Source organism: Mastigoproctus giganteus, chromosome 12 (genome assembly GCF_048544385.1).
Source record: "Mastigoproctus giganteus isolate SK-2022 chromosome 12, ASM4854438v1, whole genome shotgun sequence".
NCBI classification, from domain to species: domain Eukaryota; kingdom Metazoa; phylum Arthropoda; class Arachnida; order Uropygi; family Thelyphonidae; genus Mastigoproctus; species Mastigoproctus giganteus.
In genome coordinates this window covers 141,112,102-141,184,190 of record NC_143586.1, presented here as the reverse complement: position 1 = coordinate 141,184,190, position 72,089 = coordinate 141,112,102, and the positions used below count along the sequence as shown (strand labels likewise).

Below are 72,089 nucleotides of genomic sequence, written 5' to 3'. Positions count from 1 at the left end.
CCCGAGTTTGCAAAGAGGAAGACCTTGCTACCTCGCCTGAGACCACCTACTCACCACTGAGTAAAAACAGCCAATAAAAGTTGCTGAGGTCATTGACGAGATTCGAACTAGAGCCATTTTCTCCGGGGGATTATAACCACTGTGCTACCAGCGCAGACTGTACCAAAACGGTTGGAATAAGACTGTCATTATAGAAAATAAGCACCATTAAAACAATCTCACACGAATTTTAGCGTTATCAGATAAATCTTATCAGTAATGCGGCCTGTTACTATAAGCATTGCAGTAACAGGACTGAGAAGCATTATTTCTTAATAATTCGACTGCAAAAAATAATGTATCTGTCCGAGGCACTTTTATCTCTATCACACTTTCATTTTATTAAAAACAAAAAATTGTTTTTAACCAAGAATGGCAAAAGTATTTGGAGGTTTATAAACACGTTCGTCCGAAGAATTACAGTAATTGGGAAATAAAAAGAAACACGGAAATATCATATAAAATATCATGGTCCATCTTTTCAAAGTACATCTTGAAGAAAGAGAGTCATATAATTCAACCGGATAATCGACTATTTCCGTTTCTTTTGATAGTGAAAAGAACAGTTGATGTAAAATTTGTTGTTTGAGTCTCTTTAAAGAATCTATAATGGTTAAACATATTTAATAGAGTTATTGGACATTGATTTGCAAATCTACACAACAAAACTGCTCGAGAATTCTTTAAGTAAACAAAGGATCTAACAAATTTTTCGCTGACGTTGGAGGAGCAGTAAAATGTTTATGATTCTAAGGTGAAATCTCCACCCTGCACAATAGCCAGCAGCCAATCCTACAAATAAATTTGCCAATTCTCGGATAGTTTGCTAAATTCACCCATTTTCCCAAACACTGCCGGAAAATGGATGGTACAGGATTTGAAAAGTTCGACTGATTAGCATGTAGCCGAATAAATAAATTATTGATATCTAACATCGAACGAGCTGAACAGACTCACCTCGTAGATCATCGAGTAGCTATCCTAATTGACAGCCTCGTAGCTTATCTACAGCAAATAGGCCTGGAGCTCGACATATCCAAATCAGCTCAAATCACTTTTACGAAAAAGAGAACCAAGAATGATATCAGAGCCTAACAATGGATCGCAGATAAAGAAAGTGAAGTCTTACACGTCCCAATAGGAGCCCCAACGGCTAAATGGTCAGAGAAACAACAGACCACTCCCCACACACTTTTTAAATCTCTGGCCTCCACAGAGTTCTGTGTTACTTACAAAGAATACAACGCGGAGATGGGGGGGGGGGACCCCTGGTGCCGTCAGACAACTAACACACTTTACACCGACCTCGGCTTGATATGGGATGAGGGTCCCACGTTTTAGACTCAATTTTCCACCATGAAAACGAAGACGTACTCAAACAGAGAGAGAGGTAGGCAATTCGACAAGAACTGGTGGAATTACTCAACGTGAATGTAGTCGCCAGATACACACAGCTATACACAAAACAAATTGCACTTTACGCATTCCCAATCTTCTTTCCAGCCGTCGATTGTAAACAGATTCCTGACAGTCTAATATTGGATAATGAGAAGAATAGAATAATAATAGACAACCTATTCGCCATCTCCAGGGCAGTACTATATACGAACCTGAACATCACCCCCTGGCGACTTCGTATAGATTCTAACAAGGTCCTCTTAATTGCTGAGGTGCTTACCAATGTGATTGACTTCCCCACTTTCCAAACAATGGAGTCAATCTTTGAAATGTTATGAAGCAATACCCTATAATAAGTGAGCTATCATAATATGATATAAAAGTATCCAATAACCAAGCAATTAATCAAATCTTTATGCAACATAAAATCACTGTTGACCACTACTTTTGTAAGATACTAAATGGCAATGATTGGTATTCTTCCCTTTTTCGTACATCCTTCTAGCCGGTCACCGACGTAAAAATGGGTGAAAGCGAACACTTGCTGGAATAAACAGAAGAATAAATAAATTAATTAAATTAAATGATCAAGTCTCCACTGAATGTTACAAAGACTTTCAGGGTCGGCTCTTTTGAAGTTCCGTACTGCACTGGGGGTTGCTCCTGTCATTGAAGCAGAACGTAAATAACAGTCTGAGCGTGACTCGACAAATGAGAAAGTCAAACCTAGTACATTGAGCGGAAATACAAACATGAGAAAAAATGTTTTGGATTTTTGTTTTTAAAGAAGGATGCGAAACATAAAAGAGGGGAGGGAGACTTTTTGGAAAGCGCAGATGCGCAAAACACCGTTGGCTTAATGCAGGGAGGATGGTTTTTTTCCTAAGAGTTTTAGTAGAGTACAACTGACCGATTTGGACTGAAAGCTTGAGGAGCCTTTAGGGTTCTTCTTTTTAGGCACCGGCCTCGCAAAGTAGTGATTCCATCTCCACAGAAGAACTCTTTTTTAAGGATGTTTTGGAATATGTGCAACAACACACCGAAAAGTGCTATTATATTATAAGAAAGTTATTCCTGAGAAGTACTGACAAGAAAAAATGGTGTTTCATTTAATGGAGTATAAATTACCATTCGATGATTCAAGGAGACTGGCAGTTTAAAGGACAATCCACGATCGGGACAACGGCGCATAACAACGGAAGCACAACATAAGATCATAATACTGATTTCCAAACACAACTGAGGATTCACTACACCTTAAATCTGAGTTGAGTTGCGCTGAACAGGAACAGAGAAATTCCCATGTCTACATCCATTGTAAAACTTTGTCTAAAAAAAGCAGGACACCATATTCATATAGCGGATCAAAAGCCCTTATTAAAACTGAAAAGAAACAACAATAGACAACTGAAGAGTGGAAAAATGAACTGTGGACGAATGGATCCAAATTTGAAATTTTTGGATCCAAGCAGAGTTTACGTAAGACGATCAACTGAACAAAAAATTGTGCCTCATTGTTTAGTGCCTACGGTCAAGCATGGTGGTGGTGGTTCAATCATGATCTGAGGTTGCTTCCATTTTTCTAGAGTGGGTGTCGGCTATAAAAAGATTCTTGAACATAATGCAACGTCCTCCAGCCTTCTACTTTGTAGAAGAAATTTTATGTTGCAACGAGACAATGGCCCGAAGCAAAGTTCTAAGCTGTGTAGGGACTTTCTAGCAACTAAACAACAGGAGAGGGTATTGCAAATTATGGTGCGGCCACCCTAATCGCCTAACTTAAACATGATAGAGCTTTTATGGGATCATTTAGACCGTCAAGGCCATGAAGTTCGCCCATCTTCACAAAATAAAATTAATCGCCAGAATACCACGTGTGTATGGCAGTGATAAAATCTCGTCGGGAATATTTTGATGAAAAATCAGTATAGTTGTTAATATTAATCATTCCAACATCTTTTGATGTAAATTTTTCAATGCTTAATAAAAAACTTAATACTTTGTAGGGTGTCCTTTCTTTGTATATTAAACTTTACATTGTCATAGCACTAATTTAAAAAAAAAATTAACGAAAACTTGCCATACGCTGTGATTCCAAATTTTTAGGCTGGAGTGTATCTGCAACAAAAGGAGTGAAAAAACAAATCCAGTATTTCCAAAAGTATCCGGGACAAAAGAATCACATCTGCCACCCACGTGTCAGGAAGCACTGTATTCACGCTACAATTAAACAGGTCCATAGGATGCCATAATAGCAATCATTTCTGCCACTGTGACCAAACTGCAACATCCTACATCAATGGTTGCTGACGTTATGACCAAATGGAACAATCATAATGCCACAAGAGCCAGGAAAGAAACCGCTCGAAAGACCACAGAGCTCAATGTTGAGCGTTGACAAATCCCATTCTTTCACCAGCGCAGATCTTAGCTCACCAAGTGACCAAGGAGTTGGCTGCCGGCGTGCAATGCGACGCCCAAGGGACACCCACACGTGTTCGATCGGATTTAAGTCTTGTGATCATGCTAGCTACGGCAATCATTGGATATCTTCAGTTTCAAGATATTCCTCCACCACTCTATGTGCTCTATTTTTTTTTCTTTTCTTGCACATGAAAAAAGGGGGAGGGCAACCGCACCCCTATAAAGTCGGACGTAAGTTTCGAGGATCTGTTCTCGGTACCTCTGCGCAGTTACGGTACTCCAATCAAAAACATGAACAGTGGTGCGGCTGTCTATCATTATTCTGGCCTAAAACCAGAACATCGTCTCCATCGTAAGTGTCCCTTTCTCTGATGTTGGATGGATGGTAGCGCATTCCTCGTTGTCTCCAGATGAAATAACAAATAGAATTTGCAGGTAAAACGGGACTCATCAGAAAACAGAACTGTACCCCATTTTTGTCAGGACTGCAAGTCACATATTCATGGCACCAGTTTCGACAAGCTCTGTGGTGGTTTGGGCTTAATTGGATACAAACCATTGGCTTCCCTGCGTTGAGTCCATTTGAATTGAGCCTTCCTTCTTAACACAGTCTGGTCGAAATGTTTTCACCTGGGGCCGCAGCAACCTCAAGAGACAGCTCATGACAGAACATCGTAGGGTTCCGTTTTGCTGTTAGAGCCAGATAGTGGCCTGTTCTGGTTGACGTAACAAGGTCGGGCGACCTTGTCCAGTTCTTCTTGTAATGGTTCCTCTCTCCTGAAACTGCTCCCATAGTGCAGAGACGAAACTGCGTGACAAATTAAGCCAATGCCACCTCTATTTGCGACTGTCTGGCTTCAAGTCGTCCAACGGCTCGCCATCTCAAATAATGATCTAAACGACAATTACTTGCCATCCTGAGTACTGGAGATGTGGCTATACCACTGAGCAAGCCAAAAAGCGGAGATGAAGTGGTGTGGTCTCAGCCTGTGTTTTTCTAGGCATGAATAAGTTGCATAATGTGCGGCTCTCATTAATGTAAGGTGGTAGATCAATTTCTATTGGATACTCGGAATTTGCATGCCAGGATGCCCTTTTTTCATCAAATATTCGCCTTCGGCGACACTGTTCACAATAAAATACTCGTGATAAACATTTTGTTCTGTTAATTTTGTCCAGCAATGTAAATGAAGACTTTTTGTGATCATCTCGGTAGGATTATAATGGTGGTGGTGTTCAGATCCAATCGTACTGGTGATGCTCGGAGTCCATTCCTACACGAGTGAGTGTTGCAACTGAGAGCCAACTCAGGGTAATGTATAACGCAAATAAAATACATAAAATAGTAATGTGAGGAGAATGGAAAGCCAAGTAAAAAGGGAAAACAAAGAAAACCAGTAACATACCTACAGCAACAAAATAGGAAATGAAGGGGGAATAGATTGAAAATAAGGGTATCATAGGAGGAACAAGGTCCTGAAATAATTGGGAATAAATTCCAATTAACATGAACTCAAAATTATATGAGGAATCTGTTCCTCCATTTTCGCCCTAATTCTAAATTTATCACCCCACCACTCTTATTTTGTTGCTATAATTATCTTACTGGTTTTCTTTGTATTGCTTCTTACTAGGGTTGTTATTCTGCTTATTCTATTTGTGTTGTATCCTGGCAAAATGTATCAGGCAATCCTCTGCATCCACCGATGTTTGTCTTACTATCCTTTTGTATAAATGCGCGACCCTACTAATAACATTCCGAAACCCTGCTGTAGATAGTTGGCCACGTCCTACTTTTAACGGCACTGCACATCCCTAGGTCGACGATGGGTGATGTAATCTACAAATAGAAGCGAACTCGCTCTGAAACAGTCAAGAAACGATCGAAAACCTCCAAAGTTGACGGAACGTAATAGGACAGTAATGCACAGGATCGTCTGCTCGGAACGCTGTCACAACACAACCAGGTCCTCAGCGAGACGATTGAGACACCTGTCAGCATCGTTCAGCGTGCAGGACGTCGCAGGATATGGGTTACCAATGTCGTGTAACCGTTTACAAGCCACTAATCACCACGACTAATATGCTGTCTAGCTTGGCGTATGGCCTGCTGTTCTTTAACCGTAGACCAATGTAAACCTGTTCTTTGGAGTGACGAGTCGCGGTACATGGTGAATCTGTCTGACGGCCTTGCCTGGGCGTGGCGGATGTTCAGAGAAAGCTACTTGTTGGACTGTGTCATCCGACAGTGAAGTTTGGCAGAAATAGTGTGATGGTCTGGAGCTGTTTTTCATGGTTTTTGCCTATGAACATTGATTGTTTTGGATGAAACCATGCATGCTCATATCTAATTAGTCGTCTAATAATTCGTTTTGTACGTTGTAGCAGCACGTCTGGGAAGGCCCACATTTGTATCAGAAGGGCAACGCTACATGTCCTACTCTCACGTTATGACAGACTGTTTGAGGACATGAGCGTCGAAAAACATGGGCTGGCTAGCCTAGAGCACTGACCTCAATCCTACAGAGAACCTCTGTGATGAACTGGATCGTTTGGATGGAGTGAGAAGACACCGGCAGGTTTTTGGTTTCGTCCGGCATGGATTTCAGAGCACCTGATTAATTTATTTCATTTTCTTTTACAGTGGCATGAAGATGTTGACACTAAGAATAAGGGGTGGAGTGGGAGAAAGAGAGAGAATTAGATTAAGGAATATTTTTAATGTGCATATAATGCAAAAGCCACAATATAAATGATAATAACTAACGTTCTTGGGGGAGTGGGGAAGAAACGTTTAAAACAAAGCATAAGCCAAATCCCCTTACCAATTTACTTAATATCATTCTTCTATTTAATGAAAATTTCATTAAGTTATAAGTGTGCACTTCAAATAATGCTGAGCACCTTGCAAAGACAAGGTACCGTTGTTTGCATAAGAACACTTCATTATCAGTAATGATCTGATACACAATATCCCTTTCTGCTAAGCGCAAGTATCCCTTTCAACTAAAATGCCGTAAACACTTCTTGCGATGTTTACGGCATAACTTTTGGAATTACTGCTCGCCCACTCCAGCCACTTCACATTCCATCCAGAGAGGATACCTCTACATTGAACGTGCTCCTGTTGCCACAGCAGAGTAACAGTATCCATTATGTTAATAGTATTTTTATGCCTTTAAAATCTGTTTGTAAGCTCTACAGTTATAGAACATTACATTTCTACAGTGGTTAGAACGATACAATCAGGTTCGGTCCTCAGGAAAGGGACGAGGCACCTGTCTGAAAATGAGAAGCTCAATTCAAGTAAGACGACATTGTCCCTTTGCACCAACATTAATTCCCGCACCTTAAACACTGCGACTGGCCCTGGCTATAACTCTGTGAACTGAAAGAATCACTAATAACAAGAAACGAAAATATTAAAACAGTTGATGAATAACCAAATACTGAATTAAGCCAGTCAGATTAACATTAATTAAAAATCAATTATTTTAATAATGAAACTTAATCCATATTTTTGATTTAGAATATTCGTCATGATTTTTAGGAGAGTTAGCATATATGCATAAGTGTCTGATGTCATCGCTATGCTCGTCCGTCTGTCTGTCTGTCCATCCGTCCGCATGTAATAACTGAACTCATTCACCTGTGGACGGATTTTCATGAAATTTTAAATTTGGGTCTTTTAAAAATATTTGTCTGGCCATTATAAATTTTATTTAAATCGAACTTCCGGCAATTATTATACAGCATCAGACAAAAACACACAGGGACCTCATCTGCCCATCCTCTCTAATAATATGTCTAATTCTTCCATAATTCTATTCAAACTACCCATTTCCACAACACCAGATGATATCAACAATCAATGGCTGAAAGCAAATTTTTGGACATCTACCCGGCAGCCATTCTTTTTAAATTAAAGTCCTTTTGTGTGTGTTGTCTCAAAAAGAATACTGTTTCTTATGTTTTTCTAATAACTCGACTCCCAGTGGTTGGCTTTTCATCAAATTTTACATTTCAACCTGTTAAAAAGATTAGTGGAACTATGCCAAATATCATCAAAATCGGACCATTTGTCCATCCATTATAAACTAGTTCGTCTTTGCTTGTTTTACTTCTGAGACCTAAACTTTGGAGCCTGAATACAAAATAATATCCACTTTCAGTAAAAACAAAGATAATGAAATAAGATGCAATATATCATGTTCTGTGTCTGTTAAAGTTACATGTCATCCAACTAATTCAATCCTAATTAAGCTGTTGGGATCTCCATTCGTTCTTAAATCGATGTTTACTGGCTTATTTCTCCATTGCCATTGTGAGGTAATTAAAATAGGAATCCATCTTAATTCTCTACTCTCTAATTAGTCCTAAATGAAGAGGCAATCAATTAACTGAAATGTGATATCCTCACCTATAAAAGCATGCAAGCCTGGAAGCAACAATGATAACAAATTGCAAAAATCTCTATTGGTCAACACGCCAAGACAGCAGTCCTTTTTAGTAGATTTACCAGCGTTGTGACTTTATTAAACTGAATTTATTTTGTATAGAAGTAATGTCAGGTATAAAAAATTAAAAACATCACGCGGATAATAGTTTTATTGGAGTACAAACCAAACAACTCCAAAGATGGCGCCACATTACTTCATTGCACAATGTTTAATTATAAAATCGTCTCGAATGACAGAACTACTACAGTAGTGACAAAAAAATTGCTGTTCATTCGGCGTATAATGCTAAAGATAAGTAATGTCGAGTTTAATTGCTTCTTTCGTGATCTGATAACTACGTCCATGTGATAACAGCGAACGCAATCTGCTGACACACAGTTCAAATATTAATATGGTTTTAATAAATGTGGTTGCTTCATTTTTACACCCGAGCCCACTGCAATCTCCAGTGGGTTGCGTACTGCATGACAATAATGATGTGTACAGCTATTGAAGCCATCTGTGCTAAGGTAAAGGTAGAAGACATGCTGATGGAATAAAGGTGATCCCATCTTTGGTTCTCTCTTAAGAAATTTACGCTTTGTTTTCTTCCTTAATAATGAGCAAAAGAACAAAAAGGTCTTGGGCCCAGAGAAATCTCAGCCGAAACTCCATGGGAAAATTATACACGTTATATATAATTATACGAATTACAGGTATGCACTAATCTGGTTGGTATTATAATGTGGTGTTAAACAATCCTTTGCTTTTAAAACAGCTTGTATTCTAAGGGAATGGAGTATAAAGCGAAATACTGGAATATTTTTCATGGAGGAACGTTTCAAGCTCCTTGAGTGATGAAGGCGGAGGAAATCTGCTTCTCATTCTCCACTCAAAGTATTCCACAGTGGCTCAATAACGTTTAGGTCTGGTGATTGCGCAGCTGTTGGATGTTTAGACTCAATTTCATACTCCCCAAACCAAGATTGGACACATCTGGATATGTGTATTGGAGCATTATCAATTTGAAACATGAATCGTTTGTGGGAAGCAATGTTTGCACCGTGGGATGACCCTAGTCCCTCAGAATATGAAGGTAATCAGTGGCAGTAATTCGCCCTTTGAGGATGATGACAAGACCTACAGAATAACAAGATGTTGCTACTTAAACCATTGTTGATGTTGGAAAAGTGTGAATGATCGTTCGTCTGAAATTACGATATATTTACAATAACCAAGTGTTCAGTTTTTTGCTCTTTCCCCTTTTTGTGCATCCTCTTTCATCATTTGCGCTTTTTTCCAACATCAGGAAGAGCTTACGTTTGTAAATTACTTAAGGAAACTCATCATCCTGACTGTCTTGCGCCAACTGTCAAACATGAAGGAGGATCAACACTGGTTTGGGCAACAATTTCCTGGCGTTTTTAGGTGCTGTTTTAAAAGCAAAGGGTGGCTCAATACCACATTATAATATCAACACCATATTAATACATACCTGTAACTCGTATCGCAGGGTGTTTCCATTATTTTGTCCACCACCTGTATCTGCCACACTTCTGTGGGAACATCCATCACCTACGCACAGAAGAATAAACTTGCAATCTTATAATTTTGTAATTGTCCTTGTAAACTTGATCTCATCGTTTACGGACACTCTGAAATAGAAGAACAGAGAATTAAATTTAATTCAACTTTAAAAATCAATTAAATTTAATTCCAAATTAATTTTAATCCACTTCCTATGGTTCCCCCACTTTCATACACCCTGTATAATGTGATGCAAACAATTAAAAGCAAGTGTGGGTTGAAAATTGACGTAACTCATCTCAAAAACTCTTAAACTGGCGGAATTTGTTCACAGTTTGATTAAAAATGGAATAAGTCATTTCTTTTTTATGCGCATCGCGTTGATTACGTACATCCGGAACAAACGTTTCAGATCTGAGGACCGAAAACAAAAGTTTTGCAGTGTTTGGATGACAGGAAAGGGAGTGAAGTGTGTACATAATTTCTCAGAACACCATTTCTCCTGTCCTGAGAGTATCTGATTTTACGTGTTGATTTTGTGTTTTATCGCTGAAACATCTTATTGTATTTAATCAGCTATAGACCTTCTGATTTCTTACATAAAAATCGATTGTCGTCATCTTCAACCTGGAGCTTTCTTTTACCTACTATGAAGTTTAAGAAGGCAAAATTTTCATTTACAAAGATTCTTAAACTATTCTAGGTTAGGATTGAAAATTTGAAATCGATTGGAGCTCCTATTCCAAATTTATAGTAATATTTCTGTTTGAAATAAGAGTTACAGGTATGCGATATGATGTTAGGCCACCCTTTGCTTTTAATATAGCTTGTATTCTACGTGGAATAGATTGGAATAAATATTGGACTATTCTTCATAGAAGAACGTTTCAAGCTCCTTTGAGTGATGATGGCAGAGGAAACCTGCTTCTTGCTCACCTCTCCAAATGTGCCCGGCTCAATAACGTTTAAGTCTGGTGATTGTGCAGACCATGGAAGACGCTTAGCTTGCCTGAGCTTCTTGCTTCTCAAACCAAAGCTGGACTCATCTGCAAGTGTGTACTGGAGCATTATCATCTCGAAACATGGCATCGTTCATAAGTACGTCATACAGCCATTACAAAAACTGCTTCTTTCATATCAGGTGTTTCCATTATATTGTCCAGCCCCTCTATGTCTACTGGATAAAAAAAGCCAAAATAAGAAGCATGGTTTTTGTATCCCCTAAATTAAAGAACCCGAAATGAATAAAATGAATCATTTACGAAAATAAGTTAAACTCCAAAAAAAAAAAAAAGCAGTATAATTTAAATAGGTTAAATTCTTCAGGATTTTTCAAGGGGTCTGTTCTTGAATTATTATTAAAATATATATACGATTTACAAATTTATGTCACTATCAAGGAATCAACACATGCTTCCAGAAATTGGGGAAAATTATCTGAAAACATTAATGTGGAATGATTTATTCAAATACAGAAAATCTGAACTTAAAAAGGTAACGTTTAAAAGCAAATTAAAGAAACAAAATCGACAGTTGTATATATATTCAGGTTAATCACTTTAGACATAGTACAAAGACTGCAATTAAACAAGATTATATAAATACTTAAATTAGACACAATCTAGTGCAATAAAAAATACAGATAAAAGGACTCTGTGAAATATCTGAAAGCAGTCACACAGTACAACAGTTTTATAAAGATCTACAGTTGTTGTTGTAGTTACGTTTTAGGAGCATCAGCAACTAAGGCCATATTGCTCCGTTATTAGTGCACATTGTGCTCTTTGATATGAGTGAAGAAATTGAATTATACAAATAATCTGGAAAGTGTTTCTGAGCAGGCGCATTCTTTCATTGCTATAGCTAGAGTGTGTATCCATCTGTGAATAGGTGGATTCTTCCAAAAAGGATACTGCATTCTGAAAACTTGGAAGTGAATTCAGCCTACAGCAGTAGCCTCCCCAGATATCAATCCAATCCAATCCAATCCAGGTGGAAAGAGCTTTTTGGAGTAAAAAAATCCGCAACCATCCAATTTTCATCAACCATGGAACCAATTGAGTCAAAATGGGTCTGCATCTCTGTGACACTCTTTGGATGCCTCATTGAATCCATGACATGAAGAATGTAGTCTCTCTTGTGAGCTAAAGAGGTACCTATTAACTATTGGGTAGGTGTAGCAGATTTTACGGAAAAAATTTCCGAATTTGCATTGGCTTGATTTTAATGAAATTTCTGCTGGTTCAAATTTTTATAAATGACCAAAATATAAAATTTCTTGAAAATACATTAAAGAATTGAATTGTTACATGCGAAAAGTTGTCAAAATTAAGTGCGCGTTAAGTGCTAAGTATGAGGCTTCAATGTATTGTGTCGTTAATTGAGTGTATTCTCTGGCCTGTATGCTGTTTATTGGACAAACAACAAACACGAGGTTCCAGGGGAAAAAAAAAAAAAAAAAAAAAAAAAAAACCTGTAACCTTCGCCAGAAACTGGTTCTCCCACCACATCTCCTAACTCAACCACATTGTGAAGAAAGCCCATAAAAATTCCAAGAATTACAGTCGAGATTCGAAATCAATTACCATTGATCCGAAGTGGATCAATGGTAATTATACTCACTGTGCTATTGAGGGCGCTCACAGACCCAACAACAACACGTCTAAAAACTCCTGTAAGACAATAGCTACAAAGGAAAAAAACTTTCAAGTGGTTTTGATGGAATCTTCACCGAACTTCTGTGAAGAAAAACCATACTAATTTCCCTGAGACCAACTAACTCAGCCATGTTGTTTAAAAGCCATAACCTTCCTGGCGATCGCTGCCTCTTGGTAATAAAGTGACCAGAAAGAGATAAAAAACACAAAAAGGACACTCTACACATAGCACTATACTCATTTCTGGCCATATTATACAGTATCGTCATAAGCACCAAGGTGGAGTTGAATTAACGTTTAGAAACTCCTACTTATGTCCCCTTGAAACTAGAGTAGTTTTCTTCCAGTAGATGGATTTACTAAGAAATTTTACAAATTAATACAATTTATTTTATTTCTTCTTTCTTCCAGGATTTTAAGAAGTTTACTGTATATACAATATCCACAGTTCTTGAAGTGACTTTTCGAATACCGTTGTCGAATGACAATTCGAACAAAGTTACTGAGGTGGTATAATTGCTACGATATTTTTAGTCCTCATTGCACATTCAAGAATGATGATTTATTATGTGATTTATTCCCGCAGATTTAATTTGTCTCATTCTTCTTGACAGCAAGAAACGCCACTAAGTGGAAGATTTATTAGTCAGGAATACTGCGTTATGACTCTGCTTTTCTGTCATCCAGCACAGTTGTCTGTAAGCCACTTTTAATTATATTATACAAGCAGTGAAATGGATATTTTTCATAAACACACTCTCTCTTTCTCTCTCCAACCCTTCATCTATATCCATAATTTCTTCATTTTTCTTATTGTCGACTGTGAGCCACATTTATAAATCAAAATATCTAATGAACTATTATAAAATATCGAGATTCTGAAATTAAAAACTGAATTTCATTGTAATAAACTTTTTAAACTTTAATTCATATAATTATAAGCAGTAATAATGATAGTATAAATTATTCCCCTTCAAAATTCTCGAATGTGGCAACAAGCTCTTTCACCACTATTAAAAACCACCCATCGGGCCTCTCCCGCTGCTCCCCTGCATGCAGTTTATTTCTGTAAATTGCGTGTGGTGTTCTATGGTGGATTTGCTGTTTGTACAAAACACCCGCGTTTCCGGGAGAAAAAATCATGACCCTGATAACACCGAATAACGCGGCAACGTTGTTAAAAAGACCTATAAAAAGCCCTTGCTTCATTGACGGAATTCGAACTCAGGTCTTTTCCACCCATTTAGGAAGGACGGTGATTAAACCAAAGGAGAGGCACACTATACAGCTGCCACAGTGCAATGTTTCTTCACTGAAACATTGCGAAATATTCCAACAGGAGCTGATGATCTGTGTTTGAGATGTCCCTGCTAGTCACTCAGAATAGCTCCGTGAGTACCACATGTGGCTCGCGAACTACACATTGGGGAACTGGTTTACACACTTTCTGCCACATCGATTGCAATGGTTACAGTGTATCAATGTAGTGAAACGGTTGAGAAACATTTGTATTTTGTTCTTACGCTGTGCATTTCGCAAACATATTTGCATGTTGTGCGAATTGTAACACCTAGTACAACATGCAATTGTAACAATTGCACGTTGTACTTTCGCCACCATTGAGATCGGCTAACGATAGACCAGAGTGAAGCCATTTTTAAGGATTCTTCCATCTACCGAAGAAATTTGAACCAAGAATTCTTCAAACCAGTAATAAATGGCAAACCGCTATACTATCACAAAGGTCTTCAAAGTCCTCTGTGCCTGAATAGCGCAAAACTTTGTTGCGACTCAAGACTGGCTGTTCCAGTCAGAAAAAGAAAAGTAGCCACTAGTTAAAAGTAGCCACTAGTTAAAGTAGCCACTAGCCAAAAGTTAGAAAAGGTGTTGAAGGTGTAATAATTATTACAGCATGGTAATAGGAACAATCATTAATATACCCTGCAATTCGTCATACAATTATGGGTAAATTCGCCCGATGATGCGACTTCTTTTTATTAGACTTTTCATTTTTGGTCCAAATCAGTATTAGTATTAAAATAGCATAATAATGAAAGGACAAGAACGAGAACTTACTCTGCATCTGCAAAGGAAAAAAAAAATTGTCACATTATCCCATCGTTAAAAAACATGCCTATCCAATCTTCCTTAAATTTTGCTAAACTCTCCACTCAGTTTACACTGTATCTATCTATCTGTTTATGTTCTTTTCAATGATGCGAGAAATTTTTAAGGCTTCTTTCCACAACGTGGCTGAGTTAATCTCAAGCGAGGGAAGCATGGTTTTTCAGGCAGAAAACAGCAGATCGACTACAGCACACACGCAATTTATGGACATATTATATATAGCGCAACATGGTCTAAGTAGCTGATGCGCCTTAAACCCAAAAACAAATAAACGACTGCGAGAAGGTAATCTTCAAAAGGTCTAGTCCTACTGTTCTTCCTTAAGATTTTACAGTTAAGCCCTTTTTTTTCGTCTCTCTCACCCACCAGTGAGAATATTCCTGCCTCAATCATTTTAATCCCCTCGAGGCATTATATTCTTCAATAAAATTGCGTATAATGTGTCTGCCTGACAAGCTTTGAAATTCAAAAATGAATGGAGAGGATTCCTCCATCCATCAACGCACATCATTGATATAGGTACAATCTTGTAGATATTCCAAGGTAAGGTGTGTATTAAAAGCCAAAGTAACTAATGCTGTGAGAAGTGAGTATATTCTATCTTTACCTAAGTGAATTTTTTGATGAATGTCTTGTTTGCTGGACTGAAAACCCGAACTCCAGGAGAAAAATCTATTAACCCATGCCTAAGACCGGTTAATTCCCCCATGTTTGCGAAAAAAAACCTAGGAAAATTCCTTGCACCATTCATGGTGTTCTGACTCAAACCTTTTACATCCTAAAACACACATACACCCATATTAACTATAGGAACGCAAAAACCAAAATACATTTTACACTAAAAAATGCCAGTAATCCTATTCATAACTATGAAGACTTTCATACAGGCTCACGACTAAAAAATCCTCGTTTCTTCAACTCCCGCCTCATAGTTCGGTTTGAATTGGGTCTTTCTTTAGCTAAATTAAACTTTTCAATCATTTTCTGCACACTGGACCTTCAATTCGCTTCAAATTCCTTCGGTCTCATCCTCGGAGTGCCGACTTTAGATTTGCATTCTCCATTTTCCATCCACTCATTCTGTCCTTCTGAAATGCTTTCAACACATCCTTCGTTTTCTCATCTGTGACTCTTGCCAAACGTGCTCCAGCAATAACGCCTTTCTGAAAATCGGAAAGATCACTGCCATGAATGTATCAACTCAAAAGCCCAGAGAAATCGTATGGCATTTATCTGATATCAAGGAACTTGTGAACAGAAGACATAACAATTTACATTTGCACACCGTACGTTTATTGTCTATTTGATGCCAATTACAAAAGGTTTCTAACCTTTTGGCTTGTAAGTGTATATTGAGGAATACCTGGAGATTAACAATCAAACGCCATTATAATTACTGTACTTCGACACACTGGCAACTACAGTATATATTATAAAGTCTCTAGTATGGCAATTCTAAAAACTGTCTCGCATTATACTCACAATCATCAAAATCAAAATTAACCTGCGTGCTAAATATGCAGGCTAATTTTTCATACCGTCAAACACCTATCGAACATCATATCCATTACGTACCAGCGTGGCCTTGAGTTTACACTTTGGCACTTCACCACAATTGGATAATGCTAACAGCGATATATATAAAAATTGTTGGGCTTTGTGGTATTCATTTTTGGTATTATTTGTGGAAGAAGGTCCGCCTCCAGCCCTTTGTTAACACCCATAGTGCTTCTAATCCTATCCATTTACAGAGCCTAGCATATACTTATTTATAAGATTGTATAGAAATCAACTTGTAAAGGTTTATAACATAAGTTGTTCTCTTAAGCCCAAACTATTTAAGTCGTTTTGACAAAAGGAAGAAACAGAGCAGCGGACGAGATTCTCTGGATCCTCTAGACTGCTTTGGCGTTAGGTATCTTCAAGAATTTGTCGCCTGTAGTAAACGTATCTCTGGATTTATTTCAATGCAGTTGAAGTATTATAGGATATTCCCTGATGATATGTTCTTTGCATTCGAGAGGTTTGTATCTTCCTCAGGTGGGGCGCCATTTTCATTTCACAATCACTAGAGGATTAATCTATCTAGCCAGAGAAAAGTTTTGCAAAGGTGGAAATTGTTCTTGATTAGAATAATGAACCTCCACGATGTCTTCTTTGCGTTTGTCTGTAAAAAATCTGGAAATTATAAGTGGATTACCGCCCTGCGGTTTACCCATCACATGATCCAGTAATCCATGAATATGCAAGAGTTAGCTTTGGTAACATGTGGATGCTGAGGACCAAATCTCAGAAAAAGAGAATGGTATAAGATATATACACTCCGTATACTGTCCTTAGCATCAAGTTTTGGGAACATTAGCTCGTGGCGGATGGCCCAGAAGGCAACACGAGTTTTCTTCTTGGTTTGTATGATTGCTTCTTGCACACCAATGCGAAACTTTTCTGTGAATTTATTATGAATATAAGAATTATTCGACTAGCGAGCTTTTCAAGAAGCACATTATTCAAGTTAATCGAAGGAACAATGTACTTGTGTAAGTATGTATATTAATATTTATTTTAATGGGCTACAGTTATGATTATTATTATTATTATTATGCGAAATTGTAGTTTCTTTTTGTGTTCATAATGAATGAAACAATAAGATAAAAGGGAATACTCCCTGCCCCCAGACAGACAATATAATCTTTCCCAATTAAATTAATTACACATTCATATTGTCCGTCGTAAATACTGAATCAAAACAGTGGCTTAAGCATGAATGACTGCGCATGAGCCAAACGTGTTCATCAGCCATAACATCCTTTGTTTTGACTTCCTGTACAAAGCCGGTGGACGCCATTACGAATTAAAATTCACGGAAGGCTAGGAAATGAATGATAACGTTTCATATCCTTTTTCCTACCTTTATCCCAGCTCAGACCTTGTAATGTTGTAAAGAAGAAGCACGCCATCTACCGGATATCGCATGACCCCGATATATATATAAAAAAAAGCTCTGTTAATGGGGGTTCCGAAAGTAATTTTTCCTTACACTGTACTATATTTCCTTCACGTAGAAGTGCGTGGATACCCTCGCCCTCACGCACCTTTTTAGATAAAATAGAAAGAAATATAACCACAGAAGGAGCAGAACTGCGAGGATTTTTTTAATTACTGTTAATCGATATTTAACCTTGTTATAGACTGTGACATTTAACTGAAACAGAATTCGATGGATAAATCTGAACATTGATTGATCACTGGGTTATTGCTGACACATTAAAAAAAAAGTGGGCCATAACTTGGGGCTTCTTTGACAACATTTCTCCACTTTTCCTCGTCTCTAGAAGTCTGGGTCCGAAACGGTTCAGAGACTGGTGGAATTCTTATTCCGTTCTGCATCAATAAACAACGCTCTCAGCTGCATTTTTATTTTTTCCGTTATTTTAAATAAACAATTACGTTAACCTCTCGGCTGAGTGGTCCAGCGCGAGGGTAATAAACAGGCTTTGGATGAATGTGTTCACGCCTGCGTGACTGCTAAATACGGTAATGTTCCTGTATTCTCTCTATCTTGTGAGATGCTCTCACCTTATGAGGTCGTTCCGGAGTATAAACATTAATTTTCTTTATTAATCTCTTCAGGACTGATAAAGCACATTTTCATCTTTCCGGATTTCTTAACAAGCAAAATTTCCGGGTAAAAATCCCCCATCTACTGTTGTAGTTGTTGTACAGTTTTAAGTTCATCAGCGACTTAGACCATGTTGCGCCGAATATATTATCTCTGTAAATTATGAGTGTTTTGTGGTCCATTTGCGTGTTTACTGGAGGAAAAACACGAATTTCCGGGAGAAAAAATCCAAGTAACCCACGCCTGAACAGACTAACTCAGCCACTTATGAAAAAGGCCATAAAAATTCCTCGTGTCATTGATGGTATTCAAAACCGGTCCTTTTCCACGTGGTGTAGGGAGGATGGTGTTTGTATGCACTGTGCTAACTGCGATAACTCCCCATCTATGGGCACCAGGAATCTTCAGACGGTGGCAAGGTTACAGTATGATGTGTAATATCGTCCTTTGGTATTACTGACTTTTCATTGCCTTTATGATAATTAATATACGACTACTGAGACATGAGACATTAGCTCCCTATGTGCTCGTGATCGAGACGTTTTTGACCCAAGGATTAACCACGTTTTCTCTAGTTAATGATATCACGTGGTTTTAAGGTCCCTTTCTAGCAAGATCTCTGATTTGATGACATTTGTTGAAGCTATTTGAAAAGTAAGATCTACAGTGTTGGCCTATGTATTACTGTCCACTTAAACTCAGAATTCAAGAATAAATAATCCGAATCCGAATGGAAAGACTACGCTGAGTAAGGGGCAACGTGGCGCACAAATGTCGTGCTAAACTTTGCACGTACTTCAAGGAGCTGTCTCCTAGGACATTGACAATACGTATAATAACCTTTTCGTGTTTTCTTTCTGTTCAATGAGTAATCAATATTTAAATACTACTGCGACTATTTTAATAAATAAATGTTATGATTAATATTGTAAAAATAATTCTTAGTCTCATAGAGGGATCGCCCTCTCAATTATTTTGAGTACTGGTGTTTTCTTTTAATCTTTCTGAGCAATGTTTATATTCTATCCAAAATTCACGAGTGGAGAAAGCATTCTTTTGTAATGTGGTGTATTCTTTAATCCAGATTCCTCAGAGTGTTACGCTAATTCTTGATCCACAGTTCTTTTCTTATATTTACTTACATGACTAACGATGGGTGACCTTCCTATTAGTTCGTCGCCAAGAATTGCACTCAGCTCTCAGAAATTCACGTGCCACACGTTTTTGGCAACCTACCTTGTTTTCTCCCATCAACTCTCAGCGCCATGGGAGGTTTTCAGCGTCGAAAGCCCTCTCGACGCAGTCAGTTTTTATGACCTAAATTAGATATATTTATTAAGTTACAGTTTGTTTTTTTATTTCCTTCAGCTTGAGTAAGTCGCATATCTCAATACCCAGAAGAGCGATAAAAGCAGAAAAGATTCAGAATTTCAAGAAGGATATTTGTAAGTCAATATATGCTTAATAGAAAAATAAGCAAATAAGGCACACTGTTGATTGGCCCACGTATTTGCTGATATATGATTCCTATGTTATTATTTTTATGTACGGTGTGTATGCTTATTATTTTGTTATAATATACAAATGTATACTGAACACTTCACCCCAGCAGTAACTGAAGTAGTGCAGGGGTGAAGTAAACCGAAATAAATTGATTTAACAATAAATATCTTTAAAAATCTCTAAACTATTCTGATTACATTGGGACAAGCAAAGATTTGTCTTAGGACTTTGTTCATTCGTTGCTAAACTCCCCCTAGCCACCTCAGTTGTCTATTAGGGTTTAGTAGTGTATATATACCACCAAGATTTCATTGGATAAAAACGAATAGAGTACTACATCTCTAAAATATTCAGCAGCTCCTATTTTGCGCTCGAAGAATGGAGCTAGGCCTAACACTTATCACCACCCCTCTACTTTGACCATTCTTCTGGAGACCTACAGACGGCTGTAACATACCGAAATACGCTGCTTTGGCATTCTTTACGCCCTGGGATTTAAGTTGGGAAGTACCTCCCAAAGCTAAAGATATAATCACTAACCACAGGAATGAGGCACGAATCCCCCCACAGAGGAAAGACTAAGTTACAGAATGACTCACAAATTGTGAATGTGCAAAAAAATGAACTTGCTTTTACATGGATTCTTATTCATTTGCATTATTTATATCTTTACTCGCGCTCTGACATTACTGTCAGAGGTCTTGACTATATTAATACGCAAATAAATTTTAAAAATATCGAAAGGCTCGTGCAATTTCTTGAATGTGGTGGCATTCAATAAATTACAGCTCCATGAATCCTTGAAAGATGGACTGTTTACATCAAAAATAGGATTGTATTCATTAAACTGGCGCATGGAAATTAAGAAGCAACAGGAAAGCTATGAAAGCGTACACTGATGGACAAAAACTGAGGTACACATGCTAAAAACTATTTTTCAGTTTAAAATAACTTTCGATTCCAAATAACTGATCTAAAACAATGAAATCTGCTAAGTACATTATATTATGACACAACGCAAATGAGCATCAATGGAGGATAAAATTTTATTGTGGAATAAAAACAACGAGAACCTTGTACCTTGACAGTAGGAAGGCGGCTGCTACCGAACCAAGAAGTTAAGTTATCCACCTGGTAATGATTTCGCTGAAGCAAAAACGAAGACCCCCATACACAGTGATATTCCTTCTCGCACTATTTTAAATGTTATCGTCCCAATTTCAAAAGTTCTCGTTTATTATTAGGAACCGAGTTCTTTTGTTTTTTTTATCTGAAGAATAAGGCGGCCAGAGTAGATGTTGGAAATCTTGGGAATTTCCTCGAGAATTTCAGGTACCATTTTTTGCAAGGTGGATAGTTTGCGTCGTAGACTTGGAAGATCTTGAAATCCATCGCAATCCGTGCAAAATTAACATTGTTTAATTATTATATTAAGAATGAAATAATACAACGAGATAAAAAGATGTTCATTAGGGCACGCGACTTTCTAACAGTATGAATAGACTCCTCCTTGATACAGAACATACTCATACCACTCTGGACACAAAACAGTCGGGATGCATGGGTTTTTCCCCATGCACCCTACAATTTGTGCACAAAAGTATATCGAGACTCGTCAGCGATCTTTTTCCACTGTTTTGTCCAGTCTTGTATTAACGACACCACTCCAGTCGAATCTTTCGATTTTTTAAAGAAAGAAGTGTCTTTCGAATTGGCACACGACTATCAAATCCCATCAACTCCTGCCCATAGTTGTTGGAATGGGTCTTTCTTTGCCTAAATACTAAAGAACTTGCGACAACTCAACTGCCATTTGCATATCGTACGTTTAATTATCTGTTGAAGCCAGTTGCAAAAGGGTTCTAATTTTTTTGACCACTGAGTGTAGGTTTAACACACCAAATTAAAGTATGCATTCACAAATCTACCTCGTCTTGTCAACGTTCATTGGTCAGACGGTTGAAACCATCTTGATGTATAACATAATGATGTTATATGAATTCAACATAATGTGTAAAAATTATTATTGATCGAAATACGATTTGGATAGAAATTTAAATAAAATATGACTGAATAAAGCCTTCATCTCCTGGTTTATTTTATTCAATGCAGCATCTGGTTACCTACTACAACTCAAAATTTACAAATCAAAAACAATCCTCTGTAGTCAGACATACAGCGAATCCTGGTTTGGACATTCCATAATACGGATAATTGATGTCATTTAGCACACGGATAATACCTTAATTAGAAAAGCGACTTGAATAAAAATCACAGAAAATATTACTCATAACAAACTGTGTGGGTTGCAAATGTGCATATACGAAAAGAAAATCCTCCCTTTCAGTCCCAGCGATATACCGTAGATAAGCTTTACAAACACTTCCAGCCAATGCAAACGTTTACCAGTGACTGTTACGTATCAATTATTACTCACTTCCGGTCCATAACCCTAACAAACTCTGCCAAATCACGTGGCACAACCTCCCAGGGTTTTAGAAAGTATTTTACGTTCATTCAGAAGATAGATTTCATGAATGATCTCGGTGTTTTGGTCTTCTTATAAACGTTTGGCCGGTGTCCCAACCTTGTGGGGTTACGGAAACATTTTAAAGAATGGCACAGGTCTGAGAACTCCCCTTCAGATTTCAAGGAACTGATTAAATGGTGGCACTGGGGGTTACCTCGAACAATGTGTGCATCACGTGACCAAAACAGCATAAATACGAGGAGGAAAGTTACGTTGTTTATAACGTTAAGAGAAGTCACAAATGGAAGAACTTATAGAGTTTGACAAACCGGGACTTGCTTTCACGTGGCTGCTTGATTCGTCTTCTTATAGTACCTCTTGCCAAAAGGTAAGTGACTGAATTTTCTTTTTATTCCATTATATCACCTAAAGTATTTAAATAACCTGCAGGCATAGTTTTATGTATATATAATTACAGAAATTCGTGTCGTCCACATTTTAACTGAATCTTCCAAACCGATATAATCATATACCAGGGGAAGGGTTCAAAAAAGATTTGTATTCACCTAGAAGTGGTTGTGATAGAAAGATTAAAATTTTTTTGTTTCATACCTTGAAATCTCTTTAGCAGCCACACAAATTTTTATTTCGATATGAAAATTCATTTTTTTTTTCTTTTCGCAGCGCTGAATTAAGTGAAGTGTCACAATGGATAAAGTGGAATACAGATGAGTGATTCAGTTCCTCTTTCTGCAAGGGAAAACACTTAAAACAATCCACGAAGAAATCGTCGCTGTTTATGGAGAAGACTGCCAGAGTTATAGTGTTGTTACACATTGATATAAAACAATTCAAATATGGAAGAACCTCAGTACATAACGAAGAAATCCAGGACGTCCACCAACTGCTGAAGCAGAAAGGAGTTGCAAAAGCATTAATCCTGGGGAGATCGTCGTATTAGCTTCAAAGAACTAGTTGCAGGGCACCAACTAGTTTAGGGTCCGTGGAAAAAATCATCCACCAACTGTTGCATATGAGTAAAGTGCCTGCTAGATGGGTTCCCAGACTTCTGAGCCCTTACCAGAAGAAAGAAACGACATGATGTTCACATGATGTCATGTCAATGTACCAAGAAAAACTGAAATATTGCCACATGTTGCTTATTCCCCAGGCCTTGCACCATCGCATTCCTCCCTCTTTCCTGCCCTGGAGTCTTTTCTTCGTAGAAAACACTTTGCTGAAAAAACTGGCCTGCTGAAATGTATTAAGAGGTGTCAAAAAATGTGCCATTTTGTCTGGTGACTATGTTGGAAAAGTGTAATACATAGTGTTTATTTTTACTTTTCAACCCTCCATCACAACTACTTCTGGGTGAATACAAATCTTTTTAGAACCCCCACCCCCTACACATTCTGTATGTACATACCAAACTTCGAAGGATTTATTAATACAAATCGAATATTATTATGGTTTCAAATTCGCCAACTGAGACACGGCCTTTAAATCTTTAAAGACCCTCAAACACGATCTTATTAAGAGGCGTGTAAAAAACACGGAGCAAACTTAATGAGTGGAGCCAGTGCCAAAACTCTTCACAAAAACTGCACTATTGCCATCTAACGGCAGAACTCCACACCATCATCCATGTTACGATGCCAAGAGCAGGTGTCATGGTGGTTATAATGACTATCCTTTCATAACGTGCGTTAAAAGGTCTCAAACAAGGGTTGAATAGGTTTAACAACTCTGCACCTTTGTCTTCTTACATTCGCCGTATTGCTCTCTACCTCAAATTATCATTCAAATGGTATATTTGTGACATCTCCACAACGATGGCTACCTTGAAATCGATAGTGCGAGCGATGAATGCCAGATATAGAGATTCCTAAAACATGCTGGGTCCCTCACACCGTCTGTTTATTCCATTTTCTTGATGTTACTGGTAGTGCGTAACTCTGTTTGTGGGATTCAAACGGTTGCTGGGATTCAAACTGTTCCGTTGAAGTGGAAAGACCAAGCACGTTACTTAGGTTCTCTTATGTTGCCCTAAGATGAAGTTGTGGCTTCACAGACTTACCCTAATTTCTGGTTCAGAAAATATTATTCTTTAAAAATTGGTTAACTCAACCAAAGTGTTATTACCATCACTTCACACACAAACTGGGTTAAAATGAAGATTGTTTGTTTGTAATAGGGTTTTAAGTGCATCAGAAACTTAGGCCATATTGTGCCGTATATATTTTGTGCGCAAACTGCATGTGTTCTGCGGTTGATTTGCCTGTTTTCTGAACAAAAAACCCAGTTTCTGGAAGGTAAAAAACTATGTCACCCTCGCCTGAGACCGAACTCAGCTACGTTGTTAAAATGAAGTCTCTCTAAGCCTGGATATGACACTTCAGATACACTTTAGCAAATTCCCAGCATTCACCTAGAAGATTAAAGGAATATTCTTTGTGGGACCTTAAATCCACAAGTTAACAAGTTGATGAATAAGCTCAAGAAATAATGAACCAAGCTGAGAGAGAGAGAGAGAGAGAGAGAGAGAGAGAGAGAGAGAGAGAATTAGTTGGCTTCAAAAATGTTTCCGAACTACTTGGAGTGCATGAGCGATCAAAATTTGAAAATGATCGTTGAAGACCTGTTCACTAAATATCAAAAGCTGGGTTAAAGTTGGGTTAATATCAACTTGGAAGTTCACTTCTTAGGTGTGTATCAAGCGTCAAATTAATTAAGCATATGAGTGGTCAGTACTTTCTCCCTGTACTCTTTGGTCGGTTTCCAGGACATGAAACCCATGCATCTTTCGTCCGAGATCGACCAATTCAGCCATTTCGTGAAAAAAATTCATAAAAATTCCTTATATTATTGACAAGATTTGAACTTAGCCCCCCTGTTCCAGTTTGGGAGGACGGTGATCATAACCGCTGTTATGACTATTCTACCATCTAACTATTTTTCGATGGTATTAATGAAAATTTCAGCAGTACATGAAGGCGATGAAGAAGATAGAAGTTGGGAGTGCGAAATATCAGAATGGTGGCTGAAAACAGAAAACCGCCTGCAAAACACAGAAAACAAAGCAAAAAGCGTAATTTAAAAGAATGACTCATAAGATGAAGAAAAAATCTGGAGATTACTACAAGTGTCAACATATTGGAATGAAAATAACGAAGTTCCCCACTTCCAATTTGCAGACTAGCGTATTTGAAAATCAGTTCTTTTTTTTGAAAGGGTGGGAGACCACTGGGAGATCTTTGCACTGACCTGTAACCGATGGAGAGTGGTGTCTATTGTCATTATAACTACTTAAAAATTTTATGGAACATCAATCTCAGATATATTTCTATATGTTTTAGATCATTTTAGTCGCAATCAAAAAGAAAATCAGGCTATCACCTTAGCTGCAGTCATTATCTACAGACTTTAAACAGATCTATGAGTCGGTTGCGTGGAACTAAATAAGAGATTCTCCATTCAAAAGAATATTTGTTTAGAATAAACAAAAAGCGAATATATTCCCCGGGTAGTACCACTTCAGATAAAGAATTGTGAATAGATTTCGGAGGGTGAGAGAGTTCATATTAATTGATGAATTATCTGCAAAATCAGTGTTCTTGTATACTCTATGTTATGAACTCCTCTGATCCTAAATGGCCGTCCACTGTATAAAAAGCAAATTCATTTTATTTTATTTACTAGAAGCCCCATAAATTTAAGTGCGCGGTGAACAAAATAAAGCAGTGGCGTCCACACTTTTGGACGCTGACACACCATATATATAACTTAAAATAAACATCTGAAAATTGAGTGTTTTGTGATCGAAAAACCCAAGTTTCCGGGAGAAAATACTATACAACCTGAGAGACTAACTCAACCACGTTGTGAAGGAAGATCGTAAAAATTTATCGTGTTATTGACCGGTTTCGAACCCTGCCATTTTTCACCCGGAGTGGAGAGGACAGCTTATATCCACTACTCTACCCGCGAGGGGCCCTTTGATTGAACGGGGCCCTGGGCTGCAGCCCATAAAGACCATGCCTAAATCCGTCCCTGGCGAGGGCAAACAAGAACATTGGAGAGATGGAAAGATTGTAGTAGTGTTTCAGAAGCATCAGCGACTAAGGCCATATTGCTCCGTATATACTGTCTGTAAAATCGTATGTTCTGTGATCGATTTTCTGTTTGTTGGAGGAAACCTCGAGTTTCCGGGAGAAAACACCATCTACCCTCTCCTGAGACCGACTAACTCAACCACGTTGTGAATAAAAAGGCCCATTAAAATTCCTCACGTCATTAACGGGACTCGAACTCGGGTCTTTTCCAACCGGTGTGGAAAAGACCTAAGTTCGAGTTGAATAGCGATTCTACCAACCGTACTATCTATGAGGACGAGGGATACTAAACAAAATGCTTACATTGCCATTTGAAATCGATCGTGTCAACTATTAGCTTTCAAAGGGAAAGAATGGGTCCAGAACTCACTGGCCATCAAGTATGAAACATGTGGTGAATTACTGATTCAAATTTGAATGTGTTTTCCAATAATTGCATTTTAATCACTCGGTTACATCAATATATTGTGGTTCCAGGGACTGTACGTGGAGACTGACTGAAGTATTCCCCTTTGCTGTTAACTGCTGTACTGTTGGGCCAGTTCAGGTTTAAAGAAAAGTTGCTTCTTCATTGTGATCACAATTACTCATTTTGACTTTACATGGTGGACCTACTAATGTCAATTGGATCCTTGGAGATCATCACAACCATAAGTTGGGACTTTAGTGTCAAATACCTTCATGATATTGCATTGTGATAGGGCACTACATTGAAAACGAATTGACCCGCTAGCGAAGAAACCAGAGATAATTGTGCATCAACACTGTTCAGTGGTACAGCATTGTAAATAGGTTGCGGGGTTGCCGGGAAAGTTGGCTGGGGCTACATAGTACAATAAATAAATAACATATATAGGCCCCCACGGTAGCACAGTTGGTAGAATGGCGGTTCTCCCCATACTGAGTGCAAAAGACTTGAGTTCGAATCCCATCAATGGCGCGAGGAAATTTTATGGGCCTTTTCCACAACTTGGCTGAGTTAGTTGGTCTCGGGAGAGGGTAGCATGGTTTTTCTCCCTGAAACTCGGGTTTTTTGTCTAGCTACTTTTCTCAAGCTCCCTGTAACTCGGTATTTTAGTCTAGCAACAGGCAAATCGACCACAGAACACAAAAATTTACAGACATTAACATATATATGGGGCAATATAGCCTAAGTCGCTGATGCGCCTAAAACCTTACAGCAAACAAAAACAAAACAAACATATATTGAGTGAGAAGAAATCAAAGTGAAAATGATTATATGATATTCCAAAATTTTGGAATTGGTCATTCGACACCCATTTTAGAAAGCTCCAAAACAGTAGGAATTGTCATTCCCATTTTTCTCAATCCTACAGTGGGAAAACTATCACACTACCAGGTTCGACACCGCGGGGGAAGAGTTATGGAATCCCCGACTCCTCGACACCACCAACAGCTGGTTTGGTGTGGTTATTAAAGATCGCGGGGCCATTCGTAATCCAGCGAGGAGGCAGAGTTTAAAGTTTCGCCTCTACAATGCCGATACACCAGGATTCGAATCACGTAAACAAATCCTGAAATTCAGTTTAAATTATCGACATTTTGATTTGCCCTTTAAAAAATGAAAAGGGGGATCAAAAATTAATATTTATTAGGTGAATGTAACTAAATTATACTTACAAAAAATCCGTATTTGGAGAAAAGAGATAAAAATTCTGTACCAGAATTTCTTTTTAAACTGTGGTACAGCTACCGGTAGGCAACTGGAGTACACGACTTCATTTCGACTACTTTGCTGATTGCTTTTTCAGAGACGACATTCAGTTCCTTAAATGGTACCAACTGACAAAAACATCCGTGGAATTCCTTTTGAAATTGAACCCATCCACAACACAACAACAGAGAAAAAAAACACAGCATGGCAGAAATTTTTAGTACTAAATCGGGAATATTTTCGGATTAGCTGCGTATTTCCCGTGAAACGAGGTGTCCGCTTTATCCCAGAAATTCTGGATTCCCCTAACACTAAGGAGAAAATTACTTTTCATGTGAAGTCCTATATATTTAAAATCCTGTTGCTACTGAAATGTTTATTAGGGCAGCCCCTTTTTGTTTTTGCGAGGTCCAAATCATTAAGAATTGTTTTTTTTTTATTTTCTACTCCATATATACACTGCTTGACAAAATTTGGAATGGTAGTGTACCATAGAATAATGATGGAATGAGGAGACATCGAGAAATTTCGGACAGGTATAAGGGAATTTATAGGGCTGGTAAAAGAATTAACAAAAAGGTCGCATTACAGAAGTCAATACAAGATGCTCGAAAATATGGTCATATGACATCAGTATGGCGTATGATCACCTCCAACGGCTAAACAAGCCTGACAGCTGTGAACCCTGCTCGATATAAGGACGGCTATAAGATCCTGCAACAAATCCCATTCTTCCACCAGCGCAGAAGGGATGGTACCGCATTCCTCAATGTCTCCAGATGATCTAGAATCTGTTTGCAGGCTAAAACGGGACTCATCAGAGAATAGAACTGTACCCAATTTTGTCCCGCTTCATCGCAAGCTGCAAGAGTTACACCACGTTTTCTACGTGTTCAGTAGAAAGCAGAGAACAATTCTTAATGATTTGGCTCTCGCAAAAACAAACGGGGGCTGCCCTAATAAATATTTCAATAACAACAGGATTTTTAATGTACAGGACAACTTTCAGTTAATAATTTTTCGTTAATGATTAGATTTTTGGCAAGTTATTAATTAAAAATAAAACTAAACAACTTGAGACTACTTATTAACTTTATTATGATCATTTGCAACCTATATGAATGGTTATAAATTCTCCTTTCCAGCAAATTCAGACTATTCAAAAAGTATGTGCTTCAAGGAAACACGTATTTTTCTTGTGAAAAACTTTTTTAGTGAGAAAATAAGAAACAGAACAAGCATTACACTACAGAATAAGAGTCAGGAGCAAACAGTTCCTTGAAATTCATAATGTAAGATAATACAAGTAGATGCATGATGTACAACAGTGGTTCGCAAACTTTTTCGAATCACCTCCTCCTCGGTTCCATAAATGCATCCCCACCTCCCCCAGTCTTAACTTATTTTTCACAATGGCAGACTGCACGACCCAATGAGGAGGATAACAAAAAACAGCAATGATTAATTGCACATTTATTTCAAATATTCTCTTGACAAAATTAAAAGTTTTATTTTGTTTAATTCGTCGTATTTCTCAATGGCTGGTTTAAAGTCGCTTAGGAGTCTTAAATCACCACTTTCAGTAATCTGGGGTCAAGTTGGATGAGCACACTAAACTAGGTTCTACTAAATATGAAGTTGGGAATGTAATAAGTATCTTCTTCACCACTGTCCATAATGCAGGATCAGAAATTTTCTTCTGTAATCAAAATTCTTGATAAGATTTCTTAAACTTTGGTTTTAGCTCAATATGATTTTGTAACTCAATTAGTTCTTCCTTTAATACCCCAATTTCCTCAACATCTAAAAATGGATTCATCACGCAATCTGGAATTTCTATCAAAAGATGGTTTTCAAATCGTTCAGACATATCTTTATGCAGCGTATCCAAATGGCCACAAAAGACTCGCAGATCATCATCTTGTATCCCACAAATCTTTTCTAGCTCAGACAGAGAGGGAAATTGATATAGCTGGCGAAGGCCTATATTACGTTTGAATAAAGTTAACTTTGAAATAAAAGTGGTTACTACAGGTTTTGGCCTTAATAACGTTGATATCATTTCAATGTAAATTCATTTCACTGAACTTTGAAAAGAGTTCAGACAAATATGCAATGTCATGCCTGATACCTTTAAGTTTATCGCTGAGAAAAACATCTTTCTCTTCAAAAAAAAACTCCACAGCAGAATCAAAAAGGTTATAAAAGCGCCTTAGCAGTTGCTTTTTGATAGCCAACGAAGTTCAATATGAAGCAACAAACGTTGAAAATCTTCATCATTCTCAACACAAAGTTCCAGAATAGTCTATCGTTGAGAGCATGGGTATTCATTTTATTAACGCGAGTAATGACTTGTGAAGGCGATCACTGAGGTTTTTTGCCACCAGATTTTGGCGATAAATGACACAGTGAATGATAAAGACATATGATACTACTTTCTTCAAGTACGTAACACAACCACGGTAGCGACCAGTCATTGATGGAGCTCCATACGTCGCAAGAGCAAGTATGTTAGCAAGTGGAATTTTCTTTTCTTTAAAGAACTGCTCAACAACGCGAAATATTGACTCGCCTTTAATATCTGTTTCTAACTGCCTTGCAAAAACAACAACTCTTGAACTAAACTTTCATCTTTATGAAGCAACGATTCATTGTCTGGAAAAGTTGACTCATCTGGCTGTAATGCAAATTCTGTCGTCCTTAGTATGCTACACAACATATCTTCCACATTCTCAGCCATTTCATCTATGCATCTTTGAACTGAATTGTTGCTTAGAGGAATACTCTTAATTATTTCATGTGGTGACTTATGTAAAACAGTACTCAGAACCTCACTGCTGGTAAGATGAGTTCTTCACCTATTGTATGTGGCTTTCCAGACTTGGTAGTCAACAATGAAATATTGTATTTCATTAAATTAAATATGCAATTGTGTCTGCAAACTGCGCATATTCTGTGATTTGGTTACTGGATGAAAAACACAAATTTTCGGGAGAAAAACCATGCATCCTCGCCTGAGATCGACTAACTCGGCCACGTTTTAAACAAAATAAAGTCTAAAAAATTACTGGTTACTGACGGGCTTCGAACTCGTTATACACATGCATGGACAGAGGAATGCTCAGTTTTTGAAATCTCTGTTCTATCATTTAGAGTTGTAAAAGAAAAATGATAACAGAAATGTCTTACATGGAATTTTTCCAAAGATCCACAATCTGAAATCTCTTGTAGAAATATCAGCTATAAATGATTAAGATCATATGGGAAATTATGAATAGTAACAGGGGCTAAAAATGAATTGAGAAAACAGCTTTTCCATCTCAAAAATCTGCATGATAAAAATTCAGTTTCAAAATACTTTTCTAACTGATGTGTCTGTTTTGATTCATTATCTATTTTGTTTTTAACTGATTCTATCTTATCTCGTTAGTATTTGTTTCATCTTGTTGCATGTTTTCATCACGAAGGTTAAAGAGAAGAAAAGCGAAGGCGGAGTAGACAGTCTTGAACTGTAAACATCTTACAACATGATATATGCTTCTGATAATGGAATACAAATTTGCTATCTTCTGACAGTGAATTAACTATTTCTCAGTTCACCTATTACAACACAAATTCTACGTTGACACTCATAACTTGTAATAAATTTTAACAGATAAGAAAATGTCTATTCATTATAAATACGAGCAGTCACGTGTTGGTTTTCCCATTTAGAAGTTTAAGGCTGAATGACGGTTTATTAATAAAAAAAAAAAAAAAAAGGAAATCGAGCGAGAGGGGTTTTCTTCCAGTATTTATTTCATTAAAAAATTTAAGCATTTTTTGTGGCATACAAATATTCGGTTACTTTATCAATGGTCATCCGTAGTCATTACTGGTACTGCGAGACCAGTAGGTAGGCCTATAGTTCATACTAGCCTCGACTGAAGAGGACTTTAGAAATTCCTCCAGCTATCGACAAGAATCGAACCCAGACCTTTTGAAACGATTGACAAATGGCGAAACTACTATAGTGTCATGGAGGACTCACAGTGTACATTAATTCGCAACTATGTAATCGAAAATTTTTGCAAAAGAGTTAAATATAAATTATTAAGATCTGCCTTGAGTGGATTAGGATATAGAGTTCTGTTGGGGCCCCTCTTCCTTGATGACACTGATTAGGAAGTACATGAGAAGTTATCAAAGTCTGATGATGATTTGAAGGGAAGGTTGTTATCGACCAAAAACAGGCTATGCTGCCTCAAAATGGTATGGGTCTTTCACTGATATGGTCTAAAAAATGTCAGCTCAAGGTCAGCACTTCTAAATATAAAGTATGGAACCTGAAAAACACGCGGATAGCTTACAGACTGCGTGTCGTCAATTATAAAAATATTAGAGTAATATCGATGTCATCCAGTTAGCTCAGTCATATTTTTGAATAATTTCAAGACTAGACCCATTAATAAACTCGCCTAACGCAACGCCATTATCACAAATGTAATGCTTTGAAGAGCATTAAACTTTTGGTGATGACACTGAGAAGTTATTGTTGACTTTTATCCTTTAATAGCTTCATACTTTTTTAACGATTAATAAATTTTTGGATCTGGACCGAAAATCATTGCTTGTGATTTGTATATTTACCAATGATATTGATGAAGGTATATCAGGCTTAGTGTCGAAGTTTGCAGATGGTACAAAGTTGGCAGGGTTGGTAATGTGCTACTGTAGTAGGATCTTGAAAATTTGGGCAGATGGGCTGAGAAGTGGCAACTGAAGTTTAGCATTGACAAACGCAAAGCATATGGGTTGGTACGTTTCTCTATAACTCCAGAGAAACGTACTAACTGTGTGGTACTACACTTAGAGTGGTAGAAAATGAAAAATATCTGGGAGTAATTATGCAGTGAGATATGACGTTTTCAGAGCAATGCAGACAGAGTGCCAGAACAGGTCATGGGGTGTTGTCAATGATATACAGGAATTTTGCTAGTAGGAAAAGGGAGGTGATTATCCCTTTGTATAAGGCAATGATCAGGCCACACCTTGAGTACTGTGTACAGGTCTGGAGGCCTCACTTTAGGAAGGATATAGAGTTGCTTGAGCGCACAGTGTAGGGAAACAAGATTGGTGAGGGAAACGAAGGGGTTCTCTTACCAAGAAAGGCTTAAGTTCTGCAAATTGCAGCGGCTGGAGACTAGGCACCTGCGAGGTGATCTGATTGAGATGTATAAGGCCTTGAATGGGTTGAGCACGCTGAATTCTGATGGGATTCTTCCGCTAGCTCAGATTTAAGGAAAGACGGTTGTAGAATAGATGTGCAGAAATTTGCCTTTAGCCATCAGATGATTAATTGCTGGAATAAACTTCCATCTATCGTTGTGGAAGCGGATTGCTTAAATAAATTCAAGGAGGAACTGGACAAACATTTAGAGGGAATGGGTGTATGAAATTTGTTAATTTTTTTTTTTTTTAATTTAAAGAAAATTTATTAACGTCAAAGAAAGAAGTTCTTTGAAAACATCCATTACTTTTTATCGATTGCTTTCGATCTTAAAAAAGAACGAATCTGTGTTGCCAATAAAATTTCTATAAACCTGTGATATCAGAAGTGAGAAATTCGTAGGAAACCCTGTAGAAGAAATCATATTTCTAATCATTTTGATGCTTTTATATCTTCAGACAAAAATATGTGCAGTAGTGCGTCTACTCTTGCACATTTACTTTTCTCAGTTTCCCATAAGATCAATTCATGCTACACCGGAAGTACGAATTTCCGCTGACAGCGAAGCATGTCATTGAATGCGTCAGAATGTGCATGTTTGCCTCAGTCAGTCGATACTCAGAAAGCTAATAACTTTAATTAAGCAGACAAGAAATCTAAAATACCCGTTATATGAAATAAAGAGGCGCTTATAAAACTTGTATATTTAAATTTACTGGATGGTTGAAGATAAAATTACATTATAAAATTTCTTTTATAATAAAATCCAAACCAGCCAAAATTTTGTTGTTTTTCTAATTTCGCTGTCGATGGGGCTAAAGCAAAATATTCTTTTTATCAATATACACACATTAATGCACGTTTTATCTATCTATCTATCTATCTATCTATTCCTTATTTCCTAATAACTAGAACATCCAATAAAATGGCTTTTCTAAAGTTTCAGACTCCAGAAGGTTACTAATCAAATACGAAAATGGTGATTCAGTAACAGTTTTAGTTTAATCGATTATTATTTGGATTCATTTTTTAAAATCCAAAGACGAAGACCAGAGAACTGAAAGATGAGGCCTCCAGTGAATATTACTTTTGTTACAGACATTACTTTCTTACTGAATAATATTTAACGCTTACTTTAGTTCTATGAAAAAAGCAATATGGTCCATAAATCAGCGTGTTTGGCTTATTGGCCAAAAGTGAATATCCCGTTGAATAACGTCTACCATTTGCGCTCTACTTGATATCTTTCAATGCGGGAATAACCTAATTTTTAATTTGCATGCGAAATATTTTAATACAATCAACAAGATGGTGTTTTTCCCTTTATGATCGAGCGCACGAAACAGGTCAAGAACATTACACTGGAACGATATAAGGCACCCATGACTAGCTTGTTTCATAAAAGACAACTGGCGCTATGAAAGACGATTAGTTGATAAGGATCTGTCACTGTTACTCGAGACGCCACGATGGACTTGACATCGTGCTTCGTACAAGTCATGCTAACGTGGCTGAACTTCGTGTTACCGCGGTCTGACTTAAGTAGGACATCAATGGTGAATCAATCAGCATCAATTTTATTCCTTGTAGGTATTAAAAAAATCATAAATGATGTCTGGGATAACACTGAAGGATGGGTGGGGCGAGGTGTTACGCTAGGTGCACACCTTACATAATTCTGTAGTGAGAACAATCAACTTTTTCATCCCAAGTATCTGAATCGATTTGAATTAATATAAATCAGTCAATCATCCTCTTGTTTTTAATATCGATGATATATTCTTTTCCAAAGTGCTTTTTAATTTTAACTTACTATTTTAATAACATTTCGTTCCAATGCATTTATTCAACATTCTAATTCTGTGCATTTAAATTCAAATATATTAATGTTCGTGCAAAGTCTGGACTGGGCAGATATAATCCAATTTTATCGAATGACTGCCCCTGTGACTTGTTAATTGTCTTTGATAAATCTAAACGAACTCAGCGCCCTTACTGTATGCACAACTGCTGCTCTTACTCACACCGAGTAGAAATTGCCTGGGTTCGATTCCCGTTGCCGGATGAATTAGTCGGAGACTCTTGGGACTTTTGTCCAGAATGACAGAATACACCAGGAGCACAAAAAGATGCTTATTTTGGGGGATGAATAACAAGGGGCTCAATCCTGTTCTGACTGTAACCTCTCCCTAGCTGATTTATCCACCTAAACATTCTAAGGAAAGGTGTTAATAAATAATCAAATCAAACTAAAATTCAAGGCTTATACCCAAAGATGTTGCGAATTATTATTCCATGAAAGCTTATCACAATTAGAGCATATTAATTTTGTTAAATAGTTTTCTTCTAGACTCAATTCGCCACACATGGACACAATCATCTTGCAACCACAGCAAAAGAGGCTTCTTCGGTTGTGTCACTTCGTTCAAACCTTGGTCAGGTGTCTGCAGCATATGTTCACGACGAATACTATCTGCTATTTCAGCAAAGAACAAGTTTATGCCTTATCTTCAGATTTTGGGCATGAGCAAGAGTTGTAGTTTTAAGATTTATATACGAGAGATTTTATATAAATTCTGAACTGTGCAAAACTTACTTCAACAAATTTATTCCTATACTTCAACACATCTATCAGAGGATCGTGATCATCTGACAGACCGTTTGCCTCACCAATGGGAGAAGTACGTTAACCTTCGCAATGATTACACGGAATAGAGGACATGAACGTTGTTGGGGTGTATTATTTTTATTGACTACTTATGTCTATAGTGTGTACTAATTGCATACAGGAAGCTTTTGGATCATGTGATCCTCGTAAAAGGACCACTTTTCAAAAAGCCTTTCGTTCTTTCGTATGATATCTGCTACTAATGGTTGTAAATTGCATTTCCGTTGATCATACAAGCAGGTGTTTCGATCTTCTCCACCCTTCCGTCATGGAAGATGCCTTGGCTTTCTGCAACGCTGGCATCAGATAAAAGCGACAGCTGTAAACATTGGCGGTTTAGATTGTCGGTGAATAAGAAAGCGAAGTTATGTTAAACTAAATGTAAGTGGGCACCATTGCAACTGATGATAAGCAGACATTAGCAGCTTCTCTCATTTAATACAAATCGTATATAATGACAGTGATAAATTGATAAGCTTTACCCTATAACCGGGTACTTTTAATTGATTACTTAGTTTTCTGTGGAAGTTCACTTTTTTTTATTTTCGTCGTGTCTCTTATGATAGATTACATGGAGTCAACAAGTCGGCGAGTATGGTACGTTGATGGATCGAGCCTTTCCTTCTTTCTCTCTCTCTCTCTCTCAGATACACACAAACTGATTACAAGTATCGAAGTTCTAAGCAATCTACAGATGCAAGTACAGCCCTGCTGGCGAATCCATGATAAGAGTTCAACAGCTGCAAGGGGAAACAAGTCAGGGCACCCAGTGTGTTACATTTCAGGCGCCTTAGAAATTGTAATAATTCTGATTTATAACAAAATAAATCAACCCATCCACTTGAAAATTTATTACAGAGATTCTTAAAATATTCTAAATGACCATTGAGATGGATCAGAGCTCCAGTTCCAAATTTATAGTAATATTTCTGTAGGAGAATCTAGGGTGGGAGTGCTATGAAATCGGAATTGAACTTATGGCCATCCCAGGCCAACAAAATATATGTTGAATATTTGGCAGCAATTTGCATTTTTCTTGTCGATTAATACGAAAACATGTTTTAATTTATGACGATTTTTTGCAGGGGAGGGAGAGAAAGAGGGAAGTGAAATCGTAACTACACTTGACATTTTTCCAAGTACCAACAGAACACAGGCTGAAAATTTGGTCTAGATCCAATTTTTCGTTCTGGAGTAATACGCTAAGCATACTTTCATTTATATAAAGAGATTTTGTGGTCAGAGGATGGGGGGAGGGCTATTATTGATCTTTAAAGCTTTCCAGGGACCAACGAAACATACGCTGAAACTGTGACATCGACGACAATAGACTTCCATTAAAAGTAACATAAAGTACGCAGTGGGTTATATTTCAGGCGCATTCTATTTTCTCTTAAAATCAATTAGCTTTTTGTCTGTCTTTTTCGGTGATTAACTGAAGTAAAAAGTAAATATAGTTATCTTCTTATCAATTAATTACTAAGATTACAACTTTACAAAACACTCAATAAAACTGCAGAGTTTTACTCGAAACGTAGCAGTTCAGTTTAATTACAACTGTTTAATATTTATTGTTCTCCTCCTGTGTACTTTTTTTTTTTAAGTCACTTCTGTCTATATATATGTGTGTGTGTGCCCATCAACATGCACTTACACATAATTATATACTAATACACCTAAAACGTTCAGGATCGCATGCAAGATTTTCATGTGCAATAAAAATACATAAGAATATCTTCATATATGTTCATGTACGGATATTATTAAATCAAATATAAAAAAAACTCTTTTGAAGACTCAGTACTATTCTGAGGATCATGCCAATTAAAGAGACATCAGCAGTATTTATCACATTCTTTAACATGGGTTGTGATATCATTCACGTGTATAATAAGATGCCAACTTGAAGTAAGATTTATTTTCAGCGTTTAGTGGCATATAGTTTTTCTATCGTTGAAACATTTAGCATTCACTTTTTGAATTTCGATGTGCCATTTATAATACAGGGGTTTGAAACTGAAAGACGGCATCATTTCTGAAACAGATTGGCAATAACAAAGGCATATGATGCAAGAAAGCAAGCTTATGCAGCATCAGCCAAAAAAAAAAAAAAAAAACCTCCCATTTCATTCATCCATTCAATCCAAATGCTTGTCCAGCTCAGCCTTAAATTTATTTAAGCTATCAACTTCCACAACAACAGATGGAAGTCGGTTCCAGCAATCAACTACCCGCTGGCTAAAGGAAAACTTCCGCACATCTATTCTACAACTGTCTTTCCTCAATTTGAATCTATGCCCCCTCATGTTCTTAATCTGAGCAAGAGGAAGAATCCCATCAGCATTGAGCTTTCTCAACCCGTTCAAGGCCTTAAACACCTCAATCAAATCACCTCGCATGTGCTTAGTCTCCAGGCGCTGCAATTTGCAGAACTTAAGCCTATCTTCATAAGTGCACCCCTTTGTTCCCTTCACCAATCTTGTTGCCCTTCTTTGTACTCGTTCTAGCAATTCTCCATCCTTCCTAAAATGAGGCCTCCAGACCTGTACACAGTACTCAAGATGTGGCCTGACCATTGCCTTATACAAAGGGATAATCATCTCCTTGTCCCTACTAGCAAAATTCCTATATATCATTGACAAGACTCCATTACCTGCTCTGGCCGCCCGTCTGCACTGCTCAGTAAACTTCATATCTGACTGCACAATTATCCCTAGTTCTTTTGCACTCTCCACATCCCTGAGTACTACACAGTTGGTGCGTTTCTTGGGTTACTGCTACCCATATGCAGTACTTTGCATTTGTCAATGTTAAACTTCAGTTTTCACTTCTCAGTCCATTTGCCCAACTTATCTAGATCCAATTGCAGTAGCATACTGTCTTTACTGTCATTAACAACCCTGCCAACCTTTGTATCATCTGCAAACTTGGACATTAAATGTGATATACCTTCATCTATATCATTGATGAATACACAAAACAACAATGGGCCCATCACCGAACCCTGGGGAACTCCACTAATAACATTAGTTCACGAAGAGCAGTGATTATCACTCTCTGTAGTCTCTCACTCAACCATCCCTTTATCCATTGCAGCAACTTTCCCTTATTGACATATCACTCCAATTTATACTACAGTCTTCCATGTGCAACAGTATGAAAATCTTTCCAGAAATCCAAGTATATGGTATCAAAATTATTTTTTGAATCCAGTGCCTTTGTGACCATAAATAAACCCCCCATCAGTAGACTGTGATCACTGTCACCTAGTGGTTCCTTTATCTGCAGAGTCTTAACGCATGTAGAATCACTGCTGATAATCAGATCAAGAGTATTACTCCCTCTGATTGCCCCTCGAACATGTTTCTGTAGAAAACAATCCTCCAATAAATCCACAGAAGTCTTGCTAGTGTGCGAGTGACCAACCCTAAAGTTCCAGTCAATATCTGGAAAGTTAAACCCCCCCCCATTACAAGACATTCTGATTTACTGGCACACTATTTCTCTGCACAACTGCTCATTATACTCATCAGATTCATTATGCCTATAACACACACCTACTCTCATTTTCTCTTTCTCAGTGCTTATGTTACACCACACTGACTCAACATTACATTGTCCACCAATGTCAATTGGATGCACTTCCTTATATTTCATGTTTCTTAACTAACAGCATAACCCCTCCTCCCTTCCTGTCCTGTCTGTACACATTGCACTCACCAAATTCCATTTCTGCATTCCTTATATCTGTGTGACACCACGTCTCTGAGATCCCAACAATATCTGCCTTTGATGTCTTAATCAGCACTTTAAACTCACTCATCAAATTTATTTATTATACTTCTAGCATTGATGTACATGCAAACGTACATGCACCTGTTTCTACTCTGAGTTACCATAACACAGCCCATGTATTTACTTGTTCCATGATGACTCAGAGCAGTTCTTGAAATCCCCAGCAACTTGCTCTCAAGGCACCTTGTTTTCCAGGCTGCTGCTCGTTACAATAGAAGAGTGCAAGAATCACTTTCGTCCCTGCCTGCGGCCACGGTTAATCTTTAAGTCTGTGAATCCCCCCCAAGCTACCGGTTTTCCGACCCGCCTAACATTGCCTCGATTGCATCAGCAAATAGTCTTGCTCCCTTTCTATTTGAGTGTATCCTATCCCTGTAGAAGCACAATCTCTCCAGGGCCGAATTGATTGACAAGGCTCTCATCATATACTCCTTCCTATTGTGTCTGGGCAGAATTGCAGACACTTTCAAATTCAACCCTAGCTCGCGACTTTTTTTCAACGTTGACCTGTACTTGCTAATTAAATCTGCAGATCTCTTACTCTTAAGGTCATTAGTGCCAACGTGTACAACGATATCACCTTTTGTGCCCTTAAAAGATGATATCTGCTCTACAACGTCATCAACTTTTTCCCCTGGCAGACATCGTGGCAAATAATCCCGTCTTTCAATTTTCCAGATTTTAGAAGGAGAATTTTGGAAAAAAATATTTTATTACATAAATACAAAATTCCACAAATAAAGGTATCATTTTCCCGTTTGTGGGAAGTCCGAATTGTCTTTCAGCTGTCCTTTCCGTGGCTTCCCATAAAAGATACACTTCTTACTGCGAATCAATGACAGTTAAAAGATCTTGAAATCGTCATGGTTAAGGTCACAACCATGCATGGCACGGTTAAGAGCTTAAATCGGATGGAAACGACTTCTTATACCCACAGCGGGTAGCAGTCAATCCATTCTGCTTCCTTACCATAGCGACAACCCCAACTGTTGTGATTCCTTTGGGCAATACCAATACATCTATTCCACTAACCAACTCTTTTAAGAGTAAAAAAAATAAACAAAAGAAAAGTTCTATTTATACTCTGCATTAAAAGAGGAGTTTACAACTAATCATTTTGATAAGAATGTATTATTAATCGCATTTAGCGGCCACTTTGCCTGTTAATTTTTGATAGCATTTACAGACCGATTGCGGCCCTCAAACTTAATGAAGATCAGGATCGCTTTTCTGATCTTGATTAGGTCAATTGTCACTTTAACTAACCAATTAACAAATGTTAAAGTGGTAAACAAGTCGCCAGAGGCCTAGGTAATATGGAAAAGTCACGATGGAACATTTTCCGAAGAAATTGGCTGGAATCAGGGCCGGTTTACATATAAGCTAAAGTTTTGGCCTCACGTTACAAGGGGCCTCGTTCCATCTTAAAAAATCCTTTTTTTAATATTGTCACAGGTGTGTAAGAGAGAGAAGGGCCTCATACATGTTATAGCTTGGGGCCACAAGTTTAAATCCGACCCTGGCTGGAATAATCAGTTTCATTTATGTGCAAAAGTAATATTAATCCGTATTCGACTGAAATATTTCATAATAAATAGTACCAGGGTGATCCATCCAAATAAGTATCATAAGATAATATTATATATATTTCGCGTTTTTATTTTATTTTTTAAATCATAAAAATGTTTCAAAAAGAATTATATGAATTTATTCCAGTAACTAATATAACTTTAAATTTAACAGAAACTGTTAGTGACAAAAATAATCGAAGTATTAAAAGTTCAAAAACATTCGTTCATCATCAGCTGTTTAATTTTCTTCCAAAGCTATACTGCCCGTTCTTCAGATCTAGCATTTACGCTGTATAATACCTTATCCTTCTAACAGATGGCTCTGCAGTCACAGGGGCATCGGTTGCCCCTTTTACCAAGTGTTTGCCAACATACATGAAATCATGTATCGTGACTGAGACACTATACGCTGCATCACTCCTGGTAGGATTGACGTCATACAATCATGTGATTTCTAGGCATTGCCTCTGTTAAAACAGGTTTACCCTCACTTGTTCCAGTAGACACAGGCAGTGCCATCTAACAGGGTACCATGATTTCAAGCAGCTCACGAATCCCTGAGTCTGTGAGTATCATTTTAGTATTTTGCTCTTTCTTTGTTTAGTATAAATAAACTGATAAACTACGCGAACCTAGATAAATTGCGAAATTACCATATTTGATTAAACCGGCAACTTAAATAATCAAAGGAGTGTAATAGGAACATCGCAGACCACTAGTCTGTTTATCTTTGCACTGAAATAAGTGAGACCAAGACGTATCGTTAATTCCCGAGAGAAATTAAAAATTGTGGCTGGTCTTAAAAAGCTAAGAAATATCACCAGTGGTAGTATGGAGAAATATCTCCACACTACCACTGGCGATGTTTCTTGACATTTTAAGGGTGTAATTTTTCAGTAGAAAATCTGTCTGCTTAAATACAAAATATAGTTCGTGAGTTTTCTACTTGTATTACAGTTTCTCCATCATTATAACTCTAGATGTATACCAAATCTCTTGCGCCATGTTTGCTAATCTACACTCGCCTGCAGGCGGGTTACACAATAAACATTCTTCAAGTATAGTCCATCGCAGCGCATGCGTAGCCTTCGGGTAAACCTGTTGGCAACCAGCCAAGATCCAGTATCGGGCCACTGCTCTTGAAATGAGCACCTTTCAAAGAGGCTAGTCTGACAACCTCTGCAAGAAATGATATGCAGAAGCAGGGCCTTTTGGATGCAGCTGAGTCGGCGTCGGTGTATGCATTTTCATGTCTGTCTGGACTTGGGCGTCAACTTAGCCCAGGATCGTGGGTGGGGCTCTGAACTGAGGTCCGAGGGGTCATGTATTAGAGCTGGTTATTTGGCCAATAAAGAAAAGAAAAAACCCGGCGGTAATGAACGCGTCAGACAAGTGAAGGAAGACAGAGAACCATCGGCGTGCGTCTATGCGATCGTACTAAAATAAGTGGCAAAAAGGTCAGGGTCAAAAGAACGCAAGATCAATTAAAGCTGTTCTCTAGATAATTCAAATTACGAAATATTTATCTTCCCTGAACCTACTAATACCTTTATCGAGCATCACAATAAAAGATTCAAAGATTCTGAATTCCCCTTCTAATATCACTGGGTTGTATATAACATTAATTTTAAATGTTTCATCACGGATAAAAATATCTGTTTAGCTGCGATACAGTGATTTTGGAAATACATTATATGATTTGAGTTTTACACATTTTGCTATTGAATTGTCTAATAATTTCTGGAATTAAACACACGTACTTACAATCTAAAAAAAAACTCAATGATTTAGTCTGTAATAATTGGATAACAGTTACTAAGTACTGTTGATTTATAATCATTTTTGTTTCGTTTTTGTGCTGGCCGTTAACTTTTTTTTTTAATGATTATGGTGTAGTTTCTTTTGGCCCTGATAGTATGTCCTTGTTCTACTTTGAAGCAAGAATAATAATTAATAATTATCGCCAGAGGGGTTTTCAATTAATTGGTGTAACTTGTATTTAAAAAAAAACGGATTTTTCTTTCATACGGGTGTTTATACGCATGGTTTACAAATATCAGCTTTGATATGAGACGACCACACAATATCATCCTCTAACATCACATCGAGTTCTGCCTAGACTAGAAGATTTATATATGAACACTGACATTCACGGACATGTGTTGTTGATGGATCCGTGGTAGATTTTCAACCTTCAACAAAACAGAAGGTTCAGTAAGGTGTGCAAGTCGATATTCATAAGTTTACCACAATGTCCACAATGTTATTTAGTATCAGAAGGCTGTTTCTGTTTTGTAATCAGTCCTGGTACACAAATTATTCAAGAGACTACTAAAAAATTATTAATAAAGCAACTCATAAGTAAGGGAGGAATTCAATTGCAAAAGCACCAATATTATCTTAGATCAGAAATGGAGAAAACGAAGTCCGCGCACAAAATGTTACCAGTCTTTCCATTTTATGCAGCCCACAGATAATTTCCATTCTTAAAAAAAATGGCAGCGCCACATTTATAAATAAGATACTGTTATTTATTAATGCAGCTGAAATTGAGTGGGAAATTTTTGTGCACCCCCAGAGGATTACCTCATTTGGTTAGATATATATTCGACTTTGTTAAAAAGAACAAATATTTCGTGTAATGAAGTGAAAAAAGCGGATGAAAGAAGAGGAAACACTCCCAAAACATTCTAATATAAAAGAATATGATCTGGCAGCAATTATGTTTATGATTCTCTCCATCACCAGCAAGCACAACTTAGATAGCTACACTTTTTCTAAGGACTGGGTGAGAATTGTTTGCATATGTACAAAGGAACCTCTGCATTGCACCATTCGTAATACCATTTCTGTTTTCAGTTAAAGCCAATTTATTTAGTTTATGAATTTCATTTTATATTTGTAGAAATATCTAGATTCTACAAATTCGGTACAAGAAAATATGAGAATACGACTGGACATAATGTAGAAAAGAGTTTACCAATTAGTTTTCTTTTCAGTTCCTTATCGTGTGATCAATTTTAACGCCCAACTTCAAGTTGTTATTAAAATATATTAGAAATTCCAATTGTTTGTAACAAAACCTGATATTTGACCCGATAGTTAGCGAGGCTCATCAGTTACTCTGAAACTGAATAAATCCTGCTAAAATCTAATAAACCCATTTCAGATTTATAATGAATATTATCAAAGAAAATAGTATAAATAGCATCAGAAAAGAAGTAACAACAAAGGTGATAAGAGTCCCGTTTTAGGAGAGCTGTTTCTCGATACCATCTGCCTTACCTACCAAGAAAAAAAAAAGGGGAAGGAAGGAACTTGCGTTTCTGTTATCAATCACCGGAAACAGCCACTACCTCAAGATACGTCAATGGAAGTGTGGGTAGTTTCCCTTAACAGCAAACTAGGAAGGATTAGAGTAAACAGAATGGGTCATAGACACACGTAATGCAACGTATATGAACGTCAGCAGAGATTATCTGAATTATGCTCTTCGAAGTTTATTTATTAACAAACGTGAGAAAAGGAGTGTCCTATTGTGAAATAAAGCTGTGGGTTCTAGGTTGGGCAAAGAGCAAAGTAGTCTGAACGATTTTTCATGGTATTAGTTAAGCTTTTATATAAAACTCTTTATATCAAATTAAGATTGTTTTTTTGTATTAGATCCTTATTCAAGCAAAGAGTTTTCAACTATCAGTTGTTTAATATTCAACGTAAAATAATGTATAAGAGATGCTTTGTGCTTTGAAAACTAATTTCTTATTTCATTTTATATTTTCAGCGACCACAGCTTGTACCAAGCCCAAGCCAGTCTGATTCGAGCAATTTCTTCTCCTTGGAGATATACATGGCAGATCTAGAACCCTGGCTTAATTTAAAACAGCTACCAACTAGTAACCACAACGATATCATGCGTCAGACGGTACCACAAAATACACCAACTTTCCTGGATAGCTATGGCACTGCAAGCAGTGCAGATAACTTTGCCGGAACTGCCAATATTAAAATCGAAGACCACTCTCTAAAGAGATCAGTACAAGTAAGCATCCCTTCACCTTCTCTGTCTTGTGGTTCATTACCAGCTGAGAGTCCTACTCTGTATGACACTACTTTAGCAGAAAGTTTGGCATGCACTCAGAAAAATATGTTATTCTCGCCGGGCGGGAATGGTAGTCCACCCCTTATTCAAGTGAAGAAAGAGGTTGAAGACTATGCAAGTTGCAGCGGTTCAATTTCACCCTGTTGTGGACTGTCTCCTTACCCCATAAAAACAGAAGACAGCTTGACTACAGCGCTTTCTCCAGACAACATTGAACATTTGCAGTGTCTCGCGGTGGAACAAGCCACTAAAGATATCCTAAATGCTTGCAGAGTCCTCGGAATTTCTTCTGGTAAGTCCTTTTTAATATTTAATCTCGGAAACTTACAATCGGTTCTTTCTTTAATAGTAGCTATGGCTACAGTTTTCTGGATTCCATATTCAATCTTCTCACCGGATGTAATTAGAAAGATTGTGAAACTGAGCGTGGTGAAAACTGCAAAATTCACTTGATAGATTAATTACGCTATTTATATTGCACATTAATTCATTATGAACAACCACGTAACGTCTCTCTGTTAACGCAATGAAATTAAATATAGTTTAATTTAGATGTAATTAATATATATATAATTCATTTATATTAATTTATATTAATTAATAATTAATATTTATATTAATTATATTAATAATTAATAATTAAATATTAATTATTAATAATAAAATTCATTTATATTAATTATTAATATAATTCATTATGAACAACCACGTAACGTCTCTCTGTTAACGCAATGAAATTAAATATAGTTTAATTTAGATGTAATTAATATAAATATTAAACACAAATAGAGAGGCGGTTCAAAAGTCCTAATCCGATGTGGCCACCCTGCAGGAAAAATAATATAAACTTTTTACTTTTGACCATGGAAATATAGATCTATTTTCAATGTTATATGCGAATACAATTTTAATTTTCTTAGTTTTATTTATTTTGGGAACAATGTCTTTTAAACTTTGGAATAGATTTTTTCCCTTTTATTTAACTTTATATGTTCCTCATTAACTTGTATTGGTATGGGTGCTTAAGGGCACAAAGGCAGCTGAGGCCAAAATGTGCCATTGCTATACTGTATTATCATTCTACAAGAATATAATCATTGGTCCAGTTTGGCATCAGGAATTCATATATGTGTATTGGTTTAAGAAAGGTCTACAGAGAGTGGAAAGTTATTTTGTTTTTTTCTGAAATAAGAATAGTGCGTATAATCAAAGAGCACTGTATATGTTTGACTGTCAGTGGTGATGTACAATTCGTGTATTGAGGTGGGTTGTCTTTTCATGGGGACAATCCCTCCACGAAAAGAAACATATGGGTTTAAGTTTATACGTCCTCGTAGTCTTGCTAGAACAAGGAATTCCATGATGCTGGTTCCTGTTTGATTTGGAGCAATTTCTTGTTCCTTTGTGACTTCCAGCTTTCTGACCACTGAAATTAGACTTTTTTAATATGCTTCAAATAATCCATGATGTTACTTGGCAAATTGCTGGTATTGTACTGTTTGGCTACCTGATCTGCTCTCTCATTATGCGATACCAGAATGTCCTAGAATCCAGCAAAACTGCACTGAATGATTTAAACAGGAAAGGATTTGTTTTATGATGGGATGCAACCCTGAAAATTTATTGTCCAGTGCAGACACTGCACTCATGTAATCCGTGTATATTACGCTGCTAGCGTTGTGACATTAACTTGTGTAAAGAATGATCTTAAAACATACAATCATTTTAGTAAATAAACTCGTTGCATAACAGAGCAGTAGCCAAAAACCAGCTCTTAGTATAAATACCAGATCCAGATCTATTTCTGTATCCGTAAGAGTATGGTCAGTTTGCTAGTTTTTATGGGATAAAAAATCTAATCTTAACTATCCGGCCACGGTATGTAAAACGCCATGAAGTATTCTTCTAGGACTAGTAGAAATTATTTTCTTTTTAACTATCTCGGAGTAATTATTACATATCAAAGAATATGTATACATACTAGATTCATCTTTTAAATCATAAAATATCTCTGTGTTTCTCTTCTTGTATACTGCATATTTGCTCTTCTCATACGCTATTTTGATTTCTTTCGCGAGTGGCAGAACTTATGTGTATTCCACGTTTTCGGAAAATGCTCTGTGAAAGTTTGTCGAATATGCCATTACTGAAATCTTGTTTAGTATTTTGATGCGACTCCTGGCGAAATTTTCCCGAACTAAAGGTCGCTAGCCTTGGTGGTTTTTTTTCGCCACGCGTACCTGGTACGAAGACGTTGCACAAGTATGAAATGGATGCCTGCATTCCTGGTGAACAGTGTTATAATGACCCATTAGATGTCTAGTAAAAACATTAGAAGAGCCCATAGAAATGTAAAGGTTCTTGACAGTAATAAATTTATGAATGTATTGTGATACTGTAAATTATCTCGGTAAATTTTTAAATAATAAATACAGTAAAAGTGCGATTTGATGTGTACATTTTTAGAGTACAGAAAAAATGGAAATAAAGTTGAAAAAATAATTTAAAAAAAGCCTTATTCATAGCATATCCTGCAATAATTTATTAATAATTTGAAATCTATTAAAACTATACACTTTTCTAGGGAATTGGAAAGTTTATTTTAATTAATTTAACTTTCCTAAATGCATTAAACTTTGAGGTAAAAACGGCAAGTCTCGTTAAATGATATACAAGCAATGACTAATTCAATTTATTGGCATATTTGTCCAACAAATTGATATCATAATATTTGCATATTTATCCACATCTGTTCATTTTTTTCACGATGTAGTTTTATTTGGTTAGAATAATGTTCTCTTACGATAGTATACCATTACTGTGCCTTTGCTATCCCAGAGATTAATCCAGCTGATTTAGCCTTCAGAAACTTCCAAGATTCAAAGTGGCAGACTTGTTTCATTTGCACTCAAAAGTTGTTAATAAAATCAATTTTATTATCATCAAACATGAGTAAGATTGAGGTCACATTCAAAAGTTTCAGGACCTCTCCTGATAAAAGTTTTTTATCATATACCTAACAAGTTAGCTACAGTATATGATCAACGATGATCCAATGTTCGAAGAGTACAATATCAGGTATCAAATTAATGTTTTCCGAAGTCCAGAAAGTTTCATTTCTTTAATATCTCTACTTTTTCTTAAAAACTAATGAAAAAAATGTTCTTAGGAATCGAAAAAATCCCTAAGAACATTTATTTTCGATTTGTTTTGTTGTCTGGAGCCCATTGTATAATTTATCTTTCTCACCCATCGTGCGTTTATTTATTTATTTAACATTTAACCATAAATATAATGGTACATTATAGTAGTAAAAATAAAGTAAAATTCTAAATTTTAAAAAATATGGCTGAGACGTATTCTCTAAAAGCCGAATTCTTTTATACATTCTGCCATTCAGTTTTATTTTCATTCTTGTTCGTGCTGATTGCTTGGCTAGGTCAGTTCAGCAGTTTTTTTTTGTTTTTATCTTTGCGATGTTCAAAATAACTAACACAGTACATCTGGTAGCAATTTGCTTCACCGGTCAAGGTCATTTCTTCGAACAGCATTAAAAAAAGACGCAGTTTCTGGCCAAAACTGAAATTAAAATAACGATAACGATTCATGTAATCATAGTCTTGCAAAAAAAGTAGGTTAAGCTCCTACCCTAGTCCTCCGAGAGGTAGGCAAGAGAAGAGAAGGGAGGTGGGGAAATAGGGACACCCCAAAATCGGGGAAATCTCGTCTCATTCGCCTGTAGGAGACAGCCATAATTCAACGAAGCAGTTGCAACTTCTCACCTGAGTTGTAAACTTCGAGAACCAGGCCACGAGAGTTAATGGCGCATGCGCACAGCGGGAGGTGTTAGCTGGAAAAGATAACTTCTAAACGTGGAACAAGGCAGTGACTAAAGTCTCTTAAAGGGTCATTGCCTCGTAAGCAGGCAGGCGGGCGACCTGTCCGAATTCTTACACATAAGCCTACTGTGGGTTCAGACTGGAGTATCAAACTGGGTTACTTGGGTTTACAACAAATAGAGGTGGGCGACTCAAGCGTGATGCAATCATGTTCGAGCAACGTTGTCACAGGATACTAAATAGTGCAGAACGGTGTTGCAAAATAACCCCAAATTCCATTGCCCCTGTAAGAGACAATGGATGACGCTACTCGACCTTCCATTTCTGAAGATCATTACTGCATATTAATAACAAGCTTTCTATTTACTTTTCAATATGAAGATTTATAAATTTATTTTTACCATAGACGAAAAGATTTACGTGATGAGAAGTGTGCAATTTATTTCTCATTACTCCCTAAAATCTCGTTGTGTTTTTAAACTTGGTTTTCCAATTAATGTGCTTTCAAGATAAGACATCGGCTTCATTTCTTGCCTACACTAAAGATCGCAACATTCGTAAAAAAAAGGTTATCAATCAAACGGGCTTCTTGTGTGCACGGCGCAGTTGACAGAAGTTGGTAGAAACCGTATAATATAATAAATTAAAACAAAATGTCCAAATGATAATTGGGCTTTCTCGTCTCTGGCCAAAGCTAATAGCCGCAACTTCTCTCCTTCTACTGTGTCACGAACTGATAGTTCTGTTGCATCTTCAGCTAAAGATAAAGCTAACTTATTAGTATCCTATTTTTTCTCTGCCTATTGCATCATTAATCTTGGTAAATTACCTTCTAATGTACAAAACATATCCCACTCAATGCCTTCTTTGATTTTCGAACGCCATAAGAACAATCCTGGGCAACTTTGATGCTAAAAGTCTCCTGGTCCCGGTAGCATTTTTCCGCTTTATCTCAAACATGTATTCGAGATCTTACTACTCTTTTCTGTAGCTTTTTTATGCTCTCTCCTATTCAACTAGTAGTTTTCTCCTTCTGCATGGAAATTTCGCCATATCAGCCATTTCCTAAAAATAGTGCCTACCTTTCAATTATCTTCCCATTGTACTTCCTATACGCTTTCCAAAGTAATTGAGAAAAATCTGTCAGCCGCTAACTCTGACATCATCTCGAAACCTTCTGCTATCGCGGCTTGTTACTTATCTTTGGACAAATTCGATGGTAAAGTTCTATGAAACTCAAGCAGTTGCTCTTGACATTTCCAAGACTTTTGATCGTTTGGCATAGGGTTCTCTAAATCAACTTCTGCCTTATGGTTTGCCTTCTTTTTTTTTTTACATTTGCCTATCCGATTTTCTCCCCGACTGTGGGTGGTGGTTGGTAGATGGCTCTCTGCCCTCTAACTATTCAAATAATGCTGGCGTTTCCCAATTTCTTTTTCCCACTCTTTTCCCCTGCTATATCAATGATCTTCTTCGCTGACTAGAAACACAGTTTTTCGATGAGAACGTTCACAGTTTTTTCGATGAGAGCAAACATTCCGCCTTCCAGTTTGAGAAATCTTGCTCTGCGAAGAAAACTTAACCTCAACCCTTCGAAAATAGTCCTCTGTTATTCCTGGCAAAAACTAGTCTTCTACTTCGGTGTTCAACTCCGATACCATGCAGATTTCTTGATAAAATCACATATCATTATTGGGGATTACCTTGACTTCTACTCACTTTTGGCATAAGCCCATATCACAAATATTGCAATCATCCTTCCTCAATTTGAATTTATGTTCCTTCATGTGTACAGCTGAGCAGGAGGAACGATGCCATCAGCATTGAGCTTACTCAATCCATTCAAAGCTTGAAACACCTCAATCAGATATCCTTTCAGACGCTGCAATTTGCGGAACTGAAGTCTTTCTTAATACGAGCACCCTTTTTAGCCCCTCACCAATCGTTGCCCTTCTCCGCACCCGTTCCAACAGATCCACATCCTTCCTAAAATGACGCTTCCAGACCTGTATACACTGTTCGACCAGATTAGCTTGATCTAGAATACATTTACTACATGTAGGCCTGAAAAATCAAAATACTTCAAATAACTGCAACTTTTATATTCAAAGATGAAGCTGACTTCAAATTGATTTTATTTGAAGAACATTCATCACTCAATTGGGCACATATTCAAAGTGTACTTCTTCACAGGAAGATGTCGATTATCACATGATCATTGCAGATCAATACAAACTACAGTATTTGAAAATTGCATTCTTGCACTTCTAAGTGCATACATCTACCCATTCTTTAGGCAGTGCTCTTTCCGGATTACCAAGTTCCTTCTCACTTACTTGACATCACAAATCCTACAGTCTCTTCCATTTGTTTTATCCTTGTGAAATATCTGTTCAAACTTCAAATCTATTTGGCTTTTCTCACTTTTCAAGATCTCTAGCTTTCATTTTAATTTCTGATATTCACCTTACTTATCCTGTTTTTAGATATTTAGCCAGCCATCCAAATTTTAATTGACATCGAAAATCTGACTGCATTTAAATAAATAATCCAATTACTGCCACATAAGTTTCAGTCTAATTTGCCAGCGCCAGCCAAAAAGTGCAAGCCTATATCTGAACTTTCGTCCGTTAATAAACATTTGCAAAGTTGCTCAACTGTACCAAACGAATAATTTTTGAATAATCGATGATGCTAACGTGTAAAATTTATTAATTTCTGTTCCTAGAATTAATTTCTGTTCTGGACTACAATAAATCTATAGACACGGTACACTGACGCCTTTATCAGACGTCAGTATACCTTCAGCGATTTTTATCAAAGCTGCAAGAGACCAGTTTTTGACATCTTACATGCAGTAGACTGCCTGCTACGGAGAGGTTTTTCCATTTTGAGGAACAAGTCGAAGTTTCAGGGTCTCGTGTCAGAGAAGTGTGGTGGACATTTCATTCCAGCGCTTTCCAGTTTCATCGGCTCAGAAGTGGCTTAACAGGTTCCGCCCCGTGGCACCTACATTATCATACAAGACAATGGGTGGAGTTAATAACAAAAGACTTCGCTTTCGGAACAGTTTATGTCAAGGGTTGGTACCGAAGAAACTAGTAGTACTGTGCCTTTGACCGTGATATCACTCGGTACAGCCTAATGAACAGTTATCGAGCTGAGTAATACCCTCACAGTCTAATCAATATATAATTGCATATTTAACTTATCAGCTGATGGTATGGGGATAAAGAGTTTCTCAATCACGCTGTTGTTATTGGGTTTCAGGCGAATCAGCGACTAATTGCGTTTGTTCTGTGGTCGATTTGCCTGTTTGCCGGATGAAAACCCGAATTTCAAGAAGAAAATACCATGCTACCCTTGTCTGAGACCGATTAACTCGGCCACGTTGATTGATTGATTAATTCAGCCACCTCTTACATGTTTAAAGGCCCATAAAAATTCCTAGCATCACTAACGGGATTCGAACTCGGGTCTTTTTCCACTCGATGTGGGGAAGACGGTGATTATACCAACTGTGCTACAACATGAGAAAGATTCAGGTATAGACGACTGTCTAAGAACCTCTTACATATTTAAAGCATTCATTCATAGATATTTTTGGACTTCATAACATTCAGATATATATAAAAATCTTTCGGTTGAGTTGTTGCTGTACTTAGAAACGTAACTCATTACTATTGATGTGTGACATGTGGTTTATGAATGCAGTATATTTTCTTAATGATTAGTTTATTGGCCGAAAGGGAAAGGCGTAGACTATAAGCCTATACTTACGTTTAAGTGCATATTATGAACATAGAAAATCACGATTTCTTAAGCCTTGGCACGGGTTCAGCCCGCCACTATATAAAATAAAATAGCTTTTACCTAGTAAATTATTGAAAAAATACTCTTGCCTCACGTGAAAAGCTGAAAGGGGAACCAAAAGAAAGATTAAATAATAGCCAACGTTACCATCATTAACAGTAGGGCGATTTTTCATTCTTGCCTGAGGTACTGAAATGGCTCGGCACGGCCCTGCATGGAAGCAATTGTGAGTTGAGATATAATAGCCAAGAACACTAAAGCATATAACAATTTAAAGTGTGAAGAGTGCAAATGTTAAATATTATTTTGACATTAAAAACGTTTTTACTGGCACTATTCCAAAAATTTTGTAACGAAAAAGCGTTACGAAAATTTATTCCAGTTTAATTTATCTTCTAGTGGACCAAATTTAATGAAATTCTGCACGGAGCTTCATGTTAGCTTTACACTAGATGAAAACCTTTCAAACCTCTGAAAATTGCAGTAGGTTTGAAAGGAAAATATGAACATGTGATCAAGGAAATTTTCTCTCGTAATAAAGGGGATAATGTGGACGTATAGCATATCGTTGGAAAGCTAAGGAATTTAGAAACAGAAATATTAAGGTTTTAAGATACAAAAAACTTTTGGAAACTGGGAAATGCGTTAATTCGAAAACGCATCTAGTTTCAAGTCACCTGGTGTTTTCAGATTGAATGTAATTTTTTCTTTACAATTAAACTCTGAGCTGGAAAAGAGTTCTGCACATTTTTGAAAACATTCTTCAACTTGGACATGTCATCAGATCTTCCGATGAATACTACACTTAATGGAACAACTACAGATGGTGTATTTAGTCGTGAACTAAAATCTCTTCAATATATCCTACTTTAGTCATCACAGACCAATACTTTCAGTAACCGATATGTAATCTCTCTATACATTAAAAACGTTTTCCTCCTAGTGATATTTGTTCGAGCCAATAGGAAAAGAGAGCGAGGCAATTACTTCACTACAAATGCAATTAATTATTGACAACTGCCTCCACAGCGTTCACCAACCTCGTGCTTCACTGTCTAACATTTGATGTTCCATTGTAACATATTAATGAATATTGTATATTTGTAAATACAGTAGTTTAGTATTTTATAAATATTTGTAAATATTTCAGTCCTGCTCTTTGGGATGCAACAATATTCCTCATGCATTATGAAACCCGAAGCAAAAGCCCTTTTCCTGAGTGACGTATGTGAACTCAAGAAAATAATTACATAGTGATTGAATGCCGCGCGCACTACAAATGCACAGGTAAATAATTGCACAGATTATTTCCTGATTAGATATCGATCATAGTGACATAGTGTTTTTTGTCTGGCGGCACCGGGGGTCTCCCGCAACTGCACGTTTTTACTCTGTGTAGAATACAATATACTCTGCATAAGGCCAGTGTGTGTGTTTAGTCTGGGTTGTTCCTCTGGCCACTTAGCCTGGGGGTACTAACACACGCAGTTCCCATCACCACCCCAGGGAGGCGGGCCAGAACACATTAGGAGAGAAGAAAGCTCTGGCTGGGTGAAACCTGGTGTAGTCTAGACATCCAAGGAGAGCCCCAAAAAAAAAAAAAAAGAAAAGAAAAGAAAAAAAATGTATTGAAAAGGAGATAGGAAGAGGGTGGGATAAAGGGGGCAGAGAACAAAGGGGAGACAGTAGTTGAGGCACTCGCCTGATTTGAAAGGAAAGACAATAAGGGAACCCCCCCGGTATAAGACGCCCATCCTGGTCCAGAAGGTGGGATTTGAGAGTGGTTGATGGGGTAAGACAATGCAAAAGGGGGTAGGAGCCACCCAGGGTGGGGGATCGGGTTGAAGGAAGGACACTCAACTACCCCAGGCGGTAGGAATAAAAGAACATGGGATAAGAGATTCCTATGGTGGAGCGTGTTTTTTTGTAGCTCTATCGCACACTGGCTTGGGGATTACTCAAATGGCCAGTATCATCATCTCACACAATACCAGCTAGGAAAAGCTACAGCATGGTGTCAGCTTGGATAACCATGAGGCCCCTGAGGACCTGCATAGCCATCAGTCTGTCCAGTGAAGAGGCTAAGATAAAACATGCAATTAATAATAACTTTCATTCACTCAACATTCACACAATTTTACAATATTATATTAGATATCGATCAGTGCGTTTCGACAGATGTCTTTTATGTAGAAAAGATTTGACTTACTCCGTCATACCTCTACATATTACGTAGAAAAGCATGCGCGGGGATTGGCGATCAGAGGACGGAGTTATTATTTATTATTAGTTATTATTAATAAAATTAAAACGTTTTTAACGCCTGCCGATGACTCTTAAATTTAAAACACGTTAAATATGCTAGCAGCAGGACACATTATGTATCTGGTACAGAATTTTTTTATTATTATTTATTTATTGCTGATGCAGCAACTTGTGAACTCCTGACCGTGTGGTAGTCCCGGAGTATAAGCAGAAATTTTATTTTAAAAGTTCGCTACTTGTATCATTTGGCTTTACTAATATTAAAGTTCTTCAGTCTTATTTCCTCCTCACCATCCCAGTCCTAGATCATTAGTTCTATAGACAAAAGGAACTATAAATTAGCGCTAGTGCAAATTTTATCCTTTCCACATGCTCCTCAATAGCACCAAACGAGTTCAAGGCTTGTCTGACACGCTGTTCAAGCTCTAAACACGACCGACTGTGGTAAATGAGCCACAACCCTGGACGCTCACATGACTGATCCAATAAGTACTACCAGCTTGCGGTGACACGGTTAGTTTTAGAATTCATTCGCAACGCTCTGTTCCATGTGGATAAGGTTAGTCCTTGTGCACGACACTGGGTGAACAAATGCAGCCGAGAAACGTTTCAAAAGGTGTCACAGGGTGCATCCACCCTCACTTTTTGAAACGTACTTAGCAGCGTCTGTTCACACAGTGTCGTGCACAAGGAGCGGACACGACGTGTCACGCATGCTTTGTGTCCACTCTCGGCACGGCACCTGGTAGCGTGACAGAACCACAACCAGGTGGAGCAACTGCCGTTGTTTCTATATGAAAAAAGCAGGATTTATTGACAATTATGTGAATCATGTAGAGGCACATTCCGCTTAATAAAATCTGTTTTACATTTCCTTGGAACTACAGTAATAAATGAACAGAATTTGCAACAATATTAATTCCAGGTCATAATTTTATGAATATTCTAACGTATAATTGGTCAAATAATGACAGATTATGTCTATGATGGATCTTTGTTATTAGATATTCATTAGTTTTATTAGATTTTTATTTTTAATCATTTTTATTAGATATTCAGCCCTTGAAACACCATTTTTTGGTGGACCAATGATGGTCACGATCGTTGATCTCTTCTGTTTATTAAATCCATATAATTTTAGACCATGGCAACCAATCTGGTTTTTGTTCCTTATGTTCTCTTGAAGTTTAGTTAATACTGTACAGAAGTACATGCCAAATTTGGACTATTCTGCTTTTTCTTCAGAATAAAAGAACATTATACAGAACAGAGTACATCCTTCATCGCCTCACAATAATATCTCTTGTTTACTCTTTTTTGATAGTGGAAACATTCTAAGAATTTGGCATCTGTGAATCATCATCATTTGTGAGGCGATGAAGGATGCAATTCCATGGGAATAGCATCCTTTGTTTTCTCGGGTTAGCTGTTTTCTTTTCAGTCAGACTGATGTAATCGATCAACAGAACAAATAGTACAGCAATTCGTTTTTCAGGGAAAAATGTATTCTAAGATTGGATGTAATCTTTATTATGAAAGGTTCTTAAGCTTTAAAATGCGTGGAAGAGATGGTTAATACTTTTAAGCTGCTTATCGAATTTTCTGTTTACTTCTAATCTTATTTTCGTTAGATTATCGCTAGACTATCATGGTTCTGGGAGGGGGAAGATTTTTATTATTTAAAATTTAAAGAATACTATCTGAGAGAACGATAATAATATTTGAGGCAATAATCTACAATGATATCATATTCGCCTCAAATGAAATAGAAGTTTTATTTCTTCTCTGCCATTCTACAACCAGAAGAAATTACAAGAAACCAGAACTTCAAATAATAAGTCCGAATATAGCACGTTTAAACCTGGAGAGGCAGGAACTTTCTGGGTTTAAGCATGAAATTTTTCGAACTCTCCGTGGCTGAGTACAGTTTTGTGGCCCTAGAGTACCCGAATATCTAAGGGACCTATCGCAACTGGTTGCCGGGAATACTACTTCCATTCCAGTGGACCCAATTTGCTAGTATAATATGTAATTAATTAAGACTGTGTGTATATTTAAACGTTTCCCAAAATCAATGTCAATTTTTTTATCTCACAGTTCCTACTGACTGGAGTATGGACAACGTCAAAGACTGGATTCTGTGGATTGTCAATCAGTATGGACTTCCCACTGTACAGCCAGAGTATTTTTACATGGATGGAGTTGAGCTGTGCTCACTCACCGAAGAAGACTTCCGTCAAAGGGCGCCACAGATTGGGGAAGTCCTCTATGCTCATCTTGAAATATGGAGAACAGGTAAGAATTATGCCAAATATATTTAGGTGGGGGAAGGACTAACTTGGTACATTTATGTACAATAGTTATGCATAGAAGAACACATTAATCTGTCTCTGTATGCATATATATTACTATGTCTGTAAATGAGTAATGGACACCGATTTCTTTCTGCGATGGTTTATTATGCTCTTTGTTTTCGCGCCAAAGCAACTAAGGCGATGAGGCGTCAGCGTATTGTGTCTGTAAATTTGGAAGTATCGTTTCTTATAGTTTCCTTCCATTTGCTTAATGCTTTACAATCTCTTTCTCCAGTTTTCTTCAATAGACTTTTAAATTTTTAAAAAAAATCGGCTGAAAATGATCACCATATTTTCCTCCTCCGTACTATTCCAATATTTTTGGGTTAAAGTGTAACATGGGTCGATGAAACGTTCTTTATTATTAAACAGTGAATGGTCTGTTACTTGTTTCTACGTCAATTCATGAGTAGTTAGGTTCGTCACAAAGAAGGGTGATAACCTTAGTCGATTCTTGGAATCTTATGGGCACTCACCCAGTTCCAAACGCCTCGGGGATGGGTGGAAATCTTAACAACTGGGCGGTTTTCTTAGGAGAATTTGCGAAGAGAGGATTGGCTGTCTAAAGTAAAGGGTTATGTCATAGTTGGGTGAGTCGCCAGTATAGTTACCGTGTGCAAGCTGCCTAATTACACTTGTGAGTAAAAGATTAAAAATTCCTCCTGCAGTTTCAAAGGTTCCGGGAAATAGCTAGTTTGGTGTCTGCGGGTTTCTTTCTGTTCGTGCTTTACTTCAGGCGATCAACTGAAACAATAAAAATAACTATTTTAATCAAACTATGGGTTGAGGAATTGGATTTCATGTCATTGTAACAAAGAGCGAAGGATTCTTTCTTGCCCTCAATAAAGTCCTATTAATTAGAGTTTTCACTTGAATTACAATGTATTTTGGGACAATAGTACGGCACTTCAATTATTGGATTGTCACTGATTTCGCGATTGGAAATATGAAATAATTCAAAACAGCATGAAGTTTTGTTTCAAATTTGATAAACAGCTTCAGAAACAGGTAACTGTTATGAAACGCCTTTGGAGAAGAAGTTTCATCAAAGCACAAACGTTGACGGATTTTTAAAGATATATAAAAGGCCGCTCACTTCGTGGTCTGTTCAACAGTATCTGACCAAGCATCAAATACTTGATTTCCCTTCCCCACCCTCCCTACGATTTCGCTTTTTTCCAAAGATGAAATTGAAGCTCAAATGAAAGAGATATACCTTTGCAGATTCAGTTGAAATCTCAGGGGAGACTTTACAATATTACGAAAAAATAAAATTCAGAATGTCTATTATCAGTGTCATTTCGATTCTGAATTGGTTAGAATTTTTCTCCTAAACACAGTAGAATTGCTGGTCTAATTGTAGTGAATCCCAAAGGGAGAAGTACTTAGAAGGGAAAATGGTGCAAAAATAGGAAGGTTACCCGTTGATGTTCTAATTTGTGAATTTGGTTTTGAACAATTTTGCCTAAAAGCCATGTTTTTGTTTTTTTAATCGTATTTAGAGGTCCACTCAAACAGCACGTGCTACTGCATTCTTTCTCCTGATCACTCGGCTACACCAATGGCAGAATCCTACCGTATACCTTGAAAATACATTGCTGTATCAAAATATCGCGAGGGTACACTACTATACACACATAGTACCGTAGCTGTTTTAAGCCTGCTTGATTGCCAAATACGGTGGTGTTTTTGTACCCTCTTTATTTTGTGAACTTTTCTGACCTCATGCAATCTTCCTGGAGTATAAGCAGAAAGAAAAAAAGTTCCTATAAATATGTCGGAACTTCAATAATATCTTATCTAGTTAACAGCTGTTTTTTAATCAGCTTGCTAAATTCCAATAATTATCAATAACAATCGGAAATTTTACAATACCAAATTTCCTTATTGATACGCCCACCTCAGTAGTTCTAATTATTACCTAATTTTAAATTTACAGCAGCTAATGTGCCTAGTGGTACGAATCAAGGGTCATCTCCATTCAGGCCTGAGGACAGCATGCTGGACATGAGCTGTTTCTTGAGCCAATGGACCAATATGGCTGCCAGCCCACCTAGGAGCGTTCCTATCCCGCCACGTACAGCATCAGTGTCACCACCAACCTTTGCTCATCTCTCGCCTCCGGGTTCCGGAACACGAGACGTAACTATGGGCACTACGGATCCCCCACATAATAACAATGGTTATAGCAGCGAGGGGATGCAGAGTGATGGTGAGTATTTTGTTGTTTTGTTAATAACTCAATGCATGATGCATAGCAGGATAGAAAATTCCGAGTATTTGCAGTAACTAGAATGCAAGCAGAGTATTGCCGAAATATAACGCAGTAACTTAAACCTGGTTATGACATCAAATAATGCGATGGTATTTTCGATTTACTGGCGAGGAATTTAATACTTCCACCTGGTGAGGTGGAAGTATGAAACTTAAGATCTAAATTTCTAAGATGCATTCGCAATCATTTTAGTACATTAATCTCTCTTTCGATGTTGTTTTATTTGTCTTCAAAGTAAAAAAATTCTACTTTTCTTTCAATTGCAAATAATCAACGAAGGCACATTTATGAATATATTAAAAATACATAAAAATATTATAAGTTACAAGACTCCTTAATCTTATTAGCAAAATTTATCTCCGAAATACCATTTATCTTCTCCCAGTGGCAGTAACAGATTACATTTGTGATTAATCTCTGAAGTCTGCTAAATGAAAAAGGTTCTCGTGTTTTATAAACACGAGGATCTAAGCGACAAATGGAATGTCTGCTAACGAGAACTGAGTATATTCGAAAAATGCCAATAATATAACTGCAGTACAGTGTGTTTTGGCCTTGTCACCACTAAAAATTCCTGTTTCAACTTTATTAGCAGTGTATAGGGGGGTGAGGGCATTTTATGTCTGATACAACTCTAAAGGCCTCCCAGGTATCTTTCGGGCTGCGCCTCCTCGTGCAACTAATTAACTAGCCGACACTACAACTGTAGTACACCAGGCTGACTGCTGTTGGGTGACGGGCTGGGACAGAGCATCGGCTCGTGAAACTGGGTTTAACCACCAGTGTGTGGCCTAGCCTACCAAGGGCATAGCGCAGTTCGACCGGTTTTCAAAGTCTTGTGGAATGCAGACCTGCCCGGGGCATTAGTTTCGCCACCTGGAGTAAGATGCAAGGTACTACACCTTAAGTTTTCGAAGGGAGAAATTTAACGAGCTTTGTGTATGAACGCGGGTGTTGGAACAGTGTTGTATGAACGTTGTTGAGGTCTGTGTCTCTAAACTTTGGGGGATTTTCTCATTTAAAAAAAAAAAATTGCAAATATTATTTCTCCACATCGCTAAATAAGAAAATTTAACCACAGATAATTGTGTGGTGTCTAGCGTCTGTTACATGTTTCAACATTTTTCAATAAGTGATGTGGATTTTGCGAAAAATGAATTAATCAGTGAGATTATTAACAGATAAACTTATTTTTCCCAATAAAGTGCAAAAAAGAAGGAATCCTTCAAACTTTACACGGGTTAAAAAAAAGAATCTCGCCTTTCAGAATCATTAACAGTAGATATATTTAAAATTTTCTCTTCTAACCTCGGCAACAAGCCAATAGTACATTCTTGACGTTCTCAATAAACCCTGAGAACCCCTGACTATAAATGAATTAACTAAATAAAAGACAATTTACCCTTTTACCGATAAAGTATAAAAATTAGAACATTCGAACCAGTAATAAGAACTACAACATAAAATAAGTCGATAACCCAATCGGAATGATTAGGACAAGCCAATATTGAATACAGTACATTTCTCATTGAGACTGGGCTCATACTGCCATTCCATGCACAATACGAGACTGTCCATCAAAGAGGTTCACTATACGGCAACTTCGCCACATGTCATTCTGGACAGGTCTGAGTTCTTGTCGGTGAGGAATTCTTAAGGATCTCTTCAATCCGAGTTATAGTTAGCCGATCTCAGTAGGGTTCCCCCTCCCCCATGAGCCTGCATAACATACAAGATGGCCGAGAAGCACGCTTGTACATACAATACGCAGTAAATAGAACGTTTAACCCAGAGTACCACAAGTTAAATTCTAATTCATATTATATGAGAATTTTTGAACTATATTTGAACCATCTTCATAATGACAACATTGAAGAAATTTAAATTATGTTCATCAGCATTCTCGGCAGTCATTTGGAAAGGTCTGTTCTCAATTCCTGCGGGAAATTTATTAACGCTTTTCATTTTGGGATATATCATTTGGTGTTTGGTAGAGGTGTACAATGAATTATTTTGGGCTTTTAACCTCACGTACATGGAAACGAAAAGGACATAGAATATTCGTATTTAAAAGCAATTAAAAGTATCAAGCCTAGGTGCTTCTACGTCTACGATGCCTGTGTGCACTTCTGTGCAATGCATACAGGCATCAACGCCTTGAGTTGGTCCTAGCCGCTCTACTGGACTGTATATCTCTTTGTTTGGCAGTGAAAATGATAAATGACCGATTGGAGTAACCATTGCACTATAGTTGTGTACAATACAGCCACTGTAATTTTACGTTGCCAGTCAGCTTCATTACGGCATTCCCAAAGTTAAAGTTCAAAAGTGACGCGGTGTTAAGTCGCCAAACAACTGCTGCAGGAGGTGGTGACTCTAAAGTATCTTATGGCAATGGGTAGAGTCGCGTGTATCCTGTTGCTGTCACGGATCAGGTTTGCAGTTCCCTCGCTAGAAATAACTATTTTGTTTTCACTTCATTTGTTAACTTTAAAGTAATAATCATCAGGAGTGCGATTAGTGAGCGATGTCGACGTGATTGATCTGTTTCAGACATGAAAATACCCATAATATTCGTCAAATAGTAATCGGCTAGTAATTGCTAGTGATTACTTAATAGTTTAAGCGTTCAGTCAGCGTTTTTAATGTGGCGGTATAGTGTTACCGAAACATGTGGAAGAGCACATATGTTTACTGGGATAATCCGTGCATTGACGTCATTGCGTTGGTGACCTCAACAGATGCGAGTCGTACATCACTTTTTTGTTGTTCGGTTCGGTTATCGTCGTGAGAACTGAACGAGGCATTCACTCTTCCCGGAGGAAGACACAGGTGTCTACTGACGACCACCTATACGTTTTCTGTCGTCAAAGCAGAACAAATGCTCGAGAACATGGGAAGAAGGTAAATAAAATCCCCCAATGCAAAAAAAACTGCTACTAGAAACGACCATGACCTGATTTCTTAGATAATCGACTTAACCGCTGGAAGCCAGCTGCGCAGTTACTTAAAGTATGACATGGAGGGGAGGGGAACGGTGCAGTTTCCAAGGTAATGAGTCCAGTTCGATAACAGGGAAATCTGCGCATGCTTTTGCGAGTTTAAAAGAATTTAATTGCAAACAAATGTGATTCACCGAAATATACCAACATGTAAAAGTCCAGATGCGAATCCTGCACGCAAATGCCAAGGACTTGTATTTTAAAGAAAAGTGAGTTGGCCAATCTTCGACAAAGTTTATTCCTGTATGTTTTTCATCCCATAAAAAACGGCGTTTTTGAACACAGCGATTTACAGACATGATACGCCGCCATCGAGCTGATCTAACAACCCAACCCAATTGGTGAACTAATAAAAAATAAAAATACAATCTGTTACTGCTATTTATTTATTTGTTTTTAAAATATTTTTAAATTCCTGTCATAATTTCTACATTGCTATCCCGTTACTGTTTCAAAGATTAAAAGAAGATAGATTGTTAACAATTTAAAACTCTTATGTACAAGCATCATGACTATCCAAGAAATGTTTCGTCCAAGGACCTTTAATCGGGATATTCTATTTAAAAAGGTTATCACAATAATAATAATAAATGAAACTTTTTATCTTATCTTATGAAAAATAAGTAAAAACCGGATTGCATTCCAGAATTTGGAATAGAAAGGGTAAATCTGTAAAACAGCACTGTCCAAATTTATTTTATTTTTTTAATAACTTCTTTTTAAATATTACCCCCCAATTAATGAGCTCTAGTCTCTGGTATAGTCATTTAAAACAGATGGTGCTACGTGTCACTTTGTATCCGGTAGCAAGAACTGTTGTCATTGAGCTTAGTATAGAAACCTATCTGTGCCCTTCAACCTCGTGCCGACATAAAATTAATGATTCTTTCTTCTGTTTCCAGATGACACCAGCGACGACAGTTGCGACCCAGACAGATGTGGAGGTAGACCCGGCTCTCACTCCCACATTCACTTGTGGCAGTTCCTGAAGGAGCTCTTAAGTCAACCTCAAGTACACGGTAGCTGTATCAGGTGGCTGGACCGCGCTAAGGGCATCTTTAAGATCGAAGACTCCGTACGTGTTGCTCGCTTATGGGGTAGGAGAAAAAACCGCCCGGCTATGAACTATGATAAACTGAGCCGCTCCATCAGACAGTACTATAAAAAAGGAATAATGAAGAAGACAGAACGGTCCCAAAGACTTGTGTATCAATTCTGCCATCCGTATTGTCTTTAAGTCTGTTGTAGAATCCATCTTTTCCTTCATCTTTTGTGACAGCAGGTCTGTGACAAGAGAAGGGAACGTACTTATGTGTTATAATTGCTTAATTATGTCCTGATACTTTTATACTCTGTATAGAAATTAGTGTAGTTGGTATATTTATGCCAGGCTGGTCCTGGGCATAGAATTTTTATTATTATTATTTTATTTTTGAGAGTTCCAGTGATTGGTGGGAAGGAAGGTATTATTCCTTACCCTTAGCAGCTAGTAGAAGTTTAAATTTCATCTATTTCATTACCTAAGTTTAATTCACATTTCGACTCTACTTTTAAGCTTCTACAAACTGCCCGTTGCTGACTCCTAATGTTATTCATCAAATGTACTTAAGTACTATATCTTCATCCCTTGTCTGTGGCTGAATTTACTAGATGGTGTCCTGCTCTGTGTATGCATGCGTCGCGACACTGGATGAATCCTTCACATCCTAGTAAAGGAATGGTGATTGGTATCCTTGGTGTAAAGCAGACGTGCAAACGCTAGCAGTCCCCCCTCCTTTATTTTGACGACCCTCACCTAGTAACGAGATATGTAATCTTGTGAATGGTGCAGGTATTAACACCGTCTGGTGAACGTTGGTCCAATATATCTATGATATATCTAGCTAGTATGTTCTAAGAACAAGCTAGAGGGCGGTAAGGTCTCACGTGAGCCACCGTCATAGCATCGAATATAGACGCTAATATTTAGATTTTATAACTGTTTAATTTTTATATAATATTTTTACTAACAAGTTCTGTGAACCTAATGCATTTCCAGTGGAATTGTTAAAGGTGGTGTTATATCTCTTCCCGTCCCTTTGTGCCTGAATGCACAAAGGAACGGAGATGAGAGCCTGGAAACTTAGATCGTGGCCTAATATGCTGCAGCATATTTAGCGCCACCAAATGGGGAATTAGGAAAACTAACCTGTGAATTTATTTTTCAATTTTATATTGTAAAGATTTGTTTAAATCTGTAAGATTATCTGAAAGCAAGCTGTAACAGCAGGTGCTGTTATTTTAAGGGAATGTAGTTTATAGAATGTTGACACTATAAAGGACAGTGTCTGTATATCAAAAATTATAGCAATAAAAAAGAGTTAACTCAATATGACTTCTGTGTATATTCATTTTATAGCCCCTAACATATATGCTACTGTTTATGACGTTCTAAATTGATAAAAAAAAAAACAACATTTAGCCTTAGAACCTTGAAATAAGGATGACTACTGAGATATATTAATTTGTAGTTATTATTTCTCGAATATTCCTAGCGAAATATTTATGAGACATTGGAATCTAAAATGGCACCAGGTAGTTTTATTAAAATGTAGCTAAATACCAACGGTAGAATTACACAAATTTATTTCTACATTCTCTGTTTTGATAACACGTTTTATATTTAAAAAAAAAAAAAGGCAAAACAGCAAGTTGATTAATCATGTAACCTCAGAACACGAAGAAGAAGAATTGTCAGTTAAAATGTGGCACTTTCATTGGACTTATCCTTAAAAAAAGTATGTCTATTTAACAGTTAATGCCAAATCGACTAGAAGGTGAATACGGCTGATGAGTGCATTTTGATCAGATTTCAGATTCCAGCAATAAGTCATGGGTGAGTCCATTCTTATTTAAGTCCTTCTGTGGAAAACTAAAGTTTGTCCACCTACATTCCACTCATTCTCCCTTCTCGAATTAAGAAAATCCGATGTCCATATACAATTTTTAAATAAAATTACTCGCATTTCATTATCCAATTGAATAAATATTACAGGATATTTTAAGTGGTACACTTCAATTGTACCAGAAAGATGAAATTTGGAATCGACGCTATATGCAATCCATCTGGAAAGAGCAAAAAAACAGCTTCAAAAACTGCCACCAATGGGCAACTTGTGCCGTATGCGTCAGAATGCGAATCTAATCTCAACACATGACCGTCATTGAACGCTTCATCGTTTAGAAACACGGGTCGAGAATGCAGTTAATAGATCACAAACAGAATGTTTTTGTAGACACCAGCAGAGCAACATTTGTATACCACAATTATCTGGAAATTGCTTCTGACCAAGCGCAACCCTTCATGGCCCCAGTGTATCCAACATGGCTGCCTTTCCCTGTGCCGATTGATAAAATGCAAGACAAAACTTACTTTCAACCGTTATCATGAGTTTTATTTAATTTGTACAAAATCAATATACAGGACTAACCTAACGGCAGTGCTTTTTAAGGAAATTAATTAACTCAAGTAAATTTGGAGCAAAAGTTTTTGGCACAACGAAAAATATAAACTATTATGCCCGTTGAGACAAAAGCATAAATAACAAAGAATAGTCAGTTTAGTAAAATGCATCGATCTCATACTATGAAGCAAGTCACTACAGTTTATCTCAGTATCACATCTGCACTTCAAATAAAAGCAAAACAAAAGTGCTCTCAAAGAAGAAGTAGGCCTGGGTTGCCATTTATTTGAAACGTGCCATTACTCACAACCGTTGGGTGGCGCCTGGTTAGTCTCCCCCCCCCCCCTCGTGCCAACTAGCACTAAAACCACCATTTGTGAAGTGTGGATGCAATAACGAAACAACTCATGGTGGCTAATTTCCCAATATGAGATCGATGTATTTTGTAGCAAATTTAATTTGTTCCTTGGTACGAAAAAACAGAGAGGTTTCAACTTTTATAAGCAATAATTCAGCTGCGATTCAGCAAACTGTTTCCCAGTTTACCAAAAATCCCAGCCTACATTTTTCCTTCGGGTTTGCGAAGGAGCAGGTCTTCGCTTACTGCGCAAGGGCCACCCTTGAGTTCAAATCCACAGGCAACTCCAAAAAAAGGATGAAGTCCGTTTTGCAGTGAGACAAAACAGAAGTTCATATACGAGGGGCAAAAGTTCATGGCCCGAGCATGAAAAAAGTAGTAGCACAGTGTTAAAAATTTCTGCACTTAATGTATAACACTACAAATAATAATCCACCAAGTTTCATGCAATTTCAATAATGTCTGTTTTTAATCAGAGATCATGAAGTCAACAAAGTTGTGTGAATGAGGAAAGATAGACAAAATCAGTCGCCATACAGTCATACAATATTTGGAGAAAAGGGACTAATGCTAAAGGCAATTTATGAGTATATGGTTACAATATCAGGGGAGAATGCCCCTTCCTATTCCATGGTTAAGAATTTGGCAGCAGAATTTAAACAGAGGAGGGAGAACCTGTAAGAGACCTGAAACGTCTATCATTCCAGAAAACAACTTCTGGAGTGATGGACGGATCATGCACACTCTCAACAACGAGAGTGTACATGATCTGGTGATGAGAGATCGACGAATGACAGCTCGGCAAGCGTCTTAGGCATCTCATATGATCGAGTGTACCATATAATAACATCATTATGAAAAAGATTCCGTATCAACAGCTCCAATTTATTCAAACAACAGCACACAGCTGCTGAAGTCGAGAGAAAATTTCTACGTGCGGGTCAAGGTCATTCAGCTATTCTACGACGCATTCACACTACAATTCTACCCCTTCACATCGACAAATTTCGATGGTCTCAGAAACGTATTGCTTACGTAAGCAGTCGATACCACGAGTTATGTGGGTACATACGAAATGAGAGAGAAGAGAGCAGCGACGAATGACCGTCGATCTCCTAGAGAATTTCTCTCTGCTATAACAACATCCTAAAAGACTCAACGCAACCGAGGTAATGGAAATTATTAAAACACCAAGGATTGATAAAAGAAATATTGATATATAATTACTTATATACAATTAATTATCAGATATATCAATCTGATAATTAATTGTTCGAAACATATTCCATGGATCTCATCAACAATGTAGGGTTTGATCTCGATAAATGTTGGGCTGGTCAAAAGTAGCTTCACACATTTGAATGGAGCCTTGTAACTTTTTATTATGTTTACATAGAGGAAACGTCAGCGGGGGAGAAAATCAATACAAAAGCAAACAAAGTTGCAGCGGAAGCAACAGCGACAATATTTCAATACGCCTTCTAGCAGTAATGCCACATACATTCCAATGGTGACTAACCTACTGCAAGATGCACCATAGCATGGTTGGTGTCACTTTGCCTACCGCTGCAGGAATCCTTCTCTGCATGTCATACACATCAGTCATCAAAGTAGGGATCCTCTACGTCTAGTCCTGAAGGTTCACACAGAAAGAAGTCCAATAGTGTGAGTGCATCAGTGAGTGAACTGGCCACAGAACTGGACTCTTCCAAACAGCTTTAGGGAACTGAGGAAATAACACATTTTGCCTTTGTTGGAAGAGTAATGGATAATCCTGTGCAATTTGCAGGACTATATAATTCTCCAGCATGTCTCGATATACGGGATGAAGGTTGACTGATGTTATTGGGAAAAGAACAGGTCACGCATTTCACTACAACTTGCAACACAAAACATTACAGCGGCTGGAGAGAGAGAGACTGAATCGAATCTTCTTTGTGAAAATTCCCGCTGAAGAAAATGCACGCTCTGCTTCACAGCTTGTAGGCTTGATGGTCCTTAATGCATTGTACAATCGATCGAGATTTTCGCTTCTCTTTTTCTTTACTTCGTACATTGCCAATTCACTGCCTGCATTGAACATAGAGGACTTACTTAAGAACTCGGAAGTTTTCGATTCCAATTTGCTCATCTCATGATAGAGGCATGTTTTGAAATCCTCCTCTTCGTCGTCTTCATTTACGTTGCTCTCATCTGGAGTTTCTTCTGCACTACTTATATCCGTAAGAGGGTCAGGAAACAATTGTAAATACATAGAAGTGGCATATTTCTTTAAGGAAACTGGAGAAGACATCTTAAAGTGTCAGAAATTTGTTCATTTATAGCTTTAGGATCATGAAGATATCGCAAAAGGGAAACAGTATTTTGAACTCTTCTTGATTCATACCGTTTCTTGAGAGAAAGATGCATTTGACGAGCTATTTCACTATTTTTCTTTGCCAACTCTTTAAGAAGAAGCATCATAGATTTGTCTGCTTTCAATAAGTTTGCATCTTCAGAGGACAAAGAAGTTAATACTATTTCAACTGGCCTTAAAGCGTCACAGACTCTTGACTGCGGTCCAATCTTTTTCAGAAAATTTTTCGAAGCAGCAGATTTCTAAAGCTTGTGTGATGCAATATTTCAGTTTATAAAACCTTTCGCACATTTCAAGTTAACTGTTCCAGCGAGTTCTGACATCGAGGATTAATTGTAGCTTATTTCCGTGTTCTGATTTCACAAATCCTTGGAGAATTTCATTCTTTAAAGGGGAATTTCTGAACGTTTTGCAAACTTTCCGCAATTTCCTGATCAAAATAATCGTCTTTAAGTGCCAATGACTGAATATTGTCTTCTTCGCTGTCTTCATGAACATCACATTCTTAAGTCTCTTGATCTACTTCATCTTCCTCTTCTTCATCAGTGGCATTTTCCTTATAAAAAACGTCCAATACAGCAAAATGAACGCTGTGCGCCAAACATTCTTGGTGTTCTAGGAGTATTTCTTGGCCAAATTTGACCATGACAGATGCACCGTCGGTTGCAGAAGCCGTGATGTGCTCATTCATGTCGGGTCCGAATTCTTTTAATCTGATATTGACCAACTCCTTACATTTAGCGCTATTTAGTGATCCTCTGATTAATATAAGAAATCTTTATTGCAATAATAATGATAATAATGATACAATTCGATAGATTGCAATGTTGCCCTTCACGGCCACCAGGCCAGGGGTTAACAGTAATAATACAATATAAATAGGGAACATTGATATATAAAACATAGGAAATGCATATGCGGAAGTACAATTCCAAACTCCAAGTATCATACAGTTATTTACAATACAATATATACAGAAGATATGAGCGGAAACGGATAATTTCATATACATATAGTAGTATAAACAGGCAACGTTCTTTGCACTGAACAGAAGTAGTTAGTCCATCATTACTAACTGTCATACTGAAGAGTTAGTATACCGTCTTCACATCAGGTGGTGTTGATGGCTTGCAGCATTAAGACGAGCTTCGAGGAGAAGGATCAGGGACAGGGAAGTACAATTCAAGGGTGCGACGTCTGTATTCCCTGTCAGAAGCGAACTTGTTAAGGTCAGCATCCAAGGACTGGGCACACGAAAGTAGCTGAAAAGGCAGAAACCTATCAGATAGGTGGAGACGGCTGTGATGTGGGCATAGAGTTGGAGTCGCTCTGAGGGAAGACTGAGGGATTCTCCATGAGCACAGGTCCCAGAATGATGGTGCCGAAATCTCGCCAACCAACATTTTGATAGTCGTGGTAAGACGTTTCACCCTAATCAGCGTGGGGAGCCTGTGAATTTGAATTAAGCTGGCCATTTCAGTTGTCCTGAGCTGAGGAGGCAGTTTGTGTTTGTTTATGGCCCATTTTAAGAGCCAATACTCAGCAGAAAAAAGTGGCCTGATTGTGCTAGTTGCAGCTGATGCCCATATCTCTGCAGCGTATAAAAGCGGAGAGTATACAGTGGTTTTTATATATGTTCTAGTAGTTGTGACTTCATTTATATAATGTAGATGCTGTTCGGCAATCCATCGGAGTCGAGCTGCCAGGGTGAGGAGCTTGTCTATGTGGTAACTGAAGCAGAGCTTAGGATCAAACACAACCCCGAGATCAGTATGCTTATTGACGATGGGAATTGGAGAATTACACAGAATGGGCTGAATATAAGAAGGTGTTTTCTTTAAAGAGAATATCATAAATTCAGATTTCTCTGGGTTTATTTTTAATCCAAACTGGTTGAGGTAGTTTTCAATTTCCGTCAGTGTATTATTAATTGATCCTGTTATCATGAGAAGATCATCGTATGGAGAAATCGGTGTGAGGAGCTTTATATCATCTGCATAACATAAGATATCATACCTGGACTCAACAAGTGGAGAGATAAGTGCTGTGAACAAGAGCCCAGATAAGACACCACCCTGTGGCACGCCTGAAGAGATACTTCGCTCATATATGTGCCCATGGACAATAAGCTGGATTATTCTGTTTCGAAGGAGTGACGTGAGGAACTGTAGAGTGTCTCCCTTGATCTGGTAGTGGTCTGAAAGTAGCTTCAGCATTGCAGGAACGTTTATAGAGTCGAAAGCTGCTTCAAGGTCTACATAGGTGACTGCAAGCTCTGCTTGGGATTCAAATGCAGAGAGGATAGAGCTGGTGGTGGCTAAGAGGTTAGTCACAGTGGATCTATGAGGAAGGGAGTAATGGATTTGAGGAGGCTGATGTGGAAGAAGTTGTTTAGTTAGAACGGGGAGAAGTACCTTCTCAAGGAGCTTTAGAAGACTTGAGGCGTTGGAGATTGGCCGGTAATGCTTAAGAAGTGAAGGAGATTGAGTTTTGGGGACAGGCTTCACAAGGTAGATGTTCCACTGCTGGGGAAAGAAGTGGGTTGACAAAACAGCATTAAAAATAGTTAGCGGAGGATCCAAAATATATGGGCTGAGACATTTAATAATGAATTGGGGGATTCCGTCAGCACCTGCCGTCGCAGAAGCTGATGTAGAATTAATGGCGGCAATAAGCTGTTCCCTGGAGATTGATACTGCCGACAGAGTGTCAGGCGGGATTCTGGTTGTTGGAGTATGAATATCAGGACATTGTTCCGTGTTCGAAGCATATATCATTCTCAAAGACCAATGCTCATTTTCATCATGGACATTTACGTTCATAAATCTTTTATTTTGAAGAGGGCGTAAGTAACGCGAGTAACTGACAGCTAGAGGACCCGAAGAGGGCAAAACAAAACAACGTTTTCTATTACTAATAAATCTCAATTGCAAGAGAAAAGTTGTTTATTTAGCGTAAACTTAAAAAATTCCGTAAGTGATCTGAAATTATCGATAAATTTGCACGATAATGATACGATAGTTGACCTTCATTTATCGATAATATTTTATCG

General features: G+C 37.6%; 1 protein-coding gene across 1 annotated transcript; it reads left to right on the top strand.

The window, feature by feature from the left end:
* The first annotated feature begins 41,708 nt into the window (after positions 1-41,708).
* LOC150077472 (DNA-binding protein D-ETS-4-like) lies at positions 41,709-65,249 on the top strand. The gene is made up of 5 exons (XM_090386595.1): positions 41,709-41,798; positions 45,015-45,624; positions 57,347-57,544; positions 59,543-59,815; positions 63,783-65,249. Exons 1-5 carry the CDS (start codon positions 41,766-41,768, stop codon positions 64,115-64,117), a joined length of 1,449 nt encoding a protein of 482 aa, XP_090242721.1. The 5' UTR covers positions 41,709-41,765; the 3' UTR covers positions 64,118-65,249.
* Positions 65,250-72,089: the final 6,840 nt, after the last annotated feature.

Excerpts from the sequence above, each read along its gene's own strand:
- LOC150077472 (XM_090386595.1), top strand. The coding sequence starts at position 41,766 with ATGATTTCAAGCAGCTCACGAATCCCTGAGTCT. Across the intron at positions 45,625-57,346 it reads AGTCCTCGGAATTTCTTCTG|TTCCTACTGACTGGAGTATG; the intron begins GTAAGTCCTTTT and ends TTTATCTCACAG. Across the intron at positions 59,816-63,782 it reads CGAGGGGATGCAGAGTGATG|ATGACACCAGCGACGACAGT; the intron begins GTGAGTATTTTG and ends TTCTGTTTCCAG.